General features: G+C 42.4%; 1 protein-coding gene across 3 annotated transcripts; it reads left to right on the plus strand.

Moving 5' to 3' along the window:
- Positions 1 to 13,188: 13,188 nt before the first annotated feature.
- DIRAS2 (DIRAS family GTPase 2) lies at positions 13,189 to 36,408 on the plus strand. Of its 3 annotated transcripts, none has more exons than XM_033123913.1 (2): positions 13,189 to 13,327; positions 34,011 to 36,408. In XM_033123913.1, exon 2 carries the CDS (start codon positions 34,047 to 34,049, stop codon positions 34,644 to 34,646), a length of 600 nt encoding a protein of 199 aa, XP_032979804.1. In that variant the 5' UTR covers positions 13,189 to 13,327; positions 34,011 to 34,046; the 3' UTR covers positions 34,647 to 36,408. The 3 variants fall into 3 exon arrangements, with proteins under 3 accessions (XP_032979804.1, XP_032979805.1, XP_032979803.1); XM_033123914.1 differs by having other exon boundaries at positions 13,201 to 13,343; XM_033123912.1 differs by lacking the exon at positions 13,189 to 13,327 and adding an exon at positions 13,455 to 13,660.
- Positions 36,409 to 72,089: the final 35,681 nt, after the last annotated feature.

Raw genomic sequence — 72,089 nt, forward strand, 5'->3', positions numbered from 1 at the left:
TTGATAAATGAAAGTGATGGTCCTACAAATAAACAGATAGTATCAGAACAATTGTTTACTTATGTAGGAAAAAAGTGCATTTGGATCCCAACTGACATCTCCATAAAAATATATAAAAATAAGTTCCACAGGGATTATCAACTAAAATATGCAATGCAAAATTTTCAGTTGCTCACACACACACACACACACACACACACACACACAAATACAAGAGAATAACAAAAGAATGTAGAATTTCATTAAAAGGCACAGAAAGGAAAAAAAACATAAAGGAAAAAATCAATTCAACTACATTAAAATTTAAAGTTTCTGTTTTTTAAAAAATAATATAAAAATAAAAAGATAGCCTGGAAGAAAGTATTTTTAATGCACTAAGTAAAAATTTAGCATTGAATTCATCATTTCAAAGATGAATAAGATTTTAAAAACAGAAGCAAAATGTGCAAATAACATTCGCCTCACTGGTAATCAATGAAATGAGAATTTAAATAACTAGATACTATTTCTCAGTTATCAGACTTAAAACAAATAAAAACTCCGAGACCCCAGGTGTCAGAGAGGTCATAGAGGATGCCCCTGAATCAGTGCCACCATTTTGGAGCACACCTTGGCACTCTTAAGTGAAGTTGAAGAACTTTCAAGTGGGATGTGCCTAGATTCCCACACTCAGTTACAAGGATGCATGTATAAAAGTGTTCACACACTCATTGTTTGAAACAGCAAAAAGCAATAATAAATAGAAACACACTAAATATTAAGAGGTATATTACTCAGAAGTCAAAATGAATTATCTACAGATCATTGTTGATGAATCTCACAAATACAGTGGTGAGAAAAGAAAGTTGCAGAAGAATATACACAGTACAAATGATCATTAATACTAGATAAAAAGAAAAGAGGGAAATTATGAACAGCAAATTCAGGGAGAGTGGTTATCTCCGAGCCAGCAGACATACAAGAACAGAAAAACAGACGCTGGGCATTTCCATTCCACGTACAGGGACAGGGCTTTGCACGAACTGGCCGTGACAGTGAACTGGCCATAACCTAAAGTGAGTTCTGTGCTCTGGGCTGAAACACCATGGTGACTGCGGCAGTAGACAGAGTGGGAAGGACACACTACATTCTGAGGCATCTCCCTTTCCCTGAGGATCAGGTTGTCCAGGCGGCACGGGGAGACGTATGTTGTCCTCAGGAAGGACCTCTGGGACAGTTGAATGCCGTGAAAGGTGGAAGAGATGGCGAGGACTGCTGGGCACGCAAGGGCTGGCATGGGCAGAACTGGCATCCTGGGAAAAGGGCTCTAAAGAGTGAGAGTGATGTGATTGATGGAAAAGGTTTAAAATGGAGCCAAAAGCCTTAGGGGCAGAAAGGAATGACCTCTGCGATGAAGGGGAGTATGGAAAGGAGATTGGACTGAAGTAAAAGCAAAAGTAGATGGCTGTGCTTGTGGCAGGATTGTCAGCTCTCATCTAGACGGAAAAATAAGTGGAATCTCATTAAAATGTGAGGGCATGGGCTTTTTCTTTTCTACAAATGCCTGAAGGCCCCAGACCTCACGTGTTATTACAGATCTTATCCTTTGAGGTAACAGAAATGTCCAGAGTTGCCTTGGATAGAGGTCAACAGGGTTACGCCTCACACCTCTTTGGAGGATAAACAACACAGTACATATCCTCCAGTGTCTAGTGCGCCTGGGTTGACCACTAGTGTTTTTTTTATGAAGACACCGTTTTTATTAATGGAAGCTTTGGCGATCAATCCAGTACTGCCTGTGGTTTCTCCTCTGCCTCATGGACAAAGGCGCTGGCCATGACTCTGACCGCATGCAGGGCAAGCTAAACACTGGGCTTCACTTTATGGGAGTGGTGAGAACCACAGAAGCAGTGGGCTCCTCCCGAGATGCCCAGGCCAGGAGCAGCCTACTCTGGGCACCGACGCTGACCTCAATTCCCTGCCAGAAAAACCATTCCATTTCTTTAGTGATTACTTCTTTGCTTTCATTCTGGGGTTTGGTTCACTGCTCCACGTCAGCGCAGAGAAAGCTGATCTTTTCAATCCTTATGCAAAGATTTTTTTTTTCTTTTTTTATCAATTGTTTTGGTGTAGGCTTCTCCTCTCCACACTCAGTCTTCATACTCCTTGAGTCTGGGAGTTACCATAGAGAGAAACTTATTTTAGGCTCTCCTGAGTCATCAACCTGCCAAGTGCATATCTTGGGGCTTGTCACCTTCGGTAATCACATGAGCCAATCCTTATACAGTCACACATTGCTTAATGATGGGGATACATTCTGAGAAATGTGCTGTCAGGTGATTTTGTCATTGTGCAAACATCACAGAGTGCACTTACACAAACCTACACAGTACAGCCTACCACACACCTAGGTGTATGGTCCAGCCTACTGCTCCCGGACTACAAACATGTACAGCATGTTACTGTACTGAATACTGTAGGTAATTGTAACACAATGGTGTGTATTTGTGTATCTAAACATATCTAAACATATAAAAGGTACAGTAAAAACCTGGTATAAAAAATAAACAATGGTACACCTGTATAGGGCACGTGCTATGAATGGAGCTTGCAGAACTGGAAGTTGCTGTGCGTCAGTCAGTGAATGAGTGGGGAGTGAATGTGAAGGCCTGGGATATACCGTCCACTACTGTAGACCTTATAAATATTGTATGCTTGGCTACACTACATTTATTTAGAATGTGTTATTCTTTAATAATAAATTAACCTTAGCTTACTGTAATTTTGTAAGGTTTTTAACTTTTTGACTCTTGTAAAAACACATAGCTTAAAACACAAACACATTGTACAACTGTACAAAAATATTTTCTTTCTTTATACCCTGATTCTATAAGTTTTTTCTATTAAAATTATTTTATTTTTTTAGTTTTCAAACTTTTTTGTTAAAAACTAAGACGCAAACACATTATTAGCCTAGGCCTACACAGGGTCAGGCTCATCAATATCACTGTCTCCACCTCCACACTTGTCCCACTGGGAGGTCCTCACGGGAAATAACATGCAAGGAGGTGTCATCTCCTGTGATAACAGTACCTTCCCCTGGGATACCTCCTGAAGTACATGCTGAGGCTCTTCTTGAGGAGGTGTCACTCCTTTCAGAAACATGTCCATGGTGGTTTGCTCGGTTTGTTTCTCTTTTTCATCACAGATTTGCTTATAATTAGATAAGCCACCATGCTCGTTCCTCTCTATTAATGAAAACCTTTTGGTGTTGGGAGTCCATGTTTTCAAACTTTTAAAAGAGTTTATTGAGGTCTATAAAAGTTTCTGCCAAACCCTTCACTATGAATTTTCTTGGCGGTTCTTCTTTTCCTGCAGTTTCCTTTTCTCCTGCCTCTTCATCAGCTACACGCTCCTGTTCCAGTCCCAACAACTGCTCATTAGTCAGTTCCTCATGAACCCCTTCTAGGAGCTCTTCAATGTCACGTTCACCCACACCCAGGATACAGTTTTTTGCCATCTCAGCCACAGCCTTGGTGATTTTTGCAACCTCCTCATCTTTGACAAATCCTTTGAAGTTATGGACGAATCTCTTGAGTGTCTTCTTCCAGATACCACACATACACTCCTTGGTGACTTTATTCCAAACCCAAGCAAGGTCATAGATGCAGTCCTATTGCATCAGTGTCTTCCTCAGTTGCAGCAATAGCCTGGGCAAAATTCCCCCCAGACAATACACCTTTAAAGCTGCTATAACTCTTTGGCCCATTGGTTGAATAAAAGAGGTGGTGTTTGGAGAGAGAAACACCACTTTGATATTGGGATGAAGTTCACCAACTAAAGGGGGATGTCTGGGAGCATTGTGAACAATAAACCAAATTTTGAAAGGTATGTTATTCTCCAGATAGTACTTCTCTGTTTTGTTGCAATAGCAATCGAGAGGGCATCTTGGGAGAGGAGCTGGGTCATCCATGACTTCTCATCGCTCCTGCAGTACACCCACACTGTGTGCCTGTTGATACGCCTGGGTTCTCACTGTGCCAATCACAAGGGGCTCCCATTTGTAGCCTGCAGCACTGCCCCCAGGCAAGACGGTTATCCTGCCCTTAACAGCATTGAAACCTGGCATTGACTCGGCCTTCTTATGGGTGGATACTTTCAGGCATCTGTTTCCAGAATAGGGAGGTTACATCTATATCGAATATTTGCTCTGGCAAGTAATTTCCCTCCACAGTCAGCTTATCTAGCATTTCCAAAAATTCTTCAGTGGACTTCCTATCAGCACTTGCAGACTCACCACTCACTTTTACATTATGTATGACTAATGATTCTTGAATCATTCAAACCATCCAGAGCTAGTAGTAAATTCAACATCACAGTCAGGTTCAGCCTTTTCTTGCAACATTGCAGGCAAGCTTTTGCTTTGGTGGTGGTCATCATGGTCTGAAAGGAATATGCTTCTGTGTCGGGTCTTCATCCACGTCATTGGAAGTTTTTCCATGTCTGATATAGGCCCTTGAATTTGTGTTAGACTTATTGCCTTCAAAGAAGCAGATCCTTTAACAGTTTCCATCACTTTGTTCTTGTTCTTCAAGATTTGAGCTATGGTAGAATGAGACATGCCTGACTGCTGAGCAATAGCCATCACTGATTTTCCACCTTCATAGTCGTTTATCACTTTTAATTTTATTTCCAGATCCTCTTACTAGTAACATTAGTGGTGGATTTTGTGTGCTTAGGGGCCATGATGAACAGAGCGACATGAGAATAAATCAAGCACAAAGGAAAATGATGATTTCAAGAGTTGCAATAAACATGACATGTATGAGGAGTAACAAGACATAATATTTTAGAGCAAACTTATTTTTTTATATAATTAGAAAGAGTACACGCTAAAATAAGGATAAAAAGTATAGTATAGTAAATACATTAGACCAGTAACATATTATTATCATTATCAAGTACTATGTAATATTCATAAGTGTATGACTATACTTTTATATGACTAGCAGTGTGGTAGGTTTGTTTACACCAGCATACCCACAAACACGTGAGTAATGCATTGAGTGGTGATGGCTACAATATCACTAGGCAATAGGAATTTGTCAGCTCCATTAATAACCTTATGAGACACTGTTCATGTATGCATTATGTCATTGACTGCAATGTCATTATGCAGCGCATGACGGTAATAAAACACATACACACAACACACACAGGTCTTACAATTAAGTTTGAGACCTTGTTGCAATGATGTTGCTAACCTTTTTTGGTATCAGAAGGATTATTCATTATGAATTTGTACCAACTGGACAAACAGTTAACCAAGTTTACTATTTGGAAGTGCTGAAAAGGCTGCGTGAAAAAGTTAGACAACCTGAGCTTTTCGCCAACAATTCATGGCTTCCTGTATCACGACACATGCACCAGCCACCCGGCACTGTCTGTTGAGGGAGCTTTTAGCCAGGAAACAATAACTGTATTGGAACACCCTCCCTACTCACCTTGATCTGGCCCCCAATGACTTCTTTCTTACCCAAGGATCAAGGAAATATTGAAGGAAGACATTTTGATGACATTCAGGACATTAAGTGTAATACAATGACAGCTCTGATGGCCATTCCAGAAAAAGAGTTCCAAAAATTGCTTTGAAGGGTGGGCTAGGAGCTGGCATTGATGCACAGCTTCCCAAGGGGAGGACTTCTAAGTGACCATAGAAATATTCAGCAATGAGTAGGTAGCACTTTTCTTCTAGGATTAGTTCATGAATGTAATGGTCTGACATTTTATATATATGTATGTATGGCAGATGCATCCTATTCTATCATGTTGAACTTAAAAGAAGTCTTATATTTTATTCACATCATTCGAAAACCCTAAAACCTTTTGGAACTAAAAGAGAACGTAAAAATCATCTAGTATAACTCTTCAGGAAATTAAGCCCTAGAGAAGGTAAATGGCAGGTACAAACTGCCAAAGTAGAATATGCTTGATGTCATTGCTTCTGAAAGTTTGGCAGTATTTTTACTATACCACTGGGCTTCTCCAAAAACTAATGACTCTTTCCCCCCAGATCCCAGCAGACCTGGGAGGATGCTGCAAGAATGAAGTCGAATTATTACCAAGTTCAATTCCAGCAATCTTCCTTCCAGCAAGGTTTTTCCTAAGGGGAATAATTGAAAGCAAGCCTGTGATCACTCTGGTGGGAGGTTTGCTGAACCTGAGGGGTCCACCTCTGCTTATTGTTTGTCACCCAGCCAGACATTGCTGGAACCGCAGTCTGTTTTTGCAGCTACCACCGTCTAATAGTGAGAGAAGTGGGTCCCTGCTTTGCCCAGAGGCAGTCCTTGCGCCTAGAAAAGTCTGTTGAGAATCCCTGACACTCAAATTCAGCGTTCCTGAATTGAACTACAGCTGGTTTCTTATTTATGCAGCCAAGTGTACACGTGGTCTGTGAAAATGAAGAAGTTATTGCCCTTGAATAATTAATTACTTCATGTTCTCTCACAAAAATTGGTTTATTATCTCCAATGGAACTCCTTCAATTCTCATTACCCAGTGTATAAGTGACATTTAAATAAATGTCTTCTGGCATCCTGCATCGCTTCTTTGTTCTTTAGGAACCTCTCCTGCATGCAAGATTGAGAGACTTGTGGAGACCATCCTTTTGAAAGAACACAGCTCTGCAGTCACAGCCATTTATCATTCCTTTGTTCTGTATTCCTGTGTTGACAGCAGCTGGAACTTAGTTATTGCAGCAAAAATGATTGGTGAACTGAAGATTTCTTTCCCTGTTTTTTGCTATATTAAGTCAAGTTGGAATTTTTCATGGTTAGATAAAAGTAAAACCGCCAAAAAGCGAAGACAGAGGATCAATTCTGCATATTTCTCTCCTGATATTTTCTTAATGCTCAGTGTTTTTAATTACAGCTGCTTATTGTAAGCCATATATCATATGGCATTAAATCTCATATGATATTAATTATCATCATAGATATTTTTAAAGTTATATTATAGAATGTTAGAAGTGGAAATATACCTCCCTTAAAGAAGAGATGATGGGGTTAAAAAACTACAGAATTAACCCTGAAAGGCAGAAAAACCAAAATACTTCTGAGAAAGAAAGAAAGAAATCAGTTTACAAACAGGTCTATTTTTCAAGAAAACGGAAAAGAAGAAAATAATTTGTATCTGAGAGACAGTCTCACTTGAGTAAAACAGATGAAAATAGTTCCAGGTGTGCAAATGCAAACATATAGAACATCTAACAGTGAAACTCCAGGATTCATGTGTCTTCTGGCAGCTCTTGTCTGCCCTGCCCAAACAGCATCCCTGTGGACTGCCTTTGGAATGGCTCTCTGCCAAGTGCTCTTTCAAAATGATTTGCGTAAGCTTGCAAGACTGAGGTTTAAATGTAAAGCTGTCTGAGTAGTAAATGATAATTCAAGGCAAATGGATGAGTGTCCCACAAACGTGGGGACCAAAGCACACATCTGGCTCCCACACGTGCTGCCGATGCCTCAGAGTCTGTGCCCACAAAGTGGGATCTTCGCTCCGTGGGTCCTTCTGGTGTCACGCAGCAGGGCTTTCAAAACTGGGATCCATGGTCTCCCAAGGGATTGAGTTTTCCACAAATAATCAGAAAAAAAGGAAAGGGAGACATTTTCACAAGAAAATCCATGAAAAACTATGCAACTACTAAACAGAAAAGGGAGACGAATTGTGGTCTAGAGCATAAAGAAAGCAGAATCGGGGCCTGGGTGACAGGAGGTGTTTAGTTTGCTGGGGCTGCCGTAACAAAATGCCTCAGGCTGGGAGGCTTACAGAAAAAGAAAACTGATCTCACAGTTCTGCATCTGGAATTCCGAAGGCTAGAACTGACAGCTGTGGAGGCTTACCATTGTTGTCGGGCCAGGCTCCCTCCGAAAGCTTGGGGAGAAACCTTCCTTGCCTCTTCTAGGTTCCGGTATTTGCTGGTAATTCCGGGCATTCCTTGACTTGTGGACGTGTCACTCCAACCCCCACCCTCCCTCTGGCTGTCCTCTCCCCTGCATCTCTCCTCCTCTTCTGAGAAGGACACCAGTTGTATTCAAGTCATTCTACTCCAGTATGACCTCATCTTCACCAGTTATTTCTGCAGCAACCCTAGTTTCAAATAAGGTCACATTTTTGAGTTACTGGGGGTTAATGTTTTACATATCTTTTTGGGGGACACGATTCAACCCATAGTAGGAAGTGATACACCCTTTATACAGGCTGGTCAAGGAAGGCCTCTCTGTGGGTAGTAAATTTAAGAGTAGATTTGAGGCAAAGAATATAGAGGAATGGCCATGGCCAGATGAGGTCACAGAGCTGATGACAGTGTGTGCAGCAGCCTTGATGGGAGGGAGACCTTGGTGAGTTTAGGGAACTGAAAGGAGGCCAGGTTGGCTGGCACCTGTGAGCAGAGGAAGAAGGCATGAAATGAAGTTGGAGACGTAGCAAGCAACCAGGTCATAAGTGCCTGTGAGACCACATCGAGGTTGGGCTGGATTATGAAAGCTCTGGGATGCCACTGCAGGCTGTGCCACTCCAGGCTCCGCTCCTTCTGGCTGCTTGGGGAACAGACTGGAGATATAAGCATAGTTGAAAGGAAACCTCTTGGAAGCTCAGCCTCATCTGATGATACCTTCAAACTTTTTGATTCTTCACAGAGTGGGAGGTTCAGAAAACCCATTCCTGCTCCATATTATACAGACAGAAAAGAGAAAGTGACTTTGAAGAGGCAGATGCTTAGAAGGAAGGTGATTCTGAGCACAAGGGAGAAACTGGCTTGCTAAGGAGGAGGTGTGGCTGTGTGAATGGCTGGAAAAAAGTGTTGCTTGAAACAGACCACCCTGTTATTCTGCAATTTGTCATGATGGCACGGAGCAGGATGTAGTCATTGGTGGGGATGGATGGAATGTGGTAGAGGGAAAAAAGTCACTGGGAACAAGGAAGCCATGGAAATAAGGTGACTATGTCAGGTGGCACTATATCCAGGTAAAGAGGAAGACCACCAGACCAAGGGATGGTGGATAGCCGATGACCCAAAGGATGGCAAGACTAAGAGAACAGGGTGGTACAATCTAAAAGGAGGGAAGATTTTGCAGCCAGAGGGGAAGTTATGGCTCAGAAGAGACGTTGCATTGAGATCAAGGAGAGACTGGGTCATGAGAAGAAAAACAGTCTCTGCTTGAGATGCTATAAGAGACGCAAGGAGTGCAGAAAAGTCAGCTTTATTTAGGACAAAAAGGTGGCAGAGACTTCCACAAAGCAGTTTAGGATTTAGAGGAACCTGATGAATACGGCACAAGTGTCGCACAGGATACAGTGGTAAGTTTGGGAAGGAGAGAAGGCGGGGTCTGATGGGCTGCATCCAAGGATGTTCAGAGCAGTAAGAGTGCACAGAGTTGCCTTTTCTGGATATAAACATCTGTCTGTGTTCGTTAATATTTTAGTAGGGCAAGAGAACTAGGTCAAGCTTAGATAAGGCAGGAATGAGAAACTCTCTGAGATTACAGAAAACAGATGTCAGCTTTAGCATCAGTGTATTGTAGCCCGGGTAAGCGGAACAGATTAAGACTGGATAGAAGCGTGATGCCCATCTTTAGTGGGGCGCACGTGATATTGAGGGGAGGGAGAGGGAGAAGAGAGGCACAGCCTCCATAGACTTACAAGCACGTAGTACAATTGGATAGACCCTGAAGGGATGATTAAAAATACAGGATCAGGATCCAATGAATAACACATAACTTTTACTGTTTGCGAAAAACCTGCCTCTGAGATTCTTCACTCACGACAAATTGATTGCCACTGTCTACAAGTCATCCTCAGCTACTGAAGTGGGTGCCACGGGGCACTACCAATGGCTCACTTGGGACTGAAGCCTCGTGGCCCCAGTGGCTGCAGTGTTGCTTGCTGAAGGCACTCAGCTGATTCCCTTCCTGGAATTGCCCTCAAAGGGCTGGGGAGACGGCGCACCTGAAGTGGCTAATCCAGGGGCGGCTCTCCACGTGGGACATCTCTGAAGGGCCAACCCAGCTTCAGAGCTCTCATTTTGGGGGTCAATAACCAAAGAATACTACTGCATTTTCTTCTTCTCTTCTGTAGGAAGATTTATTTGTTCTTGGGCTTGGGCTGTTTCTTCTCCAAGTAAATGTGAAATGTTCTTGCATTTCAGATTGGAGATCTCAGTTTGGAAGATCTGACCCACCTAGGGATTTGGCTGGAGTGACTCCTTGGGGGAGGAGATAGAGGTGGGAAGAAGAGGGTCATGGCCAGCCCTGGAGGTGGACATCCTGACTGCTGACAGATTGCTGGAAATGGGGGTGTCCTCTGGGTACCGGAGTCCTGACCCTGCCTTATGTGGTAAAAGCTTAGAAGGAATGGCTGCATAGAAAGGTACTAAGGTGCAGAACCAGAAACATCTGGGGGTGGGGTTCCTGCTCCCTTGGGCACATTCTATCAAGACTACCCTTTCACCAATTTTTAAGGACATATGTTAACACATCATTTGTTTAAAATGTGTTAGAAAACAAACTCCAGTAGCATGGGTTTCAAGCTCTGCTCTGCATCATTGGCATTGCCTGGATTATTTGCTGAGACACGGACTGCTGGGTCTACCTTGAGTTTCTGATTCAGCAAGTCCAGTGTGGGGCTGAAATGTGCATTTCTAACAACATTCCAGATGATGCCAAATGGACTGGTGCCCAAAAACCACTATCTTAGAGAAAAGAGCATGAAAAGGAGATAATGAGACATAAGCAACACAGTCCAAAGTATGTCTTTTCATTATGTCTACTTGCTCAGCAGCCAGGAGGGCACATCCTATCTTATCCCTCAGCTCCTGCCCCAAGGTTAGAAGCTGCTCTGCCTCTCCCTTGACGGTGTCTGACCCTCTGTGGGCCCAGGTCCCAGAAGGAGCTGCCAGCTCTCACATGGGCCATGCCCGGCTAGGAAAGGAGAGGCCTTGAAGTGTTTGGTTGTGCAGTTGAATAATGTACAAACGTGACCAGCAGAGGGCGAGAGTGGGGTTGGGGTTCAGCAGCTTCCCCACTTGCGGAGTTTGTAGCAACATGCAGTGGCCTGCACCTGCCCTGGGAAAGTTCTTTGCACAGAGGGTCCTCTGCCCCTCAAGCCATGCACTGTCTTGAGGGGGAGGGAGGGGAGTGATGTGTCAACCAAAAAGAGGGGTCCTTTTTCTAATTTGCATAGAGGCCAAATGTAAGCTTTCAGAATCCTAGGTCATGAGAGCAAAGTGGGAGGCACCCAAAAGGCTCCTTTTATGGCTCCCCCTGGGGTATATGTGTGAGTCTGTGAGAAGGACAAGGTTTCCTCAAATGAAGGACACTGGATTGGCTGAGCCAATCTCAATTTGCTTTAGAAAACAGAGGAATGCTATGGTATGTTTTTCCTCCCTGAGTACATTACCAGTTGTCCTCAGTCTCTCTGCACTGCCTGGGTGGCTGAGCTCAGCGGGTGCCTGCTCCAAGCAGCCTCAGCATGACCAGGGAATCTGGTACAATTACACATATTGGGACCCAGCTCCAGCCCTGCTGAATCAGAAAATCTGGGGTGTGGCCCAGCTGGCTGTGTTTAACAATCCCTCCGGGTGATTCTGAGGCAGCTAGAGTTTGAAAAGACAGTGAGCTAGAGCTTCTCACGTCCAATAGGCCTAGACATCTCCTGGGGATCTTATTAAATCCGATTCTGAGGCTGAAGTTCTGGGAGCAATCTGCAACTTCTGGCGGATGAAAAGTCAGGACTTGTGAGAGAGTGATAGAGAGGCCAAGGATATCATTTTAAGTGTGTTGCTCCTGTTGAAATGAGGTCTTTGGGGCCTGTTCCTCACTTTCTCAGAACACAGTATAACTGCATGCGGCAAAATGCAGGATTCTCCTGCAATGTGGAATTTGCAGAATTGAACTGGTGCTTTTCAGCAGCTCCAGATTCTTGCTCCCTGCTAGATCTGGGCTTTTAGCCTCCAATATTTTCAGCTTTTTAAATCTTTTCACCCTTCTCTCTTTAGACTTCAGCCTCCATTTTATCTTTTAACCCGATAGCCTACATTTTGGGTTGTCATAGAAAACAACATCCTGATTTATTAGTATTATTGGTCCTTTCAGATTCCAGAAATGGTGGCAGGCAATGTCACCTTCCACAATGTATCTGGACCCTCCTCTGGGGCAGCTTTCCTAACGACCATCCAGTCACTGGAAATGCAGAGGACACTGGGATGGAGTGACTACCCTGCTTTCCAGGTAGATTTGCCAATGGTAGCCTTAATAACTCACAATAATGGTATATTCTTTTCATATTCCAATGACCATAGTTTCAAAGTCAGAATTAGTATAAACTAGTGAGCAAAATAAATTTTCTTCATTATAATTATAAATCTTAATGTAGAAGTTAAAAACACACATTTCCTGTGAAGAACAGGGCAGACATTTACTTTAGAAATGAACATCAAACGATCATGCTGTTTGAAATTATGCAGAAATTCAAAACAGTTTCAGAACAGGTAAATGGGAGTCTATCAGCTAAATAAAATTTAAATTAAAAATATTGTGCAACTCTCTTAGAAAATTTGGTAGTATTAAAAAAGAATGAGTTATAATATGGGGAAGAAATCTTCCTCAAATGTGTAGTTTAAATGTATGGATCAATGTTACAGGCAAGCATTTTTAAAATGCTGGGACAGAATTGTTAGCCATAAATCTTATTTCTTGCTTATTCACCTGTTTTTGATCAATACTTCTTTGACAAAATTGTTTATCAATGTCAGAGAATAAACCTAGTTCTTTCCTTGAAACGCCCATGTGAAACTACTCAGTGAAAAGGCAATTCTAGCCCCAGATTGCCAATGATGGTTTTGTCATCGGAGCCTATCAAGTTAAAAGCATTAGTCTGCACTGGGGAGGTTGGCTATTGGGAATGGCTCCATTTCGCTAGTCTGCTAAATGAGTAGGTTTTTAATTCAGTATTGGACACTTAAAAAAAAGCTTCTGGAGTAAGTAATAATTATAGCTGGTAATGTGAATGATCTAAAACAAACAAAAAAATCTGGTGCGTTTTCAATGAAAATTATTTTAATTCATTGAAATCTGACAATTCCAATCCTGTCCACCTATTCCAGAAGCATGCTGTAGGTGGCACCTAAAAGCTCTTTGGAGGCAAGCCGGCGCCATTTAGGCTAGAGCAGCCGCCGCTGCAGCAGGCATTTGGCACAGCTCCAAAGTCAGAGATTAATGAGGGAGGAGGAGAAGGAAGGCTGAGGAGTGCGGGACAGCTGTGACCACGCCAGGCCCGCACCAGCAGGGCGGCGCAGGTGCGCGGGGTCGCAGGTGTGCGGGGGCCAGGGGGTGTGGGGCGCGCGGGGACGCAGGTGCGCGGGCGGCGCGGGGTGCACGGGGGCTCCGAGGATGCCAGGCGCACCCTGGCGCAAGTGTACCGGGGGCGCAGGGCTCTAGGGAGGGCGCGGGATCCACGGGCTGGCGAGCAGGCGCGGGCGGGCGAGCAGCTGACAGCATCGTCACGGCGGCGGGAAGGAGCGCGCGCCCCGCCTGCCTCCGGGAGGAGCCCGCATCCTCACAGGCTGCGCTGCCCTGTCCTACGCGAGGCGAGCTGGGAAGAAGCTCTGAGCACTTGTGTTCTTCCTCAGGTAACAGATTTCCGCTCCTTTGCTGTGGCTTGGCTGCGTCCGCATTGGGGCACAGATGGCTTTGGCATTCTTGGTTGCGAACCCCTGTAAAGGGATCGCCGCTATCTGGGAGGGCGAGTCAGCAATAAAAATACTGGAGTTAGCGAGGGGAAAAATAGGAGCATTTCTGGATCAGGGAGGGTGAGCATCTTGATACCCTTGTGTAAAACAAATTCTTTTTTTTTTTTAAATCTGTATCTTAGACATTATTTGGGCTTCCTTCCAAAACAGAAGTTAGTGTTTAGAAAATTCTGTGGTGCAGGTGTTTCTATTAAAATGCAAGATGATTTAATGGATTTATCAAAGTCCTAAAAAGATGTGGTCCAAAGTGAGAAAAATGCAAAGCACATTTGAGGCTGCCGTTTTGTTCAGCGTGTTTTCCTGCTAGACCGCAGCCTTCCGTGGGCTTGGCTGAGACTTGGCTAAATATTTTAATTGCCTTTTTAAAGAATGCGTTTCATGGTACCTACATGATTTCCTTCCTGTTTCCTTGTAAGAGCAGAATATAGGAAAGGCACCGCATCCCATCTTTAGCTGTTAGGCTGCGGTTCCCATAAAATGACAGTGACTGCTCAAGGCGCCCAGGCTGGCTTCTTGCCGCGCGGGAACCTGCCGGAGTCCTCCCTTGAGAAATGCTGTCTTTCCCCTTAAAACTCCAATTCACTTCTGTGGGGTTTGGGAGATTTTAAATGGGAGGCTCGGTGAATCCTGGGTTCCATCCATTGAAGGATGACATACAACCTCCAGGTGGGATTCCTTTTCTCCCCACTGTGCAGTCACACAGCTGGCCTTCTTTGGGAATTTATTCTTTATGTTTGCCCCTGTTATCTTTTGCATGACCCTCTTCCATATGAGAAGCTGATGTTAGCACATGATATCTTTCTGCTTTGAACTATAAAACTTTAAAAATAGTCTCTTTTAGGAAGATTTTCTAGGAAACAACGAAAGACTGGAGCATTTTACCTTTCAGATCAGTCCAAGTGTGCTTCCTTTCCAGTAGCATTTGGATTTGAAGAGAGGGAGTGGGAAGGAGAGAAAGGGGGAGAATAAAATGAGAATAAATTTAACAAATTTGTGGGGGATTACTATTTTTTCCTTTGGTTGTTGCTTGAAATTGCAATTGTCAGCAATTCTATGTGGAAATGCAGGAGGGTTGTGTGGGCTGAGGCACAGGAAGACCCACAGCGCATCTACAGAAATAGAAGATAGAAAGCAGGAAACATTTTCATCCCATTAACACACCATTTAATTTGGGAATAGGCATGATGTTTCTGGTGAACACAGAGAAAAAAGGGGAGAGAAAGAAGTGATCGCCGTCTGTAGCAGAGCATAGCAGGGCACAGCAGTGCTGTCTAGTACTCAGTTATCTGTTCAGAGGGGCAATTTATGTGCATGGTTATTGTAGAAATCTCCAGAATCTTTGCTTGTTGGAGCTTTGATAGAGTCGTTTCTAAGAAGAGATGCAGAAAACACCTGAACTGAATTCCAAGTTGTGAGATTCCTTTCTGCTTGTGTCTAGCAATCTGGCTTTCTCGGCGCTCTGCGGTGCCGTTTCTCCATGGGAAGATCATACTTCTTATTAATTTCATGTTGTGCATATTCTATACACCACACATGACTTCACCCACTAGAAATGTATCGTTTCTGGGGTGGATACTGCCTCTGCTCTAATACCTGCATAGCTTACTGAAAAATGAAAACCTTTGAAAAATAATGGGGGTTCTTTTATCAAAATGAGAGTACATCTGTGATAATAAAACATATTGTTCATTCTTCTAATTTTTGTGGCCATAGTTGATATGTTAGCATATTGGAAATTAACCTATTGATTTAGACAAAAATTGTCATTTTTCCCAAAATAAATAAATGAAGTAAATTTTTGCACTATAAAGAATGTCTTTGTTACCAAGAGGAGCATTTGGTTGTGTGGGGTGACATAGTGGCTTGCCAGCTGTTTTAAGTTAAAAAGGGCTTGGTACTGACCTGTAACTTTCAACTCAGATAACCACTGTGTCCCATTTTCACTTAGGTGATGGACTGGATCTTCCATCCGTCTGTTTGTCTATCTATCTATCTATCTATCTATCTATCTATCTATCTATCTATCTGTATATCTATCTGGTTTGGGAATTTACAATGAACAGATGTCTCTTTAAAGGCAGAACTGATTTCTAGAACATTCATTGTTTTTAGTTATGATTTTTCTTGGAAAATAGCTGCTTTTACTTAAAAGGGAAGTGATGGTAGGCATGTCACAATTGCTAATGTTCCTTAACAAGGTAAATTTACACATGCACACACGTAAGGATTGACTTAAAATTATTCGATTTCGAATAATGTTTGAGTTTTATTGTATCGTGTAGCTTGCAGTTCTCTCTTCCTTGATCCATTAAGGACTCAGAACAAATGCCCTCTCATTCTCTTCTCCTTTGCTCTTGCCACTGGCAAATTCAGGAAAGAAAGATTCCTTGTAGCTCTCTCCTTAGTGCAGTTAAGTGTTTTCCCATAAATCAGTACTGTCCAATAGGAATAAAATGTGTGAGCAACATGCATAATTTAAAATGTCCTCATAGTCACATTAGAAAAGTAAAAATAAACAAGTAAAGTTAATTTTAATGTTTTCTTTAACCCAGTATATCAAAAATAACCATTTAAAGATGTAATCAATACAAAATACTAGCAAGATATTTTACCAGTTTTTATGCTACGTATTACACTTACAGACTATCTCAATTTGGATCAGCTATGTTTTAAGAGCTCAGTAGCCCATGTGGCTAGTGGCTGGTGGGTTGGTCAGCATAGCTATAGATTGTTACCCCTTTGACAAAGCAATTTAAAAGCTGAACTGTTAGAGCCAATTAGTGTTTAATTGGTTTGATTAAACACGATCAAAACTAAATATACAAAGTATCTCAAATTGCTATAAGACCTCTCTAGTTGTGTAATCTTGTACCTATTATTTACTTCTTTATCAGTAGAATAAGAGGATTGGGTTAAATACATCCCCTGATTCTATAAAAAGTAACCAGTGAATAGACTTGTGGATTCAACCCACATGCAGCCTCCAGTTCTACAGTAGCAGAACCAGAGGGAGCTGACCTAGTGGTGGCCATTGCCATTTTGTACCCATACTAGTTGGCTTCAGTCCAGTCTCTGATTACAGACTGCAGCAACTGAGACCCCTTATCCCACTAGAGATCATTCGATTTTCATGTCTACATTCATTTACTGGGTATGTCACAGCAAACCCATTGTAAAAATCAATAAACAATCAATAACTAGTGAGCTGGCGTTCACTGTGTGATTGAATATGCTTTGCAGATCTTTTAGTATTATCCTTCACTGTTACGTGTATTTTTGTATTTTTGATGTTTGTATCTATGAATTTCACAGCATTAAATACAATTTGGTGAAAGGTAAGGCTTTGTAATTGATTGATCCGTGAATACTGACTCCTTAAAACAGGAAATGAATGATCTTACTGTGAAGAAGTGAATTTCCTCACGCAGCCCCTCGATAGCCTCCATGGACAATGAGTGCTGACGGGGCTAGTACTATTTCCATCACTTGTTCCTCTGCCTGGAGGTCGTGACAGGGGATTTGAAGAGAATAGCACTTTGTCTGAAAAGAGTTTGTGCAGTATTTTTCTAAAGCTGGTTAATGTTTGGAAACTGATCGTTTTCCTGAGAAAATAAGAAAACACAGGAACTTTCCGTTAGGCCTTCCCACGGTAAACTCCCTCCTTCCCTCCTCTTTCTCCCTTTGCTCCCTTAACTTCTGAATCTGGGGTCCAGATATTCACCAGCGCTCAGCTAGATGAACCCATGGAGGGGAAGCTTTCCTTCCTATTTCATCTTTTCGCTCCAACTGCTCGATTGGAGCACATCTGTGACTTTTGATTTTGTAGTTTATCTTCAGATGATACTGAGCAAAGGAACAATGATCAGTATCCAGAGCAAAACCAGTTCTCTCAGCCCTCTGTGCCATTAAAAATCCAGCTCAGTGGCATTCACCCTTTTGTACAAACTTGGACTCACCTTCCCGACTCTACCACCCAGCTACGCCCACCCCCCTCCAACTGCACATACACTCATGAGGTCATTGGGTTATCTCATTGCCTCCTTGCCTATGAAATAGTCCCTGAAATTTAAAGAAAGATGTGTATGGAATAGTTCCCGACAAAGAAGAATTGTGCTTCTCTTTTGAGCCTCTTTGGACGTCACTGGGTTCTTGACCACAGAATGAATGGGAGGGGAGCACAAAGTGTAAAACTGACATAACTGTGTTGGTAAGGTTTATGCAAGAGTTTGCAAGCGTAGAGGAGTTTGGGAAGGTTGAATGATAGAAACGACTGGGTAGCCTAGATTTTGAAAAGAACCTGAATTTCCCGGGATACTCGTATGGCAACAAAGTGTTTATATATTTTTGATTATCATAGATAGATGTACAGATTACACTATGCATTTCTTCTTTGTCCTTCCATTCTTTTCAATGTTAGTTTAAATTCCTCTAAATATACCAACATATTCAAGAGGCAGAAATAAATCAGGCTATTGTAGCAAATATTTAAACATAAAGAGTTAAAATATAAATATAGGAGAAATGGAATGATCTCACAGTAGGGAAAGATTTTCTAAGGATAATCCAAAACTGGGATACTAAAGAGGAAAAGTTTGTTAAATTTGGCTGCACAGAAATTTTAAATTTCTGTCCAGAAAAAACAAAAAGAAGAAACAAAAACCATGCAAGGACAAATAACAGCTGGGAAAAAATAGCTGCAACATATTTCAGGTGAGGTCTAATTTCCTTAATACAGTGGGTCTCAAATTTTGTGGGCATCCAAATCACCTGATGGACTTGTTAACCCTGTGATTGCTGGGTTCAACCCCAGAGACTCTGATTCAAGGGGACCAGAGCGTTTCCAGCAAGGTCCTCAGTGATGGGGATAGTGTGCTGTCTTCTGAGCATAGTTGGAGAACCACTGCCTTAATACAGGATAATTACCATGTTTGTAAACAAATAGAAAACTGAGCAGAGGGCAAGAACACACAGGTCTCAAAGATACCGATTACTTTTAACATGAAAAGATGCCCAGTGTCATACAGGTGAGGTAAATGCAATCAAGTCAGTAATGAGAAACAGACTTCTTGTTACATAGGAGAGAATCAGAGTTTGATGATACACTGGACTGTGCAAGGTGTGAGGAACTAGCACACTCATACACCACGGCGGGGCAAGTTGGTGGTAATTTTGGAGAGCTACTGGCAATCTCTGCCAACTTTAAAATGCACAAGCCCTTTGATCCAGCAGTTCCAGTATAGGAGTTTCTTCTACATATTGAGTCAAAAAAGTGATGAGTTATTTATGTTTAATGCTATTCATTGAGCAAAGAACGCAGTCAGTGAGAAACTTGTTGATAAGTGATGGCCCACTGCTCAGGGAGTCCTATGCAGCTGTTACAAAGCTCAATATGGCTCTGTATGGAGTAACATGGACAGAGCTGCGTAAAACACTGATACCACGCTCCCGTGTGTCTTCCTGTCTCTCACTAATTAGCTACCAATGGAGATCTATCCCTGTCAACTAGAACATTTGGTTGACACCTAATACCACTCAATCGGTAACTCACATGCTAAATGTTTCACTACCAACCCTCCTTTCCCATCTGATTTGTGCCCTTGACTATTTTTGATGATTGAAACAAATCATGTTGAGCTAGCTGCTGCTGTGAGTTTATGTGAAAAAAAATGAGCTCAGTCAAGTTAATAAATTGGAAAAGTATAGGCAATATTGTTGATTTTTGCACTGGTAATTGTTTTATACTATTTTCATTCTTACATGGACATTCTGAGCATTGTCTTTCACGAGATTATCCATCTGTATCTTTTAGGACAAATCCAAATTCCATTAATGTTGTCCCACCTCCGTTACGGAAACACGGGCCATGTTTGGGGCCTTGGATCTTGTCCTACAGCCCTGACACAGCCAGTGCAACCTAGACCTTAATTGTAAGACTTGTACTAATTAGGAACTGTACTGATTAAGAATTTGTGCTCATTAGGAACTGTGAGTCTTTATTGTAACTCAGCATTGAATGGTATGTGAATCCTAAACATTTTCATTTCCTCTCACTGCCTTTTAAGATCTGCAAAGACCAACAAAATCTCAGTTTCCACCGATTCCTGTCCCCTGTGGCCTGGGCCGTTTATGTTCAGCCTTCTCAGGACACTGTTGCCCCTAGCATTAGGCTAAGTTAAAGTGATCGTTTAAATATTCCATGAAGTAAGTATAACCTAGGTTTTCCTACAGGTGTTTGCTATGTTAACCACTTGGTATGGTTGCTCAGAGTTCAGCTTTTGATGTGCACCTTTTATAAAGCATCTGTAACTTTTTTTATGAGTCAGAAAACATACACAGTTATCCATTAGTTGCCGAACATCATTATTACAGTTTTTAAATAAATATGAGACCGCTCTGAAAGTTGCTTGGCAATATTAACACGTTAGTGTAAAAAACGTCCTCAACATTTTAGAATCCAGAGCTCCTTCCTTGTTCAGTTGTTACTAATGTGCATTGGCTTGAATGCATTACTGGGTTTGCTAAATCTGAGTTGAAATGCAGATTCTGACCCTTCTAGCTGAGCAACATGTGTTCTCATGTCAGTTCCTTTATCTGTAAAATGGGGCTACTTCTACCTAAATCAAAGGTGTTTTGAAGGTCCAGCTTGTATAGAACCGCTCGATACTTGTTGGATGGTCAGGATTGCTGGGCTGTTTTTGTGGTTGCTATCTGATCAGAGTCTCACATTCCTCTCTCTCACTGTCTCAGATTTCTTCTTCCGCTTTGCAGCTTGGCACAAAGCCTGCTGTCTCAGTTGCGCTTTGCTTCTGGATGGAATGCTGGCTTTCAGCACTAGCCTTTTCTAATTTACCCGGTACACACACTCTCCAATTAATCATAAAATATTGATTTTCCCCTTACATCTTCCTCTCTGAGTCAGCCCTACAAGACTGCCTGTTTCGTGTCTGGTTTAATGCCTGTTCCTTCTCTCACCAGCACTTTCCCCTGTTCCTGGACTGAGCTCATCTCCCCACAGGCAGTCCTGACTCTGTAACTGAATTCATACAGTCTTAAGGATGTAAGACTATTCCCTGCTTGATGATTTCGTCATTCTGGTCTTGAGCTACCTATCTATGTAATGACTCTGGGGACCCTGGCCTTGCCGGGAAGCCTGCTGAAGATGGGTGACACTAAGGACTGTCTGATGTATCTGCCGTCGGATTCTAGACACATCAGTAGCTAGTGCCTTTTATAGCATGTTTTACTGACCTGCCTGGTGACCGTAGAGCGGACACAAATACATATTCATTGATTACTGTTCACAGCTCCTGCCCGTATTACCTCTCCTGTCCTCACTCCATCAGCTTTTGACCTCCTGGATGTTTTTCTTTGCTCAGCAAGGGCGTGGGCCCCTGGGTGTCTTCCTCCTTGACCTGTGTTCAGACGCCATCCATCTGAATCTTCTTCCTCCACTCCTCTTAAGCTCCAACTCCCAGTCACAGGCACACCCGGTCTTGTCGGCACCACAAAGTCCCCCACTCCCAAAGGGACAGTGGAGCAGCCCCTCTCTCTGTCCACAGCATCATGGCATTGCAGTATACTTGCTCAACTTCTTAGTGAACAGCTCCCAGAACTTACATTTTAAATTCAGTTGTTATCTTCCCATTAACATGTTTATATATGTTCATGTCTCTATATTTTAAAATGAAAAAGAACCTTTTTTAAAAAATCAAAACTGGGTACCACTCAGACACTGATTCATACATAACCTTTCCTGCAATCCACAATCAAAGTCTCAGAAATGATTTCTAAGCTGCCTGCATCAATTTCTGCATCTTATGCTGACTCCTCAGCTTATGCAATCTAGCCTCCATCCATGGTGCCATCAAAATGTCTCTGGCTAGGTTCTCTTTCTGGTGACTTCCACTACTTCCTAATGAAGGGTACTTTGCAGTTCTCACTGTACTTACTTCACTTCCTGGCACCAGTTCACTGGGTGAGCCCTCTCTACTGTTTGAAGTCCTCACTTTCTTTGGTTTCTATAACAGAGACCTTCAGTGTAGTGGCTTCTACCCTAAGGTCACCCCTTCTTTCAAAGCTGTGCAGATCTACTGCCTTTCCAAACAATAACATCTGGAGTGTCCTGAGGCCATGCCCAAGGCCTCTACGTTTTGTTCTCACAAGCCACCTCATCCAGATATTCAGCTTCCACCCGCCTCGACTCTGATGACTCCCACCTGTGCATTCTGATCCCAGGTGCATCAGCTGGCCCTGGACGCAGCGTATCTGCCTGCCCACCTGATGTGAGTCCTTGACTGTCCAGAGACACGCGGAACTTGGTATGCAGAAAATCAACCTGTGATTTCCCCTGAAAGCCTGACCTTTGTCCGACATTCTCTTAGTAAATGATTTCTTGTCTTTTCTCCAGTTCTACCAGTTGGAAACCTTTAGAATTTTCTCTGATACTTGACTCACTCTCCACATCTTAACTCCTTCCCCTACCGACCTTCACCAATTGATTTTCCACTGTCCTTGCTATCCCTCTAGTCTAAGCTGCCCATTTTGGGCTCAGTTTGTTATGATAGAATTCTTATCCACTTTCCACATGGAAGTCAGACCCCTCCCATGGCGGCACGTCGCCCTCTGAGAGCCCTGTGGTCTTGGCCGTGACCCCCTTTCCAGCCTCACCTCATTGCTTTTTCCCTTGCTGACTGTGGTGGTCATGCCACCTTGCTTCTGATACTTAGAGGGCTCTCCCTCCACGGGGCCTACATGTGGTCTTGCTCTAGCTTTGTTAATACTCACCCACAGCAGAGCGCCATGGACGGGACATCAGAGGCAGCCGCAGCACTGCCTTGTCATTGAAATAGTGGCACAATCCACACTGACACTTATTGCTGCAGCCTGGAAGCCGTGTCTGAGGTCCCACTCAGCCCACCAAAGTGTACAGGAGGACCACAGGTACATGGCCAAGTGGAGATGACACCCAAGGTCTCTCACGCAAGTCACTTAGCATGGCCCTCCCAGTCTGTTCGTTATAAGTAAGATACAGATTCATCACACACTGAGAAGATTCTTATTGCGCACTTCCTAGGGGCTAGGAAGAGTTCAAGCACTGGGGAGACACCAGTAAACAAAGCAGATAAAAAGCCCTAATAGAGCTTGTAATAGTGGAATTAAACAAATTTTAAAGTAAATTACATAGTATGTCAGAAAGGGATTTATGCTATGGAAAAACATAAAGCAGGAAAAAGTTACAGATTGTCAGGTTTGAGGTTGGGTTATAAATTCAGATGGGGTGGTCAGGGGAATTCTCATTGACAAGGTGATATTTGAACATAAGCCTGTGGAAGGTGGGAGGAAGAACGGTACAGGTAGAGGGAACAGCCAGTGCAAAGGCCCCGGGGTGGGAGAGCATGCTAGATGTGTCCCAGTGATGCTGAGGAGACAAATGTGGCTGGAATGTAGTGAGTGAGGGGGAAGAACAGTAGGAAGTAGGGATGCAGGTGCAGACGGGGGCAGAGCCCTTTAGCGGTTACTCTCAGGGAGAGGAAGGGTTTTGAGCACATGAGTGACGTTATCTGGTGCCCGGGTGGGAGTTCATTAGACTTGCTCAAAGCCTGAAGCAAGCTGACCAGTTAGGCTGCTGTAGGGATCCAGGTAACAGGTGGCAGTCGTTTGGAGAACACGGGAACAGTGGGGGAGTTGATTCACGGTTAGGTCTGGATGTGTTCTGAAGACATCCCTGATACACTTTGCTGATGGACGTAAGGTGCAAGAGAACAAGAGGGGTTCAGGAGGGCTCTGAGGCCTAGACACCTGGAAGGAAAATGTTGCCATGGACTGAAATGCAGGAGGGAGCAGTTTAGAGGCACTTGGGAGTTCACTTTTGCACGTGTGAGCGTTGTGTTGTCTCCAAGGCATGTGAGTGACGATGTCCAGGAGAGAGCGGGCCAGGAGTCTGCTGTTTAGAAGTGACGACTGGCCATGGGGATGCATTGGGAGGTGTTGGCATGTGGATGACATCCAAAGTTGTGGAACCAGACGACACCACTGAGAGGGTCAGTTTAGCAGAAAGGAAGCCTAACCAGGAAGGAGGTGTGGGGATGTCTACTGGTGAGCTAATTAGGAGCAATGGCACTGACACATCTCTCCTGCCACCATCCTCATCCTCCTGAGTGGTCTCCTGCTTCTCTACTCCTGTCCATCAGAGTCCTCAGGAAGTCCCTGCACAGCCGGACTCAGATCTGTCACATTGCTGCTCAAACCCTCAGTGGTCTCTCGTTCTTCTCACAGTAGAAGCTGCCTCTACACCACTCGCCTGTTCCCTGCCCATTCCTTTGCTGGCCTCATCTATTTTTCTTCCTCCCTGCATTCTGGAATCTTCCATGTTCCTAGAACATGTCACGCTACCATCTGTTTGCACCGCCCTTCTCTCTGCCTGGAGTTCTTCCCCTATGTATCCAGAGTTCACAAGTCACCTCTCTCACATCTTTGTTCAAATGGCAACGTTCCAGGGAGCCCTTCTCTGGCCTTCTGTCACCTCTATATCCATGACACATTCTCTAAACCTAACTGAGAGATATTGCATTGATCTTCTTTTGTCAAAAGCACCCCCACACACTGAAATCCTTCATTTGACAGACCTTTAAAATCATTTTAAAAATTGATTTGCAGATTTTTAATTGTGCAGATAAGAAAGCTTTTTAGGGACACATTTGTATTGCCTTTGGCAAAATCATGTATTGGTGGAAGCATTTGTATACATCTTTTTTCAAAACGCTCTCTCCATAGGACAGTTTTGTTTCCAAAGCAGGTACTGTGTCCTCTGCTCCTATTTAATTGTCACCCTTATATTACAGGGATGGAAGATATATGCTTATTTTTGAGAAATACCTGCTATATGGCACACTACTAAAGCCACTTGGCACACAGAAAATAGTAATGAATTTAGAACAACTGCTCTTTATATAAAAGAAAAACATATGACTTAGACCCTTTAGTTCTACCACACTTATATTTTCTTTGCTGTAAATAGTCAACCAGCATGAGGTAGGAAATATTTTTGTGGTTGCTCCTCATTTCCATATAAAGTATGGAATCTACTATATCTTAAAGATCTTTTTTATGCATTAAAAAATAAAGTATCCAAATGCATGATATCCAGTAGTTCCTGCCTACTTTTGGCTTCAACTTCTTTACTGTAACAACTGATGAATGATGCAATAAATTTATGCGCCTCTGATTCTGTCTCTGCAATGTTAGTTACCACATATCCTTTCATAATTTTTTTATTTCAGTTGACCTTGCCAACCTATGAGTGGTTATGTAGATTTTTGTAGAGTTTTCAAAATTTCATTTTGTTTCTTTAATGAGTTCATTTATCTTCCCTGGTACAATTTTCCTTGGTTGGCTCACAAAAATGTGTTATGGCAGCAGAGATAATCGGTCCTTGTGTGTTCAGTATTTCTGCTATGTGGGCGTTGGGTTGGCTGCCTTGCTGAGCTGGTGGATGAATCCCACAAGGTCCCTGCCTTCAGCACATTGGTATTCCAGTGGAGCAGAAGGAGAAAACACAAATAAATAAATACCAAGAGAAGAGCCCGTATGCCAAAGCATCTTATTATTGAAAGAGAATCATTCCAGCAAGTAATAGAGGTGCTGAAGTGTGTGTGACACGTATGTGCTTTTGCTCAACTCTTTAGCCAATCTCTTCCCCTGGGAAACCTATGTAATATGGTTTATTCACACCTTCAGCATTATTTTCTATTTACCTTTGTATGGGGTTCTGAGAAAGGAGTGTATTTCAGTTTGTCACTACACATTTTGGTATATTATTTTATATATTTTACCACAGCAGGAAAATAAGTCTTTTTTCCAATGGCTTGTGGCTTTATGCCTTTCACTATTAATAAGAAGAGGATTCTGAGCATTAAATAAATCAAGTTTAGTTAAATTTTGTAACATATTGGATCAAGTCTGATGTATTATTAAACTTTGCTAAAAAATGGAGGTTTGTTTTCATATTCTAGAATAATGCAGACAATTCTGTATACAATGTCAGCCACATATGTAATTTTGCATTTTCTAGTAAGTGCATTTAAGAAAGTGAAAAGACACAGGTGAAGTTAATTTAAATATTTTATCCAATGTATATGAAATATTATCTTTTGAACTTGTAATCAATATCAAAATTATGAATGAGATAGTTAACATTCTTTTATATACTGAGTGTTCAAATTCAGCACGGGACATCTTAATTCAGTCTGGCTGCATGTCAGATGGCAAGTGGCTAACCTACTGGACAGCTCAGTCTGCAGATTTCGTTTTAAACGCTATGGCTACTAGTGAAGCTTCACATTACCATAATACAACATAAAATTAGGGCCAGGAGGTAGATGCACATTTTAATTGGCCGTCTCAGGAACTCGGATACTTTGGGCCTTGTCAGATCAGATTACACCCTTACTGCTTTTGCTGTATAATGTGGGTGACAGAGGACAGGGGCCACCTGCTCTGCCCATGCTGCTCATTGTGCTCACATTGAGTGTGGTCTTTCATTCATGGTTTTGCTGTTGCTCAAATGTTTTCGCTTACAGTCATATATTTTTACTGTGGTAAAATATACAAAACTTAAAATTACCCTTCTAACCATTTTTTAAGTGTACAGATGAGTGGTATCCAACACATTGTGCAGCCATCTCCACCCTCCATGTCCGGGACACCTTGCAAAATGGAAACTGTCCCCATGAAACACTAACTCCCCATTCCCTCTCCCCAGCCCCTGGCAACCACCATTCTGCTTTCTGTCTCTGTGATTTTAAGTACATACCCTATATAAGTGGAGTCATACCATGTTTGTCCTTTTGTGACCAGCCTGTTTTACTCAGCATAATGTCCTCAAGGTTCATCCATGTCTTAGAATTGTCTTCCCTGTTACAGCTGAACAATGTTCCATTGTGTGTATACCACATTTTGTTTATTCAGATTGATGGCACTTGGGTTCCTTCCACCTTTTGGCTATTGGAAATAGTGCTGCTATGAACATGGGTATACAAATATCTCAATTATTTCAATTATATATCAATTACATGCTGTTTAAATTATTTTGGATATATACCTAGAAATGGATTGTTAGATCATATGGTAATTCTATGAAATATAATTCACCCAATTAAAGTATACAATTCAGTAGTTTCCAGCAAATCCACAGGGTTATGCCGTTGTCCCGCCATCAGTTTTAGAATGCTTTCATCACTCCTAAGGAAACCCTGTGCACCGTATTAGTCACTTCTCATTTCCCCCAAATACCCATCTCTAGGCAACCACAGATATACTTTCTGTCTTTATGGATTTTCAATTCTGCACATTTCATATAAATGCAACCATACAATATGTGTGGTCTTTTGTTACTGGCATCTTCCACTCACCATAATGTTTTCAAGGCTTCTCCATGCTGTAGCATGTATCAGTACTTCATATCTTTGTATTGCTGAATAATATTTCATCATATGGGTATACCACCTTTTACTTATCCATTTATTAGTTGGTGGACATTTAGATTGTTTCCATTTTTTGGCTATTAAGAATAATGTTTCTATGAACATTCCTATGTAATTTTTTATGGCTATGTTTTCATAGCCATATGCTTAGAAGTATGCTTAGAAGGGAAATTGCTGGGTCATATGGTGATTCTGTGTTTAACCTTCTGAAGAAGAGATAGAATGTTTTTCGAAGCAGCTGTACTATTTTACTTTTAGACCAGAAAAGCACAACGTTTCCAGTTTCTCCACATCCTTAAAAACCAACACTGATCATTTTCTGAGTTTTATTTATTTGTTTGTTTTTATTGTAGCCATCTAATGGGTGTGAAGTGGTGTTTCCTTGTGGTTTGCATTTACATTTACCTACCAACGTTTCCCTAGTCATGTTGAGCATCTTTTCATGTGTTTGTTGGCCGTTTGTATAGCTACTGTGGAGAAATATATATTCAAATCCTTTGCCTTTTTTAAATTATTTAAATTTTTGAAAATTATTAATTATGTATATTTTTAATTATTTAAATAATTTGTTTTCTTTTGTTGTTGAACTGTAGGATTTCTTTATATATTCTTGAATTAATCCCTTATCAGATAGATATGTGATTGGCAAAAATATTCTCCCATTGTGTGGGTTGTCTTTTCACTTTCTTAACAGTGCCCTTGGATGCACAGAAGTTTTCAATTTTGATGAAGTCAGACTTACTTATTTTTAATCTTGTTGCTCTTGCTCTTGGTATCATATTTAAGAAATGACTGCCAAATCAAAGATGAAAAAAGTGTATGCTTATATTTTCTTCTAAGAGTTTCAGTTTTCAGTCTTACATTTAGGCTTTTGACCCATTTTGAGTTAATTTTTGTATATGGTATGAGAGAGGGTTTCTACTTCATCCTTTTGCATATGGATATCCAGTTGTTCCAGAACCATTTGTTGAAGACTGTTCTCTCTCCATTGAATTTTCTTGGCACCCTTGTCAAAAATCAATTGACTGTGATGGTTTGTTTTTGAATTCTGAATTTTTCCATTCATTTATATGTCTGTCCTGTTCCGGTCCCACATTGTCTTGATTATTGTAGCTTTGTAGTGAGTTTGAAGTCAAAAAGTGTGTGTCCTCCAACTTTTTTTTTTTTTTTTAATTCAACATTGTTTTGACTGTTCTGGGCCTCTTGAATTTTCAAATAAATTTTGGGTTCAGCTTGCCAATTTCTGTAAAGTAGTCAGTTGGGTTTTTTTCTTAGGGATTGCATTGAATCTGTAGGTGGTGTGGGGAATACAGAAAACCCTCACTTAATGTCATCAGTAGGTTCTTGGAACTGAGACAGAGGACATGTGACAAAATCAATTTTACCATAGGATCATTGATATAAAGAAGAGTTAAGTTCCTACATCTCATCAATGTTATAATAAAAGAACATTGAATGAAATGACGTTAAGGACCACCTGTGTTGCCAGTTTTCTGACACATGAACATAAATGCCTTTCCATTTTCGTAGGTCTTAAATTTTTTTCAACAATATTTCATAATTTTCAGAGTGTAAGTTTTGTACTTCTTTGTTAAATTTATTCCTATCTTTTTAAAAAATTTTTTCATTGGGGAATATTGGGGAACAGTGTGTTTCTCCAGGGCCCATCAGCTCCAAGTCGTTGTCCTTCAATCTAGCTGTGGAGGGCGCAGCTCAGCTCCAGGTCCAGTTGCCATTTTCAATCTTTAGTTGCAGAGGGGTGCAGCTCATCATCCCATGCAGGAATTGAACCTGCAACCTTGTTGTTCAGAGCTTGCACTCTAACCAACTGAGCCATCTGGCCACTCCGCCAGAAGCTCAGCGGCAGCTCGTTGTCTTCAATCTAGTTGTGGAGGGCACAGCTTAGTGGCTCATGTGGGAATCGAACCGGCAACCCTGTTGTACAGAGCTCGCGCCTAACCAACTGAGCCATCCGGCCTCCCCTAACTCTTATTGGTGATATTGTAAATGGAATTGGTTTCTTTATTTTATATTTAGATTGTTCAATGGACATGTGTAGAAATACAGTTGATTTTTAAATGGATGTTGTATTCTAAAACTTTCCTGAACTAGTTTATTAGTTTTAATAATTTTTATTGAATTCCTTAGGATGTTGTGTATATAAGGTCACAGCATTTGCAACCAAGATAGTTTTATTTCTTCCTTTCCCTTTATAGAGCCAGATGCTTTTTATTTCATTTCCTTTCCTAATTCTCCTGGCTAAACCTCCAGTAAAATTTTGAATAAAAACTATAAGAGTGAATTCTCTTGTCTTTTTTCCCGATCATAGGGAAAGAATATTCAGTCTTTTACCATTAAGTACTGTGTTAGTTCTGGGTTTTTCATTATATGCTCTTTATCTGGCTGAGGAAATTCCCTTTTATTCCTGGTTTAAGGTGTTTTTTTGTTTGTTTTTCATGATTGAGTGCTGAGTTTTGTCATATTTTCCTTTTTGTATCTACTAAAATTATTATGGTTTTTGTTTAGTTTTTTGATATGGAGTGTTATATTAATTTTTGGATGTTAAACCAACTTTTCATTCCTGGTATATACCCCACTTGCTTCTGATGTATAATCCTTTTTATATATTGACGAATATAATTTGTTAGTATTTTGCTGAGAATTTTTGTATCTATATTTATGAGATACTGGTCTGTAGTTTTCTTGTGATATCTTTGTCTAGTGTTGGTATCGGTAATATTGGACTCAAAGAGTGAGAAGCATTCTTTCCTATTCATTTTTTTGGAAGAGTTTGTGAAGAATTGGTATTAATTCTTCTTTATATGTTTGTTGGAATTTACCAGTGAAACCATTGGACCTAGGCTTTTTCTTCTGTGCATATTTTTTTGATTACTAATTTAGTATCTTTACTTGTTATAGGTCTATTCATAGTTTTTAGTTTTTATTTTTTTGAGTCAGCTTTGGTAGTTTATAGCTGTCTGATTTGAGTCATATAACTTGTTGGTATATATTTGGTCATAGGAGTCCCTTACAATTCTTTGCATTTCTGTAAGCTCAGTAGTGATATCTCCTCTTTCATTCCTGATTTTAGTAATTTGAACCTTCTAAAATTTTATTTATTTATTTATTTATTTTATTTTATTTTTTTGGTCAGTTTAACAAAAAGCTTGTTAATTTTTTTTGATATTTTCAAAGAACCACTTTTTGGTTTTATTGATTTTTCTATTCATTATTTTATTGTTTTTGTATTCATTATTTCATTAAGTTTCACTGTAATCTAATTTTCTTTCATTTTTTTTTCTTTGAGTTTAGTTTGCTCTTTTACTCTATTAAGGTGGAAGATTATGTGACTGATTTGAGATCTTTGTTCTCATTTAATGTAGGTATTTACAGCTACAGTTTCCCTTTAAGCACTGGTTTAGCTGTACCCCCTCAGTGTCTTCTTGCCATTTTCTGCTCCCTTGGCATTTTGTCACCTCTCTCCAATTTTTCCTCACTATCCTTACTGCTCCTCTGTGACCCCCTTTTCTGCCTGGTCCTTACTGAAAATAGCCAGAGACCTGTGCACTGGCAACTGTGCTAAGTGCTCCATATTGTATTGTCTCACTAAATCCCCACAGCAGCTCTGTGAAGAATGTGGTCTTATTTGTTATCTCCATTTTCTAGCTCAGGAAACTCAAGTGCAGAAAGTTGAAGTAATAACATGCCAGGTTCTCGTATTAGTATATATCCGATTTGGCATTTGGTCTTCTCCCCTCATGCTCCATGCCTTCTCCCTGGGTGATTTTTATTTATTAAAGTGCTATTTATACATGGATAATTCTACCATGTCATGAACATTGGCTCTATTCCTGCTCTTGTTCCCCTCCACGAGGTCCTTTCTTCTCGTTGACGTGCCTTTCATTACTTCACCATCTTCACCCAGTCTGTGAAATTTTTCGAGGGCCCCAGAAAGAATGAGGTGCTCCACCCACTTCTTCGCCTGCTTTTGTTTATGACTTTACCACAGCATCTACCAAATGGCGTACAATGTGTCCTTTCCTATGACTGAACATCTTCTAATGCTGTCAGTTTTTATTGGGTAACCACCAAACATATAGTTTGCAGTTTGGGGAAAAACTGTTAGAGAGTCAAGAATCGGTATGGAGTTATTGCCCCAGACCGCTCTCATAAATTCATAGTGACTTTACACTCTTCTACCTGCCTGACTCCTGTGCATCTTTCAGGCTCCTGCTCCCATGCCACCTCCGTAGGGAAGTTGTTCCTGTTATCCCAGGTTGAATAGGCTCCTTTAGACTTCTCTTTCATGGCATTGCTGTGATGTAATTTTTTAAATATCTGTGAAGTTCTCTTTTTGATGTCTGTCTGCTTCACTTGATCCCAAGTTCCACAAGAACAAAGCCCCTGCTTTAGGCCTGCCCTCTGTAGAGTTGTCTGCTGGCCCAGAGCCCAGAGTCTGGCCTTTAGAGGAAGTTCAATGGATATTTCTTGGACAAATGGATTATAGTAGCTATGAATTCTTCTTTTTTATGGTTAGTTTTTGTTTTCTATATCTTGGTTTCCAGTTTTAATAATGGAGACACCTTAGCATGGCTGAGAACATATTTACCAAACAAGGAATGAGTGTGAGCTGTAGATCAAGAACTCTTTTAGAGATTTTGGGATACAGAGCTTGTTAAGACATATTCCCTTCCAGCCAAATACTTGTAGTCCAATCTAGAGCTGAAGAACCATAATACAAGCAAGGCGGAGTGAGGACGCTGCCTTCTAAGCACAAAGAGAGCCTCATTCTGAGGGTGCAGAGAGAAATTTCACACCAGATTCCATAGATAATTGCATTTTTAAAAACGTAGAACAATTTATCACAATGGTTTACTATTGATTTGATCATAATGATCTCATGAGCATTTAAAAGACTGATCAAACTCCTAAGCAGGCTTTCTCGCCCTCTTTCACTGTTAATGAACTTCCTGACATTTTCTTATATCTCTTTTAACATTGATGGTTCAGTTTCTTGGTAGGATTGGGATTCCAAAGTACACATAAGAATGGCTGAGTGTTTAAACAGATTTGTAGGCACATGTATGTGGGGAAATCAGAGGGGAAATCAGAAGATGGGATGCTGCGATCCTCAGCTTTGATCTGCTGTTTCCCTTGCCAGCAGACATTCACCGCCCACACCCAGTTCCTTCCACTGCGAATTATGTTTAAATGTTTTTTTCCAGCTTCTGAAAATGACTTTGTGGAGCAATGGCTTTTATTATTGGTCCTCAGTTACTCTAGGATTTGAAAAGTGAAAGTTGGTACACTGGTTGCTTGGAGAAAGTGGGTTTCATGCTTCGCATTACCATATAATTTGCAGACCAGATAAAACAAAATTTGGATGTTGCTTAATTTTCCACTTGTGTGTGTGTGTATTATATGACCTTCCTTACCAAAGAAGGGACAGGATGAAAGATATTTGATAATCAATACGTGAGGAAAGTACATTTATCCCATCATTTGGGATGATGTTTGTGATGAAGATAAACCCCATTCTACTCCATTTTATGACTTAATAGTAGTTTATACTACTCTCTTGGTAGTGGTTGACTCCTTATGATTCTTAAATAAAGCACTTATATTTGTTTTAATTTTGGTGAATGAAAGGATTCTCCATGCTTCTGAGTTAACTGTCAACTCTTGCCGCTAATTGAGACGTCCACCCCACGGCCTGAGTGGTGCCCATGCTACTACAATCCGTTCTCCCTCCCTTCAGTCTGCGGCGTGGGCGGGCTCACAGCAATACTTTAGTTTGTATTTCAGCCTTACCTCCCTGGCTGTGCGGAGTTGGGGACATTGCATTCCTCAGTTCCTTCTGTGTTTCCAATTTCTTCATTGTGCAAAAGGGATGATGACACCGATTCTGCACAGTAGTGAGGATTTCATGAGTTAATGTAAGCAGTGAACAAATATTAATATCCCTATCCTCCCCGTTTCCCTTTTCCCCCTACTTGTAAAAAAATAAAAAAAGCACATTATCAGTAGTGTATTGGATGTTTATAGAACTTCAGGTGAAACAATAAAGATTTGTTGTGAGTGAGTCTGTGTGTGTGTGTGTGTGTGTGTGTGTGTGTGTGTGTGTGTGTGTTGGCGTGGTTAATTGCTGTCTCCATTGGTTGGCCTTGATTCTGATCCCTTGGGCTGGCTCTGCATCTTTCCCCTGGGCACACGGTGCCTATGTGAGCACAGATGCCCAGAGTCATGGTCCAGTGAGGAGAAAGAACTAGCTTCAGTGACCACTGAGCAGATTGTCGGCCCCTTTGGAAGGTGAGGATAGAGTACACCTACTGGATTTAAAATGGCAGAAGTTTTTTTTTTTTTTCTGGGGAATGTAATTTGGTGGTTACCAGAAGGTAAAGGGGTTGGGGGGTGGGGGATGAGGGTGAGAGGGATCAAATGTATGGTAATGGAAGGGGAGCTGACTCTGGGTGGTGAACACACAATGTGATTTATGGATGATGTGATACAGAATTGCACACCTGAAATCTATGTAATTTTACTAACAATTGTCACCCCAATAAATTAAAAATAAATTAAAAAAAAAATAAAAAAAATAAAATGGCAGAAGTTTTGAAATGGAATTGGAAGGTTAGGAGAGTAAAAGCAAACTTTATCACTTTGATTTTTTTTTTTTTTTTTTTTTAGCTATCAAAAGAAGGTTAAGAGTTGTTTTATTAATTCTCTCAAACATCTGGGTCTTTTGCTAGGTGCTCTCTGGTTGACAGTTGGAGCCCTCAAGCAACATGCCGGAACAGAGCAATGACTACCGGGTGGCTGTGTTCGGGGCAGGTGGTGTTGGCAAGAGCTCCCTGGTCTTGAGGTTTGTGAAAGGCACATTCCGGGAGAGCTACATCCCCACGGTTGAAGACACCTATCGGCAGGTGATCAGCTGTGACAAGAGCATCTGCACACTGCAGATCACAGACACCACGGGCAGCCACCAGTTCCCTGCCATGCAGCGGCTGTCCATCTCCAAGGGGCACGCCTTCATCCTGGTGTATTCTATCACCAGCCGGCAGTCCTTGGAGGAGCTCAAACCCATCTACGAACAAATCTGCGAGATCAAAGGGGACGTGGAGAGTATCCCCATCATGCTGGTGGGGAACAAGTGTGACGAGAGCCCAAACCGCGAGGTGGAGAGCAGTGAGGCGGAAGCCTTGGCCCGCAAGTGGAAGTGTGCCTTCATGGAGACCTCGGCCAAGCTCAACCACAACGTGAAGGAGCTGTTTCAGGAGCTGCTCAACCTGGAGAAGCGCAGGACTGTGAGCCTACAGATTGACGGGAAAAAGAGCAAACAGCAGAAAAGGAAAGAAAAGCTCAAGGGCAAATGTGTGGTCATGTGAATGCCCTTCCTGTGGGAGGAGCAGCTGAGTGTCCCCTGTCACCTCTCCTTCCCCCTTCCTCGTGAAACCCAACGTCGTGTTGTCAGGGTAGCATGTAAGATGCCCACATATTAAATATTGCATTTTGACCGAGATGTGCCCTCTTGTCCTTACGAGGACATTTCACAGCACCAACAATAAGCCCCCTTCTCCAGAATCAGGGAATCTGCTAGATGGTTAAAATGAAAACCAACATGCTCGGGATCACAGGTGGCTGAGAGGTATCAGCAGTCCCTGAAAGCATTGTGTGCCATTAGGAGGTGGTGGGGCTGGTACCCACGGAAGCAATGTGTGCTCAGAGCAGTCACTGTCACTGCATGCATGCCCAAGCATGTGAACCTGGAGCTTCAGGCGCCACCCCAGACCAGGCGTTTCCCTCCGCTCAGAAGTCAGTGCCATCCTTGGGGGAGGGGAGAGGCAGGAGGAGGTGAGACCAGGCCGATGTTGCTCTATTTCATGGTTCTTTAACTGAATTACAATCAAACAACACGGCCTCCCCCAGAGGATGTTCACTGCCCACTCCCAGCTGACCTTGTAAGCCTTGCTTCCCTGAGGGGTCCTACTCACCTCACTAGATCTAGTTCGCAGGTATCAGTTTAACCAGTTAGAGTATTTATTTTCACATAGGAGGATGAGTTCACTAAGAGCGTGCTGCTCTGTCAGAAATTCTTTAGTGTGTGAGGGAGGATACTGTGACATTGCTAAGCCGCCACGACAGTGCTCCTGTGTTATACCTGGAAGGTTTTCCATGTGCAGTTTCCTTCCTTTGACCCATGAGGGCTATCACTTCTCCCAGTCCTCAGATTTTAAATAAAAGCAATTAAAGTATTTATTTTTAGACAATGCTGTTTTCCTCCAAAGATTGTTTTCTTCTTTTAAATAACTGGATCTGTATCCAAATGGGTAACAGCCGGCAAAGGCCATCTGAAGACCAAAAGCACATCCATTTTCTAAATGACACGGACATGTAAATGCCATACTTTGCACCTTAATGAAATATTTTGAAATAGAAGTTGTTCACTGTGTTTTTGATGACCTATCTATAACAGTATATTCCTGGAATATGTGTTTAAGTAATAGTAGAGTATCTTGCATGTTATAATGTCCATTATAAATGTCCCCTAAGTGCTGTTCAATGCACTGCTCACTCTGGAAACAATTATCTTTTTCTCCTAATGATCTTGTGTATATCCTTAATCCTTCAGACCAAATGACAGCCACTGTTGGTTCCTGCCTGCTGGTGGAGACGGGGTGGTGGTGGCGACAGGCGGGGCAGAGCCCGCTCAGCTTAATTGCTCTGCCATCCTCGAGTCTGGTTGGGCTCTGCTTCCCGAAAATTCCCACTAACAGAGTCTGTGCGTCTCCTGTTTGTTCCAGTCAGCATAGCCCTTGCTGGCCCCGATTCCAAAATCTTCCTTCTAGCAGTTCTTCCTGTTGCCTGCCTGGCAGGCGAGGAAGCTAAGTGCTGGCAGCCCCCCGGGCTTGTGCAGGGAGCTTGTGGCTGTGGGGCGGCAGCCCCAGCCCTGGTAGAGTTATGAAGTGTGGGATGTCTGCACACACCCCCTTTGGGTCTTCTCTCCTGCAACCTGCTGTGTCTTTCCTACTCCTCTTGAGCAGGGTTGAGGCAGTAGCCACTGGGCAGCTCCGTGCTCTCAACAAATTCCAAATGAACCCTTACTGGTTAAATTTCCTTGGTTTTGTCTCATCCTCTCTACTTGTCTAATAAGTCTGTAGTGTGCGGGAGATACTTTGAGGATCATTTGGTCCATGGGCTTTGCACCACTTTGGCCTCTTAGAACAAAACCTGAGCAGGGACAGTGTAGAAGTGGCCTGGGTGCCAGGCCCCCTCAAGTCCTAACGCATGTACCCTCTGGTGGGTTCATCCTGTTCCACGTGGCTCCTCTACAGCCTTCACAGTGACATCTACTTGGTGGGTTTTCTAGAACTTCTGTCTTTCAACTTGTCTCTACTTTTTTTCTATTTCTATTCTCAGAGAGACGCTATCAATTTCTAATTTGGCTATGGGTTAAGTGGAAGAAGAAACAGGACTTCATGACCAAAATGGGATTTAGACATCTTGGATGCGTGCTTTGCTAACAGTACGATGTCATATATGCCACATGTGGTAATGTCCATGAGGGTCCTGGAGTGAGCTGTCCCTGCCAACCATCCTACTGATACAAGTCAGAGTTGCTTTTTGCCCTCTCAAGTCGGTGTCTACATTTATAAGTGTTTAGAGCTTCATTTGTGTGAGAAACTTGTAATTATTGAAAATCTGATCTCCTTCAGGACTCAACGTTCTGCTGTATTTTGCCTATGAGTTTACAGGAAGGGTATTGATGCCTCAATCATGGGTCTTTGTTCTAAGGTCATTTTTTGTGAACTGCACTGATAGTATTGATGATTATCTCGAAATAGTCTTGCAGGAGTTTCCCATTGAATCAGGGCTGAGGAGTTAGTTCCACCGAATCAGATGATTTTAGCATTTATATGGCCCCATCCTGAATATGTATTGTGGTTCTTGAGGACGAGTCCTACATTGCATATGGGCACAGAAGTTTTTGACCCAGCACAGTAAGTTACAAAACTCATACTATTGCTTTAAAGATGGCACTCTGGGAATAAGCACGGGGCTCCATGAGTTCCCTTCTGTCCCCACCAGTCCCTCCTCCATCCAGTGACAAGCCATGGACATGCCCTGAGCATGCATGCAATACAGTGAGACCAACACAAGAGCAATATTGAATTGTTCATCAGATCAAAATTATATATGTTATATATTTTATCTTCCTGCATTTTTGAAGTATAAAGTAGTAGATTGTACATATCTATAAGCTAGTATATTTGTTTCACCATTTGTAGTATTCAAAATGCTCATTCTTTGTAGAACAACAAAAAAACACTATTAAAATATTTTAAAAAGTTGCTCTGTGATCACTTTTTCCCCCCAATTTGTATGTTGCTCCTACATAAGCTCTCTGGAAATATCCGTAACTAATAGGACACATGGAAATCTTCAAAGCTCCATCCTGGAATTCAGTACCCCACAAAGACAATATATGGATAGAGTATTTATAGAGCATGACTTTTCTATGTGGGATAGCAATGTGCATATTTATATTTAAGGTGTATTGTTACAGTTCCATTATCTATTATTTACAGTTATAAAAATCATCCTTGCATACAAGTTTCTAGTTGCCAGTGATGTTCTGAAAATAATGAAACATTAAAATAAATCTTCAGTTCTGACACCCTGGCTGGAAGGTGGTGATGTTCTTACTCTCCAGGGTGCAGCCGGTCTGTGATGGTCTTGACCTAGTTTTCCCGCAGCTGCTTTTCTGTGCTTATGGACCAGAGAGGAGACTGTGAGGCTCTATGCAGGTCTGGGATTGGCAACAGCAGCTGCCTGGAGGTGTTCCCAGAAGGTTCTCCCAGCGGGTCCCTGTCACTGTGATGACATGATGCTCCAGCCGAGGGAAGCAGCAGGGGCAGGGCACTCCTTGGCTCAAAATAGTAATGAAGAAAAGCTCCTTTTTAAATACTGTCCTCTCTCTCTTCCTGGCCTCCCCGCCTAGGGCCAGGCTGTTAAGAGGGATTGACCTAGAAAAATCCCCAGCATGTTTCTGAGGGTAGTTTCTACTTGACAACCTTGGTCCTTACCCCTCCTTCTCAATGCTAATTATAATATAAGCTGACTTGGTAATATATCGACATAAACATCCAAACCTGTAGAACATTTTTATGAGTTTATTTGAGCCAAACTGACTACAATTGCTAGGAAGCAAAATCTCAATAGATAGAGAAAATGCTCTGGAGAATGGCAGTTTTGCAGCTTATTTGGACATTAGAGAAAGAGGAGGAGACATAAGGAGTGTTACATGAAATCCATTGGTGGTAGATTAAGGGGGTGAGAGAAAGCAAAGCTGAGAAATCTCTGGGATTGGATGAAAGGTAAATTGGAGAGACAGATGCTTCTTTTACATTGGTGTACAGGATAGTTACTAGTTAGCATTTTACAGCACATAGAGATGGTAACTGGGACAAGAACAAGGAGGGATTCTGTACTTTCCTGCTCTGGTGAGGTGGGTTGTGCCCTGAGTCCGGAAAAGGGGATGACTGACTTTCCAAGGGCATGTTACCTTAAGTGCAAAAAGACAATAGACAGGCTCACTTAAGGTAAAGATGCGCCTTTGTCAAGGAAGCTACAGGCCAAGGACGTGACTCCCAGCCATGATCTGCTTTTCGTTAGGAATTTTTATGTTCACACCATCCACTGTGGTTAGTTTCAGTCTCTGAGATTATAGGGCCTGCCTTGCAGGCATCCCCTGAGCTTGTCAGGTTTAGTATGTGGCCCCTTTTCCGTCCACACACAGGAAAAACAACTATAAACAAAGGAAAATCCTTCTTGGGCCCCTGAGGCTAGGTGACTGAGGGCAGTTTCCGAAGCTCACAGTGCTTCTGCACAATGAGGACTGTTAACGTCTGCGGCCTGGGTGGGCCTGAGGGTTAACTATAGGCACAGAGCTGAGCTGTCTTGTCACAGATTAAGCTGCTTTCAATGGAAACAGACCTCTGACTATGATGCAATGTGGAAATTATTCTATACACCGACAACAGTCACCAGAAACCTAGTTTATTTCAGTTTCTTTAACAGCTTTCCAGGTCTTGCTCTCAGCCTGAGTCCCCACCCCCAGATCATTATTGTTACATTATTCAGGGGTTTCTCCATTGATGGAGATAATTACCATCACCAGGCTCCATTAGGCCCCATTAAAGGGCATCCTGTCCCCTACTCATCAAGCTTTAATGTGCAAATAAAGCACTTGAGGGACCTCGTGATACAGCAGAGCCTGAGAGGGCAGGGCTGGGTGAGGCCTGGAAATCTGCATTTCTGGTGGGCTCCCAGGTGATGCTAATGAGACTGGTCTTTGGACCACACTTTGAGTAGCAAGGCTGTGCTCTGTTTGTACTCCAGTTTTGTTGCACACTGGAATCACCCAGAGGAGTTTTGAAAACGATTGATACCCAGGACCCACCCCAGAAACTGTGATTTAGTGGGTCTGGAATGTGGCTTTGGCTTCAGGGTGTTTAAACTTTCCCAGGTAACTAAAATGTGGACTAAAGTTTGCGAACCAGTGCTGTTAACCAAGTTTAACTGGGAATGCCTGCCAGCACCCTAAATCTTCTGGGGATGGGGAGTGCTTATTAACTGGAATTCCCCCTTTAATGAGTGTTTTCCAGGCGTCAGATTGGTGTGAGGGTCCTGGCCTCCTCTATGCATTACATCTCCCAAGATGGGTGTGGGGAGAAAAGTGTAATCCAGTGACAGGGCTCTGCCCACTGCACCACCCAGAGGGGTCCCTCCAGCTGCAGGGTAGGATGACCTCACTGGTCTTGAGCCTGAGCCCCAACTTGTTCGGAGTGTTCCATCCTTACCTGGCCCAGTCTCGGCCCACAGCACATGCTGTCCTTGGCTCTGCGACTTGCTGTGGCCCGACTCACGTGCAGCACTCAGGTTGCAGCCAGGGCTGTGCCCACAGCATTCATATGACCCGAGCCAACGGCTCCGCGCTGCTCCAGACCATGCCATGGGCTCTCATGCCTTCCTATTTTCATTCTGGATTGCTCTCAATCACTTTCCAATTCCGTTACTTCTTCTCAGCTAAAAGAGGCGTCTGCCTACCGCAGCATAACACAAGTCATTGGTGGACCCAGAGAGGCAGGCATCTGCCTCCAAGATTTTAATATAACACTTCCCATCATAATGGTAATAGTTATTGTTACGGATACCAAGACCGGAAAGAACCCAAGCGGCACTCAGAGAGTTAGGAAGCTTTGTTATGCCGGTGGGCTCAGCGGGATCCTTCCCAAAAGACTGAGCCCCTAGCAAGATTTTGAGCAGGTTTTTATGGGTTGGGGACTTCCTTGAATTGGGGAAAGGGTAAGTGTCGTCTGGTGATTGGCTCGGGGTGTGGCTTGGAGGGGGTTATGCAGAAGTGGGCTGGGGTTTAGGCTGGGGACTTCTCTCTCTGCTCGGGCCACAATTTTAGGCCAGTTCCATGTGGCAGGGAACCATTTTAGGTCAGTTTCTCCATCATGTCCCCCCTGTTGATGATTGTAAGTGGTAACAACTTAGAGATCATCATATTGGCTAAGAGGACGATAACCCTGTAGGGCAGGGATCCGGGCTGTAGCCCGATGGGTAACGGAGGTCTCTATGAAATGTATGACAGTGTTAACCATGCATGGCCCGATGGTAGCAAGGAGGAGGATCGTGAGGAGTGGGCCGGCCAGGGGTCAGAGCCAAGAGGACCAGCAAAGGCTAGAAATAGTAGGAGTCCAATGACAGTGAAGATGGAGGCCGGGCAGACAATGGCGAGGCTCATCTGGGCTGTTTCTTGAGGGTCAGACGGAGTGGACGGGCTGGGTCAGGTTGGGCGATCCAGGTGTCGTCCTCCGGCTGGGCTCTTTTAATCCGAGTGTGATGGATCCACGGAGCAATGCCTGAAACTTTAAGAGCGGTGGGAGTAACAAGTATGACAGTGTGAGGGCCTGTCCACCGGGGTCGGAGGGGCTCGCTCTTCCAATCTTTGACCCAGACTTCATCTCCCGGGGTAAAGGGGTGTACCAGGGCCCCAAGAGAAATGGGGGCCCTTTCCAGAATGTAAGCACGTACATCTGTGAGAATCTTGCCTAGTGCGGCCATCTGGTTTTGGAGGCTGGAGAACCCCAGCTGGTGGATGTCGCCAGGGAGGCTGGTTAGCAGGGGAGGAGGTCTCCCGAACATAATTTCGAAGGGAGAGAATCCAGATTTGCCAGGGGTGCAGCGCGCCTGAAGGACGGCTAGTGGTAGAAGGTCCACCCACCCTAGGGAGGTCTCCTGGTGGAGTTTAGCTAATGTCTCAGTGAGGGTACGGTTCATGCGTTCAGCTTTCCCTGAGCTTTGTGGTCGGTATGCTGTATGGAGTCTCCAGTTGATGCCCATGGCTCTGGTCACCGTCTGGAGGAGTTCTGCTATGAAAGCCGGCCCGGCCCGTTGTCACTGAGGATAGGAAGTGGAATCCCGTAGCAGGGGATAGTCTCCCTGAGGAAGACCTTGGCTACTTCACGGCTCTTCTCAATCCGATTGGGGAAGGCTTCGACCCACCCGGAGTAGGTACAGACCAGAACCAGAAAGAACTTAGTACCGCGGCAGTTTGTCATGTCAATGAAGTCGACTTCGAGGTCCTCAAAAAGCGCAGTACCGCTTATCTGGATCCTGGCGATGGGGCTAGGGCCGGACTTTGGATTGTTCTTTGCACAAGTGAGGCAGCGTTCTCTGATGGGCTTGCAAAGAGCTGACAGCCAGCTACTGTAGAAGTTTTTGGCTAGGAGGCCCTCGAGAGCAGTTTTTCCTAAATGGGTTAACTTGTGATATTCAGCGGTTACTTGAAGACCTAGCAGGGCTGGGATGAAGAGTCTTGCATCAGGCAGTTGCCACTACCCTTGTGGCAATCTGGTGGCCCCTTCTGACTTTGCCCATCTGAGTTCATCTTTTGTGTACACGGGAGGGATGTGGTGGTAGTGTTAGTGACCAAGAGTAGTTCACTATGGCTTCCCATCTCCGCTGATTTGGCTGTGGAGCCTGTTCCCACTGCTGAGGGCTCGTTGCCTCTCTGGTGCCCCCGACAATGGATAACCGCAACCTGCTGGGGAAGCCAAATAGCTTGTAGGAGCTTAAGGATTTCTTGTTTATTTTTAATAGTTTTTCCCTCCGCGGTCAGAAGGCCTCTTTCTTTGTATATAGCGCCATGGATATGGACGGTTGCAAAAGCATACCAAGAGTCAGTGTAGATGTTGACTTTTCGGCCCTCGGATAGAATGAGGGCTCTTATTAGTGCCCATAGTTCTGCCCATTGGGCCGACCATTCCGATGGAAGTGCCCCTTCCTGGAGTACCTCATCTGTGGTAGTTATCGCATACCCTGCGTGACGTTTTCCATCCCTCAGGAAGCTGCTGCTGTCAGTATACAGAGTAAGGTCCGGGTGAGGGTGGGGACTGTCCCAGAGGTCGGGTCTGGTGGCGTAGACCTCATTGATAACTTCTATACAGTCATGTTCTGGATCCCCTTCCTCGGTTAGCAGGAAAGTGGCTGGGTTCAGGGTGCGCACAGTTTCTAATGAGACCCAAGGGTTTTTCAGGAGTAGCCCTTGATACTGAGTCAGCCGTACATTTGACAGCCATCGGGGTCCTTGACTGTTCATTAAGGTGGTGACCGAGTGGGGTACTCTAACTATGAGTCTCTGGCCTAAGGTGAGCTTGTCTCCTCTTTGATGAGAATCACAGTGGCTGCTAGGGCCTGCAGGCATGGTGGCCAACCTGCTGCTACCGGGTCTAGTTTCTTTGAGAGGTAGGCAATGGGATGGAGCCATGGTCCAACTGTTTGGGCCAGCAGTCCTAAGGCTATTTTGTCTCTTTCATGGACAATTAAGTGGAATGACCTCTCAGCATCAGGTAACCTGAGGGCTGGGGCCTGTCCAAGTGAGTTCTAGAGCTGCTGGAAGGAGTGTTCTTGATCTTCTGTCCATAGCATGGGGGCCTTTTCTTGACCAGTTAGAGCCTCATATAAGGGCTGGGCTATTGACGAAAAGCCAGGGATCCAGATCTGGCAGGAGCCGGCGGCCCCGAGGAACTCACGGAGTGCTCTCCGTTTGGTGGGCCGAGGGAGGGAAGTGATGACTTTCTTCTGCTCGGTGCTGAGGGCCCACTGTCCTTTGAAGATGACAAAGCTCAAGTATTGTACTTGTTCTCTGCAGAGCTGGGCTTTCTTCCAGGAGACTCTATACCCTGTCTCGGCTAAGTGGGACAGGAGTGCCCGTGTCGCGGTTTGGCACTCCGTCTTGGTGGCACAGGCTAAGAGCAGATCATCCATATATTGTAATAGAGTGCAGCGGTATTCTTCTCAAGGAAAGGTGGCTAAATCTGAGGCTGGCACTTCCCCAAAGAGGGTTGGGGAGTTTTTGAAGCCCTGTAGGAGCCGGGTCTATGTCAGCTGGAGCTGCTGGCCGGTATCAGGTTCAGTCCATTTGAAGGCGAGCAGTGATTGGCTCTGGGTCACCAACCGAATGCAGAAGAATGCCTCTTTCAGGTCCAGGCAGGTGAACCGTCCGGCCTCCGGGGCAGCTGGCTGAGGAGAGTATATGGATTTGGGACTACGGGGGTGTAGGGAGACTGTGGCTTGGTTTACAGCTCTCAAATCTTGTAATGGCTGGTATTCTCCTTTGGGCTTTCTTACCTGAAGGAGGGGCGTATTCCATAGCAACTGGCACTCTACAAGTATCTCTGCTGCTCTGAGATGGGTGAGGTGTTCTTGAATCCCTGCCTGAGCTTCCCTGGAGATGGGGTATTGTCGTAGCCATTGGGGTTGAACTCTGGGTCTCAGTTCCACCCAAACTGGGGCCTTTTGTTTTGCTAGCCCAGATGGGTTATCTTCAGCCCAAACCTCCGGGAAATCAGCCCTGTAGGCTCCTGGGTTCTGTTCTACACTGCCGGTCCTGTAGAGCTTCCATTCTTCTTCCCTCAGGGTGGTGATAGACAGAATAAGTCCCTCTGACGGGGGCTGCAGTGACATGGTGGCTTGGCCTGATGGTTCGAAGGATATTTGCGCCCCAAACTTGGTAAGGAGGTCACGTCCCAGGAGCGGGATTGGACAGTCTGATAAGTAGAGGAACTCGTGCGACACGGTGTGTCCTAATTTACAAGTCTGAGCCTGGCAGAAAGGTTGGCTCTTAACTTGATCCCCGGTGGCTCCCATTATGGTGACTCTGCGGTCCCTGAGCAATGCCACCGGTGTGGTGACTACTGAGTGTTCTGCTCCGGTATCTACCATAAAAGTCATTGTTTGGCCCCTACATCTAAGTCAACCGTGGGCTCGTGGGGTCTGAGTTCAAACGAGCCTGGTCCTTTTCATTCCGACTTCATTCCCACTAATCCTACGAAGTTGGGCTCTGAGCTGTTTGGGTTGGGACCACGGGGAGGCCAGGGCTGGAAGCGGAGTGTCTGGAATCGGCGGGGCCGCGCCAGCCATTGGCCATGGTACGTAGGGAGGTGGTGGCGGCTCTTTGTCGGGGTCTCCCTGGTAAATGGTCTTAGTCATGTCTTTCTGGGCATGGCCTCGTGGGTTCCGTGCAACGAGGTCCCTGGACTATCCCTTACTAATGGAGCAGAACCGTACCCAAGGAGGAAGGGTTCGGGCTATTTCCAACCACGAGTCAATGTAAGGGAACTGGTCTGGATGTCCTGGGGCCCTGATGACAACTATGTAGACTCAGGGAATCGTGGGGGGTCAAGAGTGCCTTCTGAGGGCCACCCCACGTCAAAACTTGGCCACTCCAGTTCACATAAAGTGCGGAGACTTCCAGGGGTCATTTTGATCCCGTGGTCACCTCCGAAACCCTTCCTGAAATTCTTTAACATGCAGTCTAGAACCATGGGCTTCCTGTGACTCCCTCCCATGATGTTGGGTGTCACGTAGACAAGGGAAGGGTCTCAATCAGGCGCCTGCCTGGCCATGTCCCTTGCAGGAACTTTGGGTACTTCTTGGCTAAGGTGTGCCTGTATAAGCCCCGGACCCAGTCGCACTCAGAGAGTGTGAATCACCGTTATGCCATTCGACGCTACCACGGAACTCAGGTTGGGGCTCACTCGGGCTCTGTAGCCGACAGGCCATGGATCCACACAGAATCCCGTTTGGGACCACGCATGCACACATTCATTCAGGGAGGAAAGACGCCCTCCCCTGGAACGGCCCTAACTAGAGTCCGAAGTGGGACTCAGCGGGAGGTGATCAGGCTCCCCTTCTGCCCTTATGCATGCCTAACTGGGTCCGGGCCCTGGGGTCTTACCGTGTCCGATGTGCTGGTTGACTGTCAATCCTTTCTACTGGGGGTCCAGCAGGGAGTCACGGGCCAGAGCTGGTGGGAGGTCGCCGGTCCCGGGCCTGCTGAAATTAGCAGGGTGCGCCTGGCCCCATCTAGGCTCTTCCACCACCCTACAGCCTGCTCTCACCCAAACTGGTGGCTCAAGGGGCCAGCATGGTTGGGTTTCCCGGTCAGGGAACCAAGAATGTTACGGATACCAGGACCAGAAAGAACCCAAGCGGCACTCAGAGAGTTATGAAGGTCAGCTTTATTACGCAGGCAGGTTCAGCAGGATCTTTCCCAAATACTGAGCTCCTAGCAAGGTTATAAGCAGGTTTTTATGGGTTGGGGACTTCCTGGAGTTGGGGAAGGGGTAGATGTTGTCTGGTGATTGAATTGGGGTGTGGCTTGGAGGGGGTTATGAGGAGTGGGCTGGGGCTTAGGCTGGGGAATTCTCTCTCTGCTCAGGCCACCATTTTAGGTCAGTTTCACGTGGCAGGGAACAATTTTAGGTCAGTTTCTCCATCATTATAATTACTGTTGTTTTTATTGGTTCACTCTTATAATTCCTCAAGTTCCGTCTTCCTCAAACAATGTGGAAGGGTTTAGCCTGGGGTAAGAGAACAAGGAAACCACAACTTCCCTCTGAACTTCTGTAAGGGCATAAAATATCTAAGTGGAGATAGGTCCAATCATAATAAATGTAAAATAAAAGCTCTACAGTTTCTTTGTTTTTTAATTAGGGGCAACAAAGGCAAATTAAGTAGATATGAACGGTTTATTGCCTTCCTGTCAAATGTCAAGATTATATTCTTGCTGTCTGTCTAATAACAAGGACAGTTTCACTTTCAGGAATTATCTCTTGAAAGTACCAAGTGGTCATTAGCACTCAGCATACACACACACACACACACACACACACACACACATTCAACCATAGTAATAAAACAGCCCTCAGAATTAGATAGTACAAAATTGTCTCTAACACCCAATATGACAGCCATCGGTAAATAATAGGAACTCAGAGGACGAGGAAGCAGGCTAAGATATTGTCACTGTAAAACTGGCAACATACAGATATAAAGCCGGTGTGTCAAAATGCACGATTTTGGCCATGCTGTTTCCTCTGCTCAGAAATCCTTTCTTTCTGTCTCCTTATCCTCTCCCTGCATATTAAAATGTTTCCTATACTAATGAACTAATAGTTGCCATCTGATAAACTTCTCCCCGGTCATTTAAATGAAAAGAATTCCTGTTCTCCTGTCCTTTATGACTCCTCTAACATGTCTCATTACGCGGACATGGTTTTGCTTGTGTCCTGATTTTGTTCCATACTATTTAACCTGAACTCATTGTTGAACCCTCTTGGCAACCTGCACTGTACTTTGGACCAGTAAGTGCCCTGTAAACACATTAGAATGAGCAGCAGACCCCAACTAAACACGCATGGTGGGATTCTGTGTAGTTCTCCAAGCATGAGCTTTCTGTCCCCTGTGGGCACAGAGTAAGGTCGTACTTCCTGACACCTTTGCTGTAGGGGAAATGGACCATTTTGGACAGAGGAGTTGTGAGTGAAGAGAACATTTCATTGTCCATAAGAGGCCCTCCCGTGTTCCTTCCCTTCTCCCATGGAAGCAGCAATGTTCCAGGCAGTGGTTGCTCCATCAACCTGCATCTCAGAGTGGGGGAAAGGTGAGATGGGAGCAGAAGTTCCTCTCATTTGCTGCACTGGATATATAGCCAGAGGGAGAAATAAACCTTTGCTGTTTTAAGCCATTGAGATTTTTGGGGTTGTTTGTTACGGCAACATAATCTATCTTATCTTGACTAATATATTATCCCTGGTTTGTAATCTCCAAGATTAGCATTTCCTTCTTGTCAATGTTTTCCTCTTAAAATAACAAATGAACAAAATATATATACAATGCAAATAAATACAGTGCTAGCAAGGATGAAATTCTTAAGAACATGCCAGAATCAGACTTGCAAACACTCTACTTAACAGGTTATTAAAAAAAAAAAAATCTCAAATTTAGGCTGAGGAGTGCCAACTAAAAATGAATCGGACTACAGAAATCACACAAGATAGTTGGCTAACTAGCTGACAACTCTTCAGGCGCTCCGGACATCTTGCCTTTGCCCTGTCAGTCAGTATGGTTCAAGATGTGGCCAGCTGAGTAGCTTGTAGGCGGGTTTCATAGTTTCCAAGAAAAAGACAGAGAAAGACTTTTTTTTTTTAATCCTATACATTTTACAGATATGAATTATGAAACTAATTGCCTTTTACAAGAGTCCCATTGAGAATATAACAGTTGTGTTCTCAACTTCTCAGCAGCTGTTCTAGAGCCACTGGGACTTCTGCTGTGTTGTGTCATCCAGGCTGGTATTCTATTAACACTGAGCTTTTCATCTTGACTTGCACATTTTCATGTTTGTGGTACAAACTTTCCGGTGTTTGTTAAGTTGCATCTCCCCCGTCCCTTTGTACGTCTAACTCATGATTCAGTGAAGCCTAATGGTAGAGATGAAATAGTAGCAAAATGCCATATTTAATAGCATAAAGTACTGTGAATCTCTTTGCAGGGAATACAGGGAATCTGTCAATCTGTGAGATGATAATTTTCAAAGACAAGAATCTCTCCTCAAACCAAAAACAAAATAAACAGGTGTTTGGGAAATAAGATAAAAATATCTGATGATTTGACATCGTAGGTTTGGACTCCTCATGTGAATGAATCATTCTTTCAGAAACTTTATCAATTCATCCAACTTTCACCATCATTAGTAAACCAATCAAGAGCTCCTTTTTTTCCTTAACAGAACAAATACAAAATAATGGTTTTAAGTAAAAAATTAATGAAGTGTTGTTAAAGAAAATGAATAAACCACAGCTTGTATTTTTTTGTAGCAGAAAGACAGAAGTCATACCATCACAGAGGCCTGTAAGGCCAGACTCAAGGCTTATTACAGATATTATCAGAGAGGAAGCACAGTTGGTTTTTGGTTAAAATTTCTTTATTTATTATTGGATGTTGCGTACTCCACAGCACTTCTGTGGAGCCCTCAATGAGAACTTATTCTCATAGCCACTGCTAGTGACCAAAGAGACTCAGAAAAGACTGTCTTTTTGTCTGGGAGGCAATGTACTTATCTAGAAGTTGGTGTTCTGTTATTGGGGAGTTGGGGGCGGCAATGGGTATTGAGACGCAACTGACTGTTTTAAGATATAAGTTTTGTTATTATTCAGGTAAGGTGAGAACCACAGATCAGGAGAGTGACTGCCATTGAAAAGATAGCTTTTTATACTTGTAGATTCTAAGAGGAGGTGTGTGCCATGCCATGCCATGGAAACGGGGACACACGGTGAGGTACCAAGAGATGGAGGGAAGGGGGGAACTGTGGGCAGGTACCATTATTTTGTTTTCTGTGTGAAAGAATGAGTGTGAGGCAGGATAAGCAGGCTCAGGGGCATCCAGTTTGAGGAATTTCAGTGGGCTCTGGGGCACTGGGGCTGTTTGCCTGGTACTTACCCGGCCATGGGGTGACTGGGAGGGAGGCGGGATACTGCGCCTGAGTGTGATGGTCCCAGAGAGGAGGTGATTGGGCACTGCATTGGTTGGTTTGCATATGAAAGGCATGCTCTTAGGTGAGTTGCTTACTATCTCTACTAATTATCTAGCCCTGGGAGGAACAGTCCCTCCAGAGTCAGCAAGTTCCCAGATGTCAAATAATCAGAAATATAGAAAGTAGAAGATGTGGTTAATACACTGGCTATCTCTGTCATGGATAGAATATCAATATTTCATGAGATTATAAAATAGCTCCATCACCAGCACCTTTCTTTCCAATGTTTCCTGTTTTTCTAAATATGTTAGAGAAATAAAGCAATGTCATACTATGAATAATTTAAAACCATATCCAAATGCTGAAAAAAGAACATGAAGAAACACTTTCTAAAGACAAATGAAATAAGCGACTATATTAAGAATCCATTTGCTGTGATCTCCCCATTGAAACTGTTAACCTTTGGCTTTTAAGTATTACGTGCTCCTTAGCCAAAATCAGATAAAGCACTGAAAACAGGGTCCACTGAGAAATATCGCCTCATTTTTGGATCCCTTTTCAACCCTAGTACTTAGAACTGTTTGCCAGAATCATCAGTGACCTCCTATCACCCGCAGTGAGCTGCTGTCATGTTGGGTTAGGATTGTCCTGTTTGGCAGCAGTAGATGACCAGTAAGAAATCAACGCACAGTTCAAGGCAGCTGTTTTCTGTTCAGATTGAACAAGACCTTGTGTAAAGGTTAAGACACTGGTGGATCGTTGGGGACATTGCTTCCCCAGTGCAGACGGAATTTCCCGATGGGGTCTGTTCACCGGGCCATGGTTAAGGGGCGTATGTATCTCTTGACTCTGCAGGGCACCCAGGTACCCCATACTCGGTTTAGGGGACTCTGTAAGTGTCCAGAACCAGTGGGTGGCAGGCCTTACACAGCACATTGTGGAGGATGGTGGTGGTGACTCCACACGCAAGGTCCCTCATCCTCGCTACCTCTTCTGATGGTCCCCTTGGTCCCTTACAGTTAGCGGTGTGCTGGGGCCAGCTCCTACTGCATCACAAGAGCCAAGTGGGCCAATTTTTTCCAACCCCAACTTCAGTGAGTTGAGGTCGGCCATGGCAGGAACATGCACACTTGGCAAACACGGCAAATGAGGACTTTTCTTTTTTTTCTTTTTCGGAGAGCTGGCTGTTAAGCATTTACCAGCAATCCATTGCTTTCAATGGATGAAGTATTTTATTTCTTGTCTGCTCTGAGTGCTTCCTTCCTCTCCTGGTTAATAGTTATCCATCTTTACTCTCCTTTTACCCACAACCTTCTTCACTGGTGTCCCAGCTCATCAGTTACCAATTTATTGTTAAATTCATCATAAGCAATTACATTTTACAAATTAAAAAAAAATTATAGTGCTGAGTGCTGTCAACAGTATGGTGAGAACTGGTGTGGCATTTTGGAAACAATTTTGGAAGCATTAAAAGAACTATAAAATATGTTAAACCCAGTTGACCTAACATTCCACTTTTTCATGTCTGAAATTAATTTGAAATGTAAAGAAAAAAATTGTATGCCCAGAGATATTCTTTCCAGTCTTAATTAGTAGAAGATGGGGGAAAAAAAATAAAATGTGTGTGCTATTAGATGATGAGAAGTGATTTTCAGAACAGTCAGCCGAGGCACTGTCAGTGACTTAATTATCAAAAGAAATTTAAATCAAGTTCACTAAGTCAAGAAAGTGTGTCTTATATACTTTGGGAAAACATGTTTTAATGGAAATGTTTTTTTGGTTGGTACTCAATTAATCCAGGAAATTAAATTACCTGATCACTTGCTTAATTGAAGACTCTCTTAATTGAGATTTTCACAATTACATTTATAATAAGCTTTGTAGAGTCTTTAGAGTTGGGCTGTTTCTGCTGTAGTTGGTGTAGACAGAGGGGCAGCTGCTTCCCTGCCCTGCTTTGTGATTGGGGGCACATGGGCACCCCACGGTCCTCACCTGTAACTGGGAACCATATCTGATCTTTTAGGGTATCTTTTAGGATTAAGTGAGACCAAAGAGTTAAAAGACTTGGCACAGTGCCACGTGGCACAGTGTCACATAGAAAATACTCAGAATGTCACAGCGATGATTGTCTCCGTCAGTGAGAGCTGTTCCAAAGCAGGTGTGTGAGATGATATCTCACTCCTCTGATTTCAATCCTGAGTAGCACTTCTCTGTCTTTCTTGTTATTTTTCTAATTGTAAGGCCATGCTTTTTACTAATCAACTAGAATTGAGACAAAAGCTATGGTGATATGAATTCACTTTGCTACAATTCTTTTCTTCTAGGTTAAATTTGCACTGCTTCTTTCCATACTCTCTCCTCTTTTAAAATTCGCTGTTGCTTTCATTCACACACAACTCAAAATAGCTGCTTTCAGGAAGTGCTAAATATAGGTAATCTGAAAGAGCCAGTTTTATCCTTCCTTTTCCCTTTGAGTTCTTGGAGAAGAGGGTTTGATGGGAGAAGGGTGGGGGAGGGGGCGGAACCTGCTGCTCCCTTTTCTTGATGTAGATCCCAGTGGCCTCTCCTGATGTCCCCAGGCCTCCTCCTCCAGCTGCCAGGCTGGCCAGCAGGGGGCCAGTGGCCACCTTGCTGTGGGTCAGGCTCTACGTGATACGTCCCTGCCCTCTTCACACAGCCTCAGCAGAGGGCTATAATGGGCTGGCTGCCCTTCTCCTAAAGGCCTGTTCTCAGCGGCTTATAAGAGAAGCCCCAATGACAGAGGCTTAAACAGAATCTTCCTCTTAGGTAATTAGGAATCTTGAAGGGAAGCAGCTTAGGGGTCCTTGGGTTTCTCTATGTGTCTCCATCTTGGTTACTCACAAGATGGCTGCTACAGCACCAATAACTGTACCATATTCCAGGCAGCCAGTGGGAGGAAAGGCAAGGGGGAAAGCCAGCATGCTGAGCCAACTCCCTTTACAGGAGTTTTCTGGAAGCCCCACCTTATAACCAGCACTTATATTTCATTGTCGGCACTGTCTTGTACAGCCGGCATACCACAAGGGAAGTGAGAGTGCTCCTGGTGGAGTAAGACACACTGACACCCACAGTGACACTGGTGTCCTGGGAGGAGAGGAGAAGGGGCACACCCACATTTTTCCTTTATTATCTACCTGGTTACCCTGAATACCTGTATTTGTCTCTCAGGCATCCTGAACAGTTGGGGTAACTAAAAGGGATTGCATCATACAAAATGTCCTCATTCCTAGCCTGGCTCTCTTACCATCATTGTCAGAAGGTCTCCACCAACCATTCAGGACCCCTCCCGACCCCAGCAGGGAGCTGGCCTCTGAACTTCATCTCATTATACTCTTACTCAGCAGTTATCCCAGGTCTCAATCATTCCTTCTAAAGTAGCACTTACCTAACATGAGTAATAAATTGACTTGTGAGCCTCTGGGTGGTGATCTACACTATTTGTATTTCAATGTTACTTAAAATGTAAGAATACAGAACTCAGTTGAACTTCTTAAACTTATGGTGTTTATGCATCTTTAAAACAAAAACAAATTTCACAACAGTTTCAAGTAAAACTATGCAATCATTAAAATCAAATTAGCATAATCAATTTAATAGAAAATAGATTTTTTTCCCTCAATGGCTGCTCTCAGTACAATGCAGCACCAATGCCTGGTTCTGTAATTATGGAGTGCCTACCGCAGACTGCTCTGTGGTGGCTCAGGTCTCCCATCACATTTTTCTGTTCAAGTCATTGTAAAAATCATTATTTCATAGCATACCAGATGCCATTTGGCCTCCATCCCTTTCCCACTAATGATCAATAAAGTTAATATCCTAGGTACTGAGGGTATCGTAGAGGCGAGTGATATTTCAAGGCCTGATGTCATATGAGGTGATCCTGCAATGGCTGCCGGCTATGCCAACAATTACCTCCCATTTTCCCTCTCCACCTCCCCGTCACAGTTTGACTCGTGGATACTACCTGAAATGAGAAACGTTCTAATGAAGTAGAAATATTTTTCTGTGAGTCCCCAAATAATGTAAATGATGTTGGATCTGTCGACAGTTTCTGGGTGTGGGCAGGGATCATGTTCCGTGAAGCCGAAGAATGGAAACACGGACCCAGGATAGGCAAAGAGTTGTAAAGAAAGATAGTTTATTGAAAACAATGGGCCAGAGCTCCTGAGTGGGAAGGTGTCCCAAATGGAGGTGCTCAGTGACTGAGGCAAAAACTCTTATTTTTATACCTTTCCTTGCCTGCTTGGGGCAGGGGGCTGGAGCCTTCTAATGGAATTCATCTATCAGGTTTGTCCTGTTTGCCCATCCTGAAGGGATTAATGAACTAACCCAGTCCTATCCATCAGATCTGCTCCTTTGTCCGGCCAGAAGGGATTTGAGATAATTTATTAACCTTAAGGCATATTTTCATGTCTTTGTCCTGGAATGAAGGAGACATTCCAGAATGCGGAGTTTTAGGATATGGCTGCTTTTTGTTTATTCCACCAGGGACCCCCCTCCTCCCCGTCCATCTAGCAACATGCTAACTAACCTGTCTCAGTAAGAGCATGAAAACTTGGAAAAGCAAAACTTTTGCTTATAAGGTTTTGATTAGAATCTCAGGAAGTTCTATTATTTACCAAAAAGGGGGGCATAGTGGGTGAAGGGGGACGGTAGGTTCTTTCAGTGGCATAGAAATGTCTTTCACGTTTCACAATAATAGCATAGTGTAAGCAGGGTGGTTCAGTGCTTCTGGCTTTGGGTTTTAATCTGTCACCACACTGAGTATGTGCAGAGCATTGCAGTAAGTAGGATGGAGAAAGGAAAATGTTCTCTTATCTAGAGCAAAGTCTGAGGTGAGTTTGGCACATTGAAAAAACCAGCCTATGTAAGACAGAGAGAAGTTTACCTGGCAGATGATGTTGGATCTGTCCCTTGGTGATAACTGATTTTATTATATAATTTATGATTTTGCTTATATTTTAACATTAGAATATTTTAATTCAATTTCTTGAGAAACTAATGACCACATACCATCTTTCATTCTACCTGGTTTGAGGGTCTCCATGAAAAAACAGTGGGGGAGGAGGTGACGTCATAGGAATGGCGGCAGCGAGGCAGATTTTTTGAGTTCTCCTCCAGATCTTATCACAAACGGGACATCTATAACCCATCAAAGGACTCTCTGCTCATCACGCAGAGCAGCTAAGAGACTCGTGCAAGAATTATTTGAAGGTGGGCAAATTGGGTGAGCAGGGGAAGAGTGAAGGGAGCAGAGTGGAGATGCAGCCGCATTGGCGACTGTGGAGACGCGGCCAGCATCCATGATTGCAGAGATGCAGGGGATCCCAGGACAGAACAGAGAACACAAAAACCAGGAGATGGGCTCTTTCCCTGCGTCCCACAGCTGATCTCTCCCACCGAGGGGGCAGCATATCCAGCATTTGAGGCAGTAACCTGAGCTGAGACCTCCAGCAGGGTCCTAGGTCAGACAAAGGACACAAAGTCCATACCTGGGCCCCTCCCCCCACTCTCCCAATCCTACACCCGCCCTTCCAGAGACTTAAACTGGCCCCTGAACTGAGGAGTAGTGTCAGATTATGGAGGAGCCCTAGTGCTCAGGTTCTGGGAAGATCAGCATGCAGCTCTGACCCAGGGAACAGGCTGGGAAGAGTGTGATTTTTGCTGGGCTGGGAGAGAAGAAACTCCTCCATCCCCAGCCCTGATCTTTTCTGGTCTCCCTAGGACAGGGCAATTACAACTGCGGAGACACACCCAGGGATCAGCAGTAGGCGGCAGACCCAGTTCTGGGCTTTTAGCAGCTCAGAAATCTCCCGCCCACCACATACACACACACCACACACACACACACACACACACACACACACACACACACACACTCACACACACACAGAAGAAGTGCCCTAAGACTCAGGAGAACTGGGCACAGGGCTGGTGGTGCTACTCTCGGTGTGCATATGTGCAGGCAAGAGCAGAAACTGCACTGACTTTGTAGAAACTACCATCCAGACCCTTCAGCCCCACGCATCTAAATCTGCAGTCGCAAGGTCACTCTGGGCACCAGGTGACCGGCTCTGCCTGCACAATACACAGAGGACTCTTTGGTACAGCAGAGGACAACATGGTGATTACTTGGTGGGCTTACGCCAAGACTGGTGCTGCTTTTTTTGTTTTGTTTTGTTTTTATATCTTTGATATCTTTGCCTGTGTTGAGTGTGGGTTATCAGTTGTTTTTACATGTGAATGTATTTGTTTTTTTTCTTTGTTGTTGTTGTTGTGCTTGGTGATTTGCTTTCTTCTGAAATTGTCCGACATCAGGGCTCAACTTAAGAGGCACAAGATTCAACACCCAGAGGCCAACTCCAGACCAAACCAGAGTACTGCCGGGTTTGACCTACAAGTGACACACCCAGAGGGAATTCTCTACAGGCACAAGGGCCCATAGACGCCAAACCTCATTTAAATGGACAACCCTCACACAGCAGAACATCCTGCTGTGGGCAGAACCAAGTCTCACAACTAGACAGTCTAGGAGTCAACCCCACCTACTCACAAGCTAAAAGCAATTAAAGATCAACTTTAACAGGACAATATACACAACACAAGAGTCACCTTTGGAGAACACGCAGAGAAGAAGAAGGAAGCGGTGGAAGTCAAATATAAAGGACACATACTACATAAGATAACCTAGCAAGAACTAAGAGCCCTAGGGGATCTACCTAATACATCGAAGCAACCACAGAGAGTCAGCCAGAATGGGGAAACAAAGAAACATGTCCCAAATAAAAGAACAGAAGAAACCTCCAGAATTGGAACCAAATGAAATAGAGGTAACCAACCTATCAGAGACAGAGTTCAGAACACTGATAAGAATATTTAAGGAGCTTAGTGATGACATAAAGAAGGATAGAGAAATCATAATGAACAACCAGTTAGAACTAAAGAATACAATTACTGAAATAAAGAACTCACTTGAAGGAATTACCAGCAGGTTAGATGAAGCAGAGGATAGAATCAGCGACTTAGAAGACAAATTAGCAGAGATCACCCAAACAGAACAACAAAAAGAAAAAAGAATATAAAGCAATGAAGATGGTTTAAGAGACCTCTGGGATAACATCAAGTGCAACAACATGCACATCATAGGAATACCAGAAGGTGAAGAGAGGAAGTAAGGGATTGAGAACATATTTGAGGTAATAATGTCCGAAAACTTCCCTAACCTGGTGAAGGAAAACGACATACAACCCCAGGAAGTGCAGAGAGTTCCAACCAGGACAAACCCAAACAGGTCCACACCAAGACACATTATAGTTAAAATGGCAAAGGTTAAAGACAAAGAGAGAATCCTAAAAGCAGAAAGAGAAAGACAGAGGGTTACATACAAGGGAACTCCCATAAGACTATCAAATGATTTTTCTACAGAAACATTGAAGGCCAGGCGGGAATGGCAGGAGATACTCAAAGTGATGGAAAAGAAAGGCCTACAACCTAGATTGCTTTATCCAGCAAGGCTATCATTTAAAATTGAAGGAGAGATAAAGAGCTTCCCAGAAAAGAATAAGCTAAAGGAATTTATTACCACCAAGCCAACATTGCAGGAAATATTAAAAGAACTTCGGTAAACAGAAGAAAGATGAAAACAACCTAACTACAAATTTAAAAAATGGCAATAACTATGTACCTATCAATAGTCATTTTAAGTGTAAATGGATTAAATGCTCCAATCAAGAGACATAGGGTGGCTGAGTGGATAAGAAAGCAAGACCCTTGTATATACTGTATACAAGAGACTCATCTCAGATCAAAAGACACACACAGGCTGAAAGTGAAGGGTTGGAGTAAGATACTTCATGCAAATGGAAATGAGAAAAAGCTGGAGCTGCAATACTTACTCTGACAAAATAGACTTTAAAATGAAGAATATATTAAAAGACAAAGATGGGCACTATATAATAATAAAGGGATCGATCTGACAAGAAGATATAACCCTAATAAACATCTATGCACCCAACGTAGGATCACCTAAATATAAAAAATAGATATTGACTGACATAAAGACAGAGGTCAGCAGTAACACTATCATAGTAGGGGACTTCAACACACCTCTAACAATAAGGGACAGGTCTTCCAGACAGAAAATCGGTACAGGAAACAACAGCCTTAAATGACACATTGGACCACTTAGATTTAGTCGATATTTTCATAGTATTTCACCCCAAAGCTGCAGAATACACATTCTTCTCAAGCGCACATGGAATGTTTTCCAGATAGACCACATGTAGGGCCGCAAAACAAGTCTTGATAAATTTAAGAAAATTGAAACCATACCAATTGTCTTCTCTGACCACAGTGCTATGAAATTAGAAATGAACTATAGGAAAAAAACTGGAAGACACACCAATTCATGGAGGCTGAATAACATGTTACTAAATAATGAATGGGTCACCCATGAGATCAAGGAAGAAATCAAAAGACATCTCGAGACAAACAAAAATGAAAACATGATGACCCAAAATCTATGGGATGCAGCAAAAGCAGTCCTAAGCGGGAAATTCATAGCATTGCAGGCCTACCTAAAAAAACAAGAAAAATCACTAATGAACAGTTTATCTTCACACTTAAGGGATCTGGAAAAAGAATAGCAAAATAAACCCAAAGGGAGTAAAGGAAGGAGATAATAAAGATCAGAGCAAAAATAAATGAAATAGAAACCAGAAAAACCACACAAAAGATCAATGAATCCAAGAGTTGGTTCTTAGAGAAGATAAACAAAATTGACAAACCTTTAGCCAGACTCATTAAAGAAAGAGAGAGAGGACCCAAATTAATAAAATCAGAAATGAAAGAGGAGAAGTGACAACAGATACCACAGAAATACAAAAAAATTTAAGAAATTACTATGAGCAACTATATGACAACAAATTTGACAATCTGGAAGAAATGGACAATTTTCTAGAAGCATACAACCTTCCAAGGCTAACTCAAGAAGAAAGAGAAAACCTGAATAGACTTATTACGACCAGGGAAATTGAATCAGTAATCAACAATCTCCCAACAAACAAAAGCCCTGGACTAGATGGTTTTACAGGTGAATTTTACAAAACATGCAAAAATGAATTATCCCCTACTCTCCTCAAGCTCTTCCAAAAAATCCAGAAGGAGGGAACGCTCCCAAAAACTTTTAATGAGGCCACTATTCCTCTGATCCCAAAATCAGACAAAGACACCACAAAAAAAGCAAACTATAGACCGATGTCATAAATGCAAAAATCTTCAACAAAATGTTAGCGAACAGAATTCAGCAATACATTAAAAAGATTATACACCATGATCAAGTGGGATTCATTCCTGGTATGCAAGGGTGGTTCAACATCCACAAATCAATTAGTGTGATACACCACGTTAACAAAATGCAAAATAAAAATCACATGATCATATCAATATATGCAGAAAAAGCATTTGACAAAATCCAGCAGCCATTTATGATAAAAACTCTTAAGAAAGTGGGAATAGAGGGATCATATCTCAACATAATAAAGGCCATATATGATAAACCCACAGCTAACATCATACTCAATGGGGAAAAGCTAAAACCATTCCCCTTAAGATCAGGAACAAGGCAATGTTGCCCACTTTCTCCACTTCTATTCAACATAGTGCTGGAAGTTCTAGCCACAGCAATCAGATAAGAAAAATAAATAAAAGGCAGCCAAATTGGTAAGGAGGAAGTAAAATTGTCATTATATGCAGATGACATGATACTATATATAGAGAACCCTAAAGACTCCACCAAGAAGCTATTAGAGCTGATAGATGAATTCAGTAAAGTAGCAGGATACAAAATTAATATTCAGAAATCAATTGCATTTGTATATACCAATAATAGAACATCAGAAGGAGAAATTAAATAAAACAATCCCATTTACAATTGCTTCAAAGACTATAAAATACCTGGGAATAAATTTAACCAAAGAAGTAAAAGATCTGTACTCAGAAAATTATAAGACACTGAAGAAAGAAATGAAAGAAGATACAAATAGATGGAAACACATACAATGTTCATGGATAGGAAGAATTAATATAGTTAAAATGTCCATACTGCGTAAGGCAATATACATATTCAACGCAATTCCTATCAAACTACCAACGACGTTTTTCACAGAAATAGAACATATAATCCTAAAATGTATATGGAACCATAAAAGACCCTGGATAGCCTCAGCAATCTTGAGAAATACGAACGAAGTGGGAGGTATAACAATACCTGATATCAAATTATCCTACAAGGCTACAGTAATCAAAACAGCATGGTACTGGCATAAAAACAGACACATAGATCAATGGAAAAGAATAGAGAGCCCAGAAATAAATTCACGCCTATATGGTCATTTAATCTATGACAATGGAAGCAAGAATTTACTGTGGTGTAAAGACAGTCTATTCAACAAATGGTGCTGGGAAACCTGGACAGACACATGCAAAAAAATGAAGCTGGACCACCTCCTTACACCATATACAAACACAAATTCAAAAAGGCTTAAAGACTTAAATGTAAGATCTGAAACCACAAAATTCCTAGAAGAAAATATAGGAAGAAACTTTACAGACATTACCCAGAGTAAGATTTTTACTGATATATCCCCACACGCAAGGGAAGTAAGAGAAAAAATAAACATGTGGGATTACATCAAACTAAAAAGTTTTTTCACAGTAAAGGAAACCATGAATTAAACAAAAAGGGATCCTACTGAATGGGAAAAGATATTTGCCAATAATATATCCGATAAGGGGTTAATATCACAGATTTATAAAATACTCACTCAACTCAACTCCAAAAAAACAAACAACCCAATTAAAAAATGGGCAGAGGACATGAAGAGACATTTTTCGAAAAAGGACATACAGATGGCAAACAGACATATGAAAAAATGCTCAATCTCACTAACCATCAGAGAAATGCAAATAAAAACCACAATGAGATACCACCTCACCCCAGTCAAAATGGCTATCATCAATAAATCAACAAACAAGTGCTGGCGAGGATGTGGAGCAAAGGGAACGTTTGTGCACTGTTGGTGGGATTGCAGATTGGTGCAGCCACTATGGAAAACAGTATGGAAGTATCTCAAAAATCTGAAAATGGAACTACCTTATGATCCAGCAATTCCACTCCTAGGTATCGATCCGGAGAAATCCAAAACTCTAATTCAAAAATCTTCATGCACTCCTATGTTTATTGCAGCACTATACACAAAAGCCAAGACATGGAAACAACCGAAATGCCCATCGGTAGACGACTGGATTAAGAAACTGTGGTACATTTATACAATGGAGTATTAAACAGCCATAAAGAAGAAAGAAATCTTACCATTTGCAACAACATGGATAGACCTAGAGAACATTATGTTAAGTGAAATAAGTCAGACAGAGAAAGAGACATACCATATGATCTCACTTATATGTGGAATCTAAAGAAAAGAATAAGTGAATGAACTAATCAAAAACAGTTTCATAGACATAGAGGAAAAACTGAAGGTTGCGAGATGGGATGGGAGGTGGGGATAAGGGGGAAGATGAGGGGATTAGAAAACAGTCAGTAATCACAAAATGGCCATGGGGTTAGAAAGTTAATTTGGGGAATATGATCAATAACGTTGTAAAGATTTTGTAGGGTATCTGATGGACACTTGTCTCATTAGGGAGACCACCTCAGGGATGATGTAGATGCCTGATCACTGCACTGTACACCTGAAGCTGAACAATAATGAATGTCAACTACAATTTTATATATATTTACAGAAGCGGAGTACAGCATTCGGAATAGAGACAGTGGAAATGTAATGGTTGTGTGCGATGTCAGAGGGATAGTGGGTGGGGGGAGGGCTGTTGTCACTGTGTGAGGGATATAAGTGATAAACGTCTAACTATTACTTTGTTCTGTGCACCTGAAACTAATACAAAATAAATAAATAAATAAATAAACAAATAAAAAGTTTTCTGAGAACTGTAATACATAATTTAATTGGCTAAGGAACAAATTTTACATGGAGATTTTTTTAAAAAAAGACTTAAAGGAATGAATATTAAGAAAAAGAGGATGACGGTAATCAGGTTAAAGAAAAGAAGATGACATTAAGCTCTCTGGGGTCATGTAGATAAATCTTACTTTACTTAATAAAATTAAAAGTTTAAAAAAACGGAAAAAGAAAGCAATGGGGGAGATCAGGGTGGCATTGCAGAGTCACCTGCAACACCCGCCCTCCCCCACCCCACCCTGGGTCACATCATTCCATCTTTGATCCTGATAGGATATTCCCTTCCACCACTCCACCTTCCAGGAAAGAAATGGGCCCCCAGCTGAGGATCACTGGACCCACAAGTGCCCCGAGGCCACAAGTCATTTTTGTTCCAGACACTGACTGGCCCACCTCATTCACCCATGATTTAGAGTTCCTCTCACCATTGACTGTGACTTGAATAAATTTTCTCTTCTGGCTTCCTCTGAACTAAATCAACTCTTTGCTGAGTGTCAGCAAATAGTTCTGGAAATAAGTATGACTGAGTTTTGAAGAACTGTATTTCCCGACTGTATTCGTCAGGATAGGCTGTTACATGGTGATAACAGATAGTCCCAGAAATTCAGTGTCTTAAAACAACAAGGTTCATTTTACAACCTATTGCATGTTCTCTGTCCCCGAGCTTGGGCATCTTTCTGACAGGATCTAGGATGTGAATGTAGCCATAGCTGAAATGCTGTGAATTCTGTGACCAAGGGAAAGAGAGCTCTGTAGGATTTGAGATGGGCAATTAGGTGCTCTGGAATAAACGTGACACACATTATTTCTGCCCACAAGTCACTGGCCAGAATTAGCCAGTTTCCACCCAAACTTAAGGGAGCCAGGAAATATAGTTCTTCTATTTCCCTAGGAAGCAGCCAGAAAGGAAGAAAAGAGCCGGCAAAGAGCCCTAGTGACTGCCCACCAATCCTGCATTCTAGCTGGGTTGAGGGTTCCCACCAAAATGCAGTTAAATGACACAGGGGACTGGAATTGCTCTTTCTGTTGGTAGAGTCACCATTTTTACTGAGAATAAGCATTTACAAAAGAGAATACAAAAACCTCTCTGCTGACGGTGGTAAATGAGGCCATGTTCCATATCGGGAAGGTGGTGTCTGCCTAACCAATCTAACCTACCTTTGGTACACATTGATGGCTTATTTTGTTCAAGTTATTTTCAATTTTGTGCAATATCCACATGGCTATGGATTTAGACAAAGGCATAGGGTCACAGTCTCATCAGAGCGGCTCGCTGGAGGTGGTCGTGTTGAGCAAGATTTTGGAGGCAGGAATACCCCTATGAGGTAGACAGAGGAAAGGAATTTTAATTCCCTATTCGTAAAAACACGAGCTAAGGTGGGGAGGGTGAAGTAGGTGGTTTTTAAATGAGGCACAAGGAAACAGCCAATGCTGGAGCAGCACCCAAGGACTCCTACTAGTTGAGAGTGCATTCCAGATATTGGACATTGTTGCCATGGCACTTAGTAGGAGGTAGGCAGGATCATTTTTAAGAAGAGGGATTCTACATCATCTGAAGGAAAAGAAACATATTTAGCTTCCCAGTTGTCTAATTCTGCAGGGAAACATAATTTTAGATGGCATTTGAAATTGTTTACATAACATCTGCTTTATTATGCACTATCAAGAGAAAAACATGAATATCGTGGGCAGTCATGGCAACTCTGGCAAAATCGGATAATAATTGTATTCCTCCTTTTCTACCCCCCACAACCAAAAGAAAGAATTGAAACTTGAAACTGATCATATATAAACTACAGAGAAACAGAAATTTTGATTAAAAAAAGAGAATTATATTGGTGATACGTGGTGTTTGTACACAGTTTTTGTCTACAAGCCCCAAAGCACAGTAAACCATGGAAATAGTACCCATGCTCTTCATATACATAAGTTCCACCTACACTGAAAGGACAAATACATAGATGCATCAAACTACCAAAATAATTTGCCCACTTTGGAAGGTGACAGAATGAGCTAGATGATATCACCATGAACTTCCGACTCAAAATTCTGTATTCATTATAATTCCTAAGCAATGTAGTAGATATTGTATGTGATAGGAATAGATTAGTTCCTTGAGAATTGTGGTATATGCGATAAAAATGGGTAGTTGTAAATTCATATTATAATCCATAGCGTGGCTGTGAAGATGAAAAGCAAGCATAAACTATAGTAGAACATTTCACTGGTGAGTGAAAAATACCTTCCAGTTTTATATGAAATAGATTGTTCTTTTACATCACTCTCCAAAAGTATCTATACTTTCTACTTCTAAAAAGTTAGTAGTAAATAAAAAATAATAGTAATAAAAGAACACCAACATGTAGGCAAAATAGGAACCTCAAGAAAATGGAGAGGGGATCATTTGTGAGCTTTGAATCTTCACCAAATTCTGTGGATCTAGCTAAGAAACAAGCAGTCAGTGTCTTCTGTCCCATGCTATACTAGGTCGGGATGGAGGAACTGGAGGGTTAGAGACGATGAAGTAAGTTTTCCAAAGTAAGGAAGAGATCTGAGTCCCACTCCCACGATCAGGAAGGACAGCGGGGGGGCGGGGCGGGGGTGGGGAGCAGGGCTGTGTCCATAACCAGGGGCCGAAGACCAAGACGTCCCTGTAGCATCTGGACAACAGACCCTGCACACACAGAGCACTGATGAGGCCTGGCTTAAAAGGATGGGCACGGGTACCTCCTGCTGTTTCAAAGTTCATGTTCAGCCACTTTGCTTTTTTTTTTCTTTTCCTTTACTTTTTTTTTTTTATTAGTTTCAGGTGCACAAGACAAAGTAAGTAGACGTTTATCTAAGTGGCCGTTTATCATTTATATCCCTCACACTGTGTGAACACCCCTCCCCCCATCTACTACCCCTCTGACATCGCACACAGCCATTACATTTCCACTGTCTCTATTCCTAATGCTGTACTCCGCTTCTTGTAAGTATATATATATAAACTTGTAGTTGACATTCATTATTGTTCAGCTTCAGCTTCAGGTGCACAGTGCAGTGATCAGGCATCTACATCATCCCTGAAGTGGTCTCCCTAATGAGACAAGTGTCCTTCGGATACCCTACAAAATCGTTACAACATTATTGATTACATTCCCCAAATTAATTTTCAAAACCCCGCAGCCACTTTGCTTTTAGGGAAGACCTACATTAGTAGTACCTGTTTTTGCTAACTGAAAGGAATCTTCAGAGGATTCTCGCTTTTACGAAAAAAAGGAGTAAAGGGCGAAGAGCATTCAGCGTTTGTTTTGCAGGAGCTGTTATAGAGGCGGTGTGCACACGAGCAGCGAGCGTGGACCCCGCCAGCTCCTTCCAGGGAACCACACTCAGTTCCTCAGCATCAAGCCCCACCGCTTTGAACTGTGTCTGTGAGCGCCTGGGCTTTATCTTGATTGATTCTGAGCATCAGTTAGCAAGACGTGTCCAATGGTAATTGCTTCTTTGTTTGACACCATTTCAGCTTACGAAAGGTTTCACAGGAACACTCTACTTTCAGATAGCTGGGGAAACTGTCTCAACTAAGATATTTTGTTTGTTTGTTTTTAAATAGGAGCAAATGCTGATTCTCTCTCATCTTCCAGGAGAAAAACCACCTCTGGAATGGCCCTCGTCTTGGAGCCAGGATACACTGAATAGCGGGCTCTCCACACACCTGTGGCCATCAGCAGGCGGCAAGACAGGCCAGAGATTTTATTCATGCCAAGCTAGCTGTCTAGGTCTGATGGGCTTCTCAGTCTTATTTCTGAAAAGGTGTTCTCAGCAACCTTATTTCAGGAAGAGGAAAGTCTTCTCCTTTTGCAGTCTTCCCTATCTCCCCTCTAGACCTTGTAGAAGGGAGGCAAGAACCCTCTGAGGGGAGCGTGTGGGCAGACAATAACTGCTGTGTTTCAAGCACAGGTGCCAACTTGCATGCTAAACGAAGACGCCTCTTTGTTCCCATCTCTTTGGGATTACATGATTACACAGAAATTACTTGGTGAAGAGTTGGTGCCAGCACTATATGAGCATTTTCTTTAACCTAAAAAGATATAAAATAGACTTACCCAATGAACAAGCAATTGTACTCTTGGGCCTTTCTCCCAGAGAAATGAATATTTATTTTTATGTAGAAGCGTGTACATGAATGTTCATAGCACATTTAGTTGTAATAGCTCAAAATAGGAAATTACCCAATGGCCTTCAATGGGTGAGTTGTTAAATAAACTGTGGTACATCTACTCCAGGGCACACTACTCAGCTATAAAAATAAACAGACTATTAATATACACAACAGCTCAGATTAACCTCGAGGAAATTATATGGAGTGAAGAGAGCCAATATCAAAAGATGTATACGGGATGATTCCTTTTTATAACGTTCATAAAATGACATAATTATAGAGATGGAAACAAATTGGTAGTTGCCAGGTGTTGGAATAGGGGAGGGGGAATATAAAAAGTGGCACGAAGGAGTCCTGTGCTGATGGGTCATTTCAGATCCTAATTGTGGTGGTGGCCACATCAATGTGCACATGTGATAACACTGCAGGGAGCCATGTCCACACACGAGTACGCACATAACTCATGAAATCTGAATACGTTATGTGCATGGTACCAGTGTCAATATCCTGGTCTTGATATTGTACTATAGCTGTGGAAGGTGGGGAGGCTGCGTGAAGAGTGTGTGGGACATGCTGAGCATTTCTTTGCAAATTCTTATGAATCCGTAATAATTCCAAAATAATAAGTTACAGCAAAAGCAATATGTAGCTGAATAATCCAAGTGCTGCCGCTTACCTGGTGCTGTTTTCAACACTTGTCCATTAGGATGTCTGAGAAGCCGCAAAAAGAATGATATTTTAGAGTGTACTCCTTGGATGCATATATCAGCTGTATATAGCATTAAAAACAATTATAATAGAAAATTTAACAGGTATATAATGTCAATCAATCAGTGTTAGCAAAACTATTAGCTATCCACTCTTCTCCAATAGACTCAGGTTCAAAATGGAATAAAAACAACTCCTGCTAGTACCCAGTGTACACTAAAATAAGAACAAATATGATTCAAATAATTACAGATAGTTTAGGATGTGATGTGTTATAGACCTGTTGATTTTCTAATGTAAGCATTTAATGCTGTAAGTTTCCTTTTAAGAACAGCTTTTGCCATGTCCCACAAATTTTGATCTGTTGTATTGTGATTTTCATTCTTTTCAACTCATATTCTTATTTATGCTTTTAAATTGTTTTTTAAGCATTGGAAAACTCATTTGTCAACTATGGTAGACTGAATAACACCCCAGCCGTCAACGTCCACATACTAATCCTCAGAGCCTGTGGATATGTCACCTTACATGGTAAAAAGGACTTTGGAAATGTGATTAAATGAGGACCTTGAGGTGGGAAATGAGCTTGCATTTTTCCTGGTGGGTCCAGTGAAATCATGAGGCTCCCAGTAAGAGGGAGGCAGGAGGGTCATAGCAGAATGGAGATGTGACGATGGTAGCAGAGACTGGAGTGATGCACTTTGAAGATAGAGGAAATATCCAAGAACCAAGGAATGTTGGGAAGGCATGGGACAGATTCTCCCCTAGAGCCTCCGGAAGGAACCAGTCCCGCTGATACCTTGATTTTTAACCCTTAAGACCCACTTTGAACTGAGCTCCAGAACTCAGTAAGATAATAAATGTGTATTCTTTTAAGTCTTAAATTTGTGGTAATTTATTGCCGAGAAGTCATAAGAAATGAATACATCAACTTTTTATTTTGAAAAATTTTAAACTGCTTAGTTGCAAGAATAGTGTGAGGCACAACAATAGTATGTGCCCTTCTCCTGGATTAATGTTCTACCACATTTGATTCCTTTCTTCTTTGTGCATGTGTTTTGCGGAACCATTTGAACATGAGTGGTAGACATCATGTCACAATGTTCCTAAATATTTCAGCATGAATTGAGGAACAAGGACTTCCTCCTCTGTCAACGACAGGATCATCACACTCGGATACTGTAACATGGAGGCGATACTTTTATCTAATATAGAGTTCATACTCAAATTTCTCCGTTTATTCCATTAGTGTCTCTTATTCCTGTTTTTTGTTTTTTTCTCCTAATGTAAGGCCCAATCAAGGACACCACATGCATCTTGTTGTCATGTCTCTTTACTTAGTCTCTTAAGTCTGAGCAGTTTCCAGTCTTTTGGCATTTCCCCTCATGATATTGATAATTTTGCAGAATTCGGGCCAGTCAGTGTAGTTCTATGAATTTGAAGACATGCGTAGATACATGTAATCCATGTGGTAATAAAGATACAGAATAGTTCCATCCCCACCAAACAACTCCTGGACCCCACTCCAGTCCTACTAAATCAGAAACTGCATTTAACAAACTCCTTAAGAATATAAACTTTGAGAAGCACTGGCTTCTTAAGATAATATTTGAAAAATTTTTGGCACATAACAGACCATCAATAAATATTGACTGTCTTTCATTATTAGAAGGTTTTCCAAGTGCAAACATTTTTGTTTCATTGTGTGAGAAAGTTCAACTTATTTATAGTTTTAATAAAGCAAATTACACACTTGTTGAAGAACGACATGGTCTTGCTGTAATCACTGCGACAGCAATCACTTTCGTGGTCATTAAACTGTCACCTCTCTACTCTGGTAACTTCAGAAAACTTTCATGAGTTCAGGTGACTGACACCTGCCCCCTGTATGCATGTGATTGTGCATATAGATACACAAATATACACACACAGACACACACACACCATGCAAACACTCACACCTTAACTAAGATTACTAGAAATAGCTTTTTGTTTTTCTTTATTGAAGATGCTGCTATAAAAGCTAGTTCCCTGAAGGTTGAGCCTTCTACTAAGGAGAGCAGTCTATTAGAACCAAGGAGGCTGCATAAAGTTTTCTGGGTCTCCTGGCCATCATCACTCATCCTCTAGCTGATACAAGGAAAACAGTGGAAAATGGCCAGCAAAGCATAAGTTGGGCTGGAGTGGGGAGTGGTTAATGTTGCTGGTTTGTAAATACACACTTAGAGCCTTGTATACTTGACAGACTCACCCTTTTTAAAATCTTGCTCAATGTCTTTGGCGGGCCTTGAAAAACCTAAGGAATAAAGTACGTATGGTCACTCTAATGTGAAGTTAACAGTCAATTTCCAGACCATTTAAATATGTAAATCTATTAAATCAGATTACACATATATTTGCGTGATGTTGTGTTAAGGGTGGGGATCTCTTATAGGTTCACAGTCCCCAACTGTCAGTTGCCAATTCCCTAAGAGAGATCACTCCCAATATTCCTGTTGATCAAGCAAAGCTACTTTTGTTAGATTTGTTGCGGTATGGGAGAACACTACCTTCAGGGTCATACTGTCTCAGAGAGAGAAGTTAGGGGAAGAGGTTCATAGGGTGTCAGGGATGTGGCTCGGTGATTTTGAGTTCTCTCCTTGCAAAGGGTGAACTGCTTGGGGTTGGGCACAATTTATGACTTGGGTTGGTTTGCACAGACAGGAAAGGTAGAGAAGAAAGTATTGATGACATAAGATGTCAGTTTTGATAATAAGCTATTTTAATAGTTGTTTCACAGTCTTAATCTTTCAAACAAAGATTTCCTGGAGCCAGTAGCTATGTTATATCCCCCGGATCCTAATATTATTTAGCACAGGAATGGGAGGGTGTATCTGTCTGATAAATATTTAGCACAAGACAAGGAAGTTGTTGATCTGAGGACTAACAAGCAACTGCTTGGACCGTGGATCACTGTGGGCGTCCTGGGCCTCTGTAGGCATCTGAGACCCGAGAGTGGCAGGGCGCTACTGATGTTCTGCCATCCACTGAGATGTACATGTGTGCATCTGTCAGGAGTGTGTGGGCACTGGGCCTAGCAGGGGAGTCCGTCTCAGTGGCTTCTTCTATCCCTTCCCATCCCTGCTTTTGCTCTGTTGTGTTGTGGGCTGTTTCTATGGCTTTGTAAAAAGCTGAAGGGAACAGCACAGCAGAGAGGTGACTTACCACTTGGACTAGGAGAAGAACAAATATTCTGTGACCATGAAAAATATGAATTGAGACAATCTTGCATAAATCACTACAAATATCGACTGCAGTTGCATTTCCTATTTTTAGTTTCATGGACACTAGATTAATTCTCTAAGAGAAGGGTATCTGTAGACGACAGTTCTGGAGATATGGAATATGTGTTCCTGGAGATGTCCTTCATGTTTCTCAGCACTCCGCTCGTGAAGGGCCTCTTGTTGAGCCACTGGTGAATTTCACTTACGTCACTGATACTCAGATGCATTTGACTAACAAGTACTTTTTACATTTAACAGGTACTATCATCCTATAGAAACGCATTTTAGTTAAATGATGAACCATACTGACTGTAGAAAGTATGGAAAACAATCTTTATCTGTCAATCAGAAAGACAGGGAAGTGAAAATAGATGGATGTGTTTCTGAGAAAAGACTTTCATGATGACAAATGAGAGCTTGTGAATAATTTTGACATTTTGGAATTAAGTTTCCACACCCAGAACAATTTTGCTTTACTGGTGTCTATGAGGTACAAATACAACCTATTCCAACCCACAGCCAATTATATTAGACTCTAATTATCCATACGGTGCCCCTTGGGTGCAAAGGCATTTCTTCATTTAGTGTGTAACGGAATACTAAACTCAGTGCCATGGCAGATGATGGGTGCTCAGCAGGGCTCGCGGGACTCATAGTTAAACAACTGTACATGAATAAAGACGCATGTAAGTCACACTTGTAGAATTCCCTCTTATTGATTGAACTTTATATTAAAATATATTAAGTTTATAAAAGTAATAGATGCTCAACATTATAAAGTATAACAGTACAGATGACATCACCTCCAATTTCCTTCCACTGCACTCTTCTTCCATCCTCTACAATTTGGTGTATATTTTTTAAAGATATATATATATATATATATATATATATATATATATATACACCTATATCTTTAAAATATAGGTATATATATGTATATATATATGTATGTGTGTGTATATATATATATACACACACACACATATATATATATATACACACATACCCCAAAAATGTATACACATTTTAAGGAAGAAAAACTATTAAAATTGTAGTACTCAATATATACTGATAATAAAAGATGAATACAAGGCATGTTTGACTTCTGCAATTACAAGAGGTGCTCAAAGTGATTTCCATCAGCGTCCAGATACTTCTAATTACGGCGAACTACTGCTTGAGCAATGTTGACCAAAGTGTCCACTTGTATACATTTTTTTGGCACTCCTGATATATATATATTCTCAATCTTAATATTTTTCTCTATGTGATAGGAGAAAAACAGTAGTTCACTAATATATTAATTCCTATTTCTTTAATTTAGTCGAGATCTTGGTCAGCTGGTATATTTCATTTATGATATAGTTGTATTTTTGAAAAGTAAAATATTTTAATCTTATTTTATTATTTTGTATCATGATATTTAGATGTTTTATGTTTTTGTGATGGCTCTTGTCATTGAGTGACTTCTTTGAAACAGCACTTTAATTGGAAATAAAAAGAAAAGTTAGTTTTGATGCACTTGATTGAATTTGAGGATAACAATGGTCTGTAAGGAGGACAGTGACATAAGGGACCTCAAGAAAGTGTTTACTCACTTCTTTGGGAATTGAGAATAAATTCCCAATAAGTTGGGAATTTTATTTATTCATTATGTGCTTATTTTCCTGCATGCTAAGTTAAAGTTGGCAGCTTCTAGAATGGCTCTCATGACCCACCTCCTGGTGTTCACACCCCTGTGTAATCCTTCCCTGAAGAGGGGCTGGACCCAGTGACTGGCTTCTAACAGGTAGAATATGGCACAAGGGATAGGACATCGCTTCTGAGCTTGTTACAGAGACTCTCATATGTTGCTCGCACTCTGTCTGTGGCTCTTTAGCTTCTCACACTAATGAACCCACACTCACTGCCCTACAGAAAGACCCACATGGCAAGGGATTGACATGCTTTCAGCCAACAGCCTGCAAGGAACTGAATCCCGCCAATGACCTTGCAGGGGGCTTTGGGACAGAACATTCATCAATTGAGTCTTGAGATGACTACAGTATCGACCAACATCTTGATTGTGGCTTTATGAGGTGCCAGAGCTGGGCCATAGCTGGGTTTCTGACCCACAGCAACTGGGAGATGATAAATGTTGTTTCAATTTACTAAATTTTGCAGTAATTTGTTACACAGCTACAGATAGCTAATACTAATTGTTAATTGATCACATATTCTACAATGTGTATATCTGTCTTAATTGATGTGTGTTTTTGCCAAACGGTAGAGGTTTTGTTTTTTGTTTTTGTTTTGTTTGTTTTTTTACCTAAACAGGAAAATCTTAGACAGTGCAGGAGGTGGGCAGTTCAGTGCAGTCTTCTCCCTGAAGTGTGGTTTGCGTGAGAGGCCCCTGTTTACAAATGGCTACTAGGCTCTGTTTTTAAATTTGAGCCCAGTTAGCAACCAGGAGCCCTTCTTGGTAAGCATTTTCTATCTCAGGGTCCACAGCTCTTTAGGAATAATAGCAGTCAGGGTACCATAAATTTAAACTAGCATACGTTATAGTTTTTCTCTATGTTGCAACACTTCTATTGCATGTCATTAAGTATGTTAAAGTGATGTTTTCCAGCCTTGGCTAGGGAACAGTTCCATTAGGATGCTTGTAAAGATTCTCAGGGCCCTCTCCAGATTGAGTAGAATCTCCATTGGGAGGAGCCTGGGAAATTTTTTGGAGCATGCTGTCTTAGGAGTTTATGATAAGCTAAATTTAGGATAATTATTGA

The sequence above is a fragment of the Rhinolophus ferrumequinum genome, chromosome 12, assembly GCF_004115265.2.
Source record: "Rhinolophus ferrumequinum isolate MPI-CBG mRhiFer1 chromosome 12, mRhiFer1_v1.p, whole genome shotgun sequence".
NCBI classification, from domain to species: domain Eukaryota; kingdom Metazoa; phylum Chordata; class Mammalia; order Chiroptera; family Rhinolophidae; genus Rhinolophus; species Rhinolophus ferrumequinum.

Bases quoted from the DNA above. Each gene is read 5' to 3' on its own strand.
- DIRAS2 (XM_033123913.1), top strand. From the start codon at position 34,047: ATGCCGGAACAGAGCAATGACTACCGGGTGGCTGTGTTCGGGGCAGGT.